Source organism: Carcharodon carcharias, chromosome 18, assembly GCF_017639515.1.
Source record: "Carcharodon carcharias isolate sCarCar2 chromosome 18, sCarCar2.pri, whole genome shotgun sequence".
NCBI lineage: Eukaryota > Metazoa > Chordata > Chondrichthyes > Lamniformes > Lamnidae > Carcharodon > Carcharodon carcharias.
This window is the reverse complement of record NC_054484.1, coordinates 83,530,380-83,590,674: the sequence shown is the minus strand read 5'-3', so window position 1 is coordinate 83,590,674 and position 60,295 is coordinate 83,530,380. Positions and strand designations below refer to the sequence as shown.

The following is a 60,295-nucleotide window of genomic DNA, read 5'->3' as shown; positions in this document are numbered from 1 at the left end:
GCCAGTATCACTGAACCAAAGCTGTGATAAAAGCAAAATACTGTGGATGCTGGAAATCTGAAACAAAAACAAAAATAACTGGAAAAACTCAGCAGGTCTGACAGCATCTGCAGAGAGGAACACTGTTAATGTTTCGAGTCCGTATGACTCTTATGTTCTGATGAAGAGTCATACGGACTCAAAACATTAACTGTGTTCGTCTCCGCAGATGCTGTCAGACCTGCTGAGTTTTTCCAGCTATTTTTGTTTTTGTTTCAACCAAAGCTGTGTTCAGCCTGCTTGGCTGCATTCTCTTCCTTCCTTCTCTTTGGCTCTTAAATTAGAAGCATTGTGAACTGTGAGGAGGATAGTGTAGAACTTCAAAAGGACATAGACAGGTTGGTGGAATGGGTGCGCAGGGGACAGATGAAGTTCAGTTCAGAGAAATGTGAATTGATTCCTTTTGGTGGGAAGAACATGGAGAGACAATATACAATTAAGGATACAACCACAAAGTGGGTGCAGGATAGAGGGACCGGGAGCATATGTGTACAAATCATTGAAGGTGGCAGGACAGGTTGAGAGGGCAGTTAATAAAGCATACAGTATCCTGGGCTACAATATGGGATTATGTACATGCCAAGCAGCTATACAAAATGGCTGCAGAAAAGTCAAAAAGGTATGAAACTGGATGGATTGCCTGGCATCAACCTAGGCACCAGGAACGACAACAGCAAACCCAGACCTGTTGACCCTGTAAAGTTCTCCTTACCAATATCTGGGGCAAAATTGGGACAGCTGATCCAGCAACAGCCTGGCATTATCATACTAATGGAAGCAAACACTACGGACCATCTCCCAGACATCACCATCCCTGCAGTGGCACTATGGCATACAGAGGGAGTTGCTCTGGAAGTCCTCAACATTGACTCTGGATCCCATGAAGTCTCATGGCACCAGGCCAAACATGGGCAAGGAAACCTCCTGTTGGTTATCACCTACTGCCTCCCCTCAGCTGATGAATCAGTGCTCTTCTATGTTGAACACCACTTTGCAGAGTGGCAAGGGCACAGAATGTACTTCAATGTCCATCCCAACAGTGGCTCGGTAGCACCACTACTGACTGAGTCCTAAAGGACATAGATGCTAGATTGGGTCTGTGGCAAGTTGTGAGGGAACCAACAAACTTACTTGATCTCATTCTCACCAATATAGCTGTTGCAGCTGCATCTGTCCATTACAGTATTGCAGGAGTGGCTACCACACAGTGCTTCTGAAGACAAAGTCCCATCTTCACACTGTGTATACCCTCCATCGTGTTGTTTGGCACTGCCACTGTGCTAAATGGGATAGATTCAGAACAGACTGGATGATCCATCTCAGCCTCCTCCGAAGGTCCCCAGCATCGCAGGTGCCAGTCTTCAGCCAATTCGATTCACTCTACATGATATCAAGGGATGGATGAAGGCACTGGATACTGCAAAGGCTATGGACTCTGACAATATTCCAGCAATAGTACTGAAGATTTGTGCTCCAGAAATAGCTGTGCCCCTAGCCAAGCTGTTCCAGCACAGCTAAAACAGTGGCAGCTACCCGGCTATGTGGAAAACTGCCCGGGTATGTCCTCACTACCTCACCTTCTTCTGTTCACAGACACTCCTTGAAAGCTAAGTTAACGTTTTGAGTCCGTATGACCCTTCTTCAGAGCTCAGCATATTGACGCTGTCAGACCCGCTGAGTTTTACCAGCATTTTCTGTTTTTGTTTCAGATTTCCAACATCCGCAGGATTTTGATTTATTTTCTCCTTTTAAAGCGACTCCTTTGACCAAGCATTTTGTTCAAGTGCCCTACAACAACAACTTACATTTATATAGCACCTTTAACATAATGAAGTGTCCCAAGGTGCTTCGCAGGAGCATTTCTGAACAAAATGTGACAGCGAACCACACAAGGAGATCTAAGGTACAAATAGAGACTGAGCAATGGGCTAAAGGATGGAATTCAGAGCAAAAGTGTGAGGTGATGGGTGCTTTTTGGTAAAACAAAATGCAGTGATTACACTGAAGAAAAACAGAGGCCCTGCATCTGTGACCATTGGTGTCTAATTGTCCTTCAAGAAGCTCCTGTGAAACACCGTTGAAAGAGCTGTTGTATAAAAATAAAAGTTGCTGCCTTCAAACTTCGCCTCAGACACAGTGACTGACAGCATTGCCCCTCCCCCCCGGTCTGGGCAGCTGTTGTCATATTCCTCCGGCCCTGCAGAGGGCGCTAATCCAGGAGGACCGGCTGCCGTACTGACTATGGAGGCACAGTCTGCGCATGCTCGATAAATGCTATGAGGGGTGTTGTCCTGTGCTCGCTCGCCTCTGGTTCCATAGTGTAGTGGTTATCACGTCTGCTTTACACGCAGAAGGTCCTGGGTTCGAGCCCCAGTGGAACCAGATTTTTTTTTCTCTTCAACGTTTCATTTCTACTTCATTATCCTAAACCAGTTATCTAGTTTATGTCAATCTGACACTTTTAAACGTAAGCAATGTTTTAAATGCTGCAAACCTCAAATGTAGCTGATGGAGGGAAAGGTGGTTGTTTCAGAGTTGGTATTTAGGGAGAATTTGCATTATTCCTGGATGAGATTGCAATGATCATTGAGGGGCTGGGCACTGAGAGAAACTACCTGTCAGAATTACTTTAACCAGCTGTTTGGTATGTGGATCTGCTCCAACCCTCAAAAATTTCTAATTTTTAAAAAAATTCATTCATGAATTGTGGGTGTTATTGGCTGGGCCAACAGTTATTTCCCAAATAATATAAAAGCAAAATACTGCGGATGCTAGAAATCTGAAACAAAAACAAAAATAGCTGGAAAAACTCAGCAGGTCTGACAGCATCAGTGAGGAGGAAGAGACAGAATTAACGTTTTGAGTCCATATGACTCTTCTTCAGAACATGGGATTGCCCATCCCTAATTGCCCTTAAGGTGGTGGTGGTGAGCTATCTTCTTGAACCACTGCAGTCCATGAGGTGTAGGTACACCCACAGTGCTGTTAGGTAGGGAGTTCCAGGATTTTGACCCAGCGACAGTGAAGGAACGGTGATATATTTCCAAGTCAGGATGGTGAGTGGCTTGGAGGGGAACTTCCAGGTGGTGGTTTTCCCATCTACCTGCTGCCCTTGTCCTTCTAGGTGGTTGTGGTCGTGGGTTTGGAAGATGCTGTCTAAGGAGCCTTGGTGCAGAGACTACATTTATTCAATTACCATTCGAGTGATTTTTGGCAGAAAGAGCAAATGCTGGGGACAAATCCTGTTCTCAATTGTTTCTTGCCTTGTTCATTCTTTCTCTGCCCTCTCTTTGAATCCTAGCATTGCCCCAAATCTCGCACCCCACCCCCTGAAAACCCCCAAACCCTGGGGAGCCAGTTATAGGGTTGCACATCTGTCAACACGTGATCCCCAAGAAAACCTTATTCCAACTGCATTTACCCCACTCTGTGGTTGGGAAGTTATCTGTTTAATCTGGGCAAAATTTATAATATTTCTAAGTTGATATCCCATTGGCATTGCTAAAGGTGAAGGAGATTGAAAGGTAGAGGATAATTAAACCAGCATGCATAATTCAGATTGCTTTAAAGTCATCCATTCTGCCCTTATTTTTATGTTACATTTATTTTATTGTATTATTTATATTTTAAATAGAAAATTTGCCATCACTTGTGAAGCAGATGTGCAGGCCTCGATATTTGCAGAGAATGGTGCAGGAAGGACTGCAATCAGTCAAGGAACCTGGTGTGGAAGGTTTACCCAACTTAACGGCAGGAACTCATTAACATCTTGGAGGGTCACCTGATGAGGTGACCACCCATTTTATACTGTTTGCAGCTGGCAGTGTGTGAATATGTGGAGTGAGTGAGTGGAGGAGGGTATTTGGCAAGAGGGGCTGCTGAGGGACTGAGTGGGCGGAGGGAGGTGTGTGTGTGTGTGTGTGTGTGTGTGTGTGTGTGTGGTTGGGGGAGGGGGGCAGATTACAATGTATGTGTAGGAGAGGGGGGCTTCACTCAGTCTTCTGTCAGCGGGGAATATGGAGAGCTTGGCTAAAACTGACATGAATATATAAAATAATAACATTTTTACAAAGCACTTTAAAAACACATTTTCATATTTGTGATGTATTATTGTATGTTAATCTATCGCACATGAACTTTAATAATTATATACTGAATGTTACTATGCTGCATTATTGCTGTTTTACTTTTTGCTGGCTTTTAATATTTTTGTTCTTGGGGTGTGGGCAACCCTTTGGTTCACTTCACATGTACGCAATCTGGCAAGGTCATGTTCTGTTGTTAGTGCAGACTTCATCCTGTGTGACATGCACCAATTGCATTGAATGCTGAAATGCTGAGGTCACATTGGTAATTTGATACAAATACATTGCTCCACAGTCTTGATGGTAATAGAAGGTAAACAAAGGGAAAACTAATGTGTACCCACTTGAAGTCTAATAATTCCACCCATTTAAAGTGGGCTGGAAGCGTTTGCATTTCACTACAGATCATTAAAAGTGCTATAATGACATAATTCCCTGTCAAAAGATTTTAAAATCTTTTTGTCTTCAGCCACTTTCATCCCTACTTAAGAGTTTTCCTTCTATAATGCAAAGTTGCTAAATTGGAGAATAGGGCCGAATAAAATACAGTTACAGGTGAAGATGATGGTATAGGTACAGGTACAGATGAGGGTGAAGTTACAGGTACAGGTGAAGCGGAAGTTACAGGTACAGTTAAAAGTGAAGTTGCAGGTGCAGGTGAAAATGACATTACAGGTATAAGTGAAGGTGAAGGTACAGGTGAAGGCACAGGTATAGGTGAAGGTGAAATTACAAGGACCAGTAGAGGTGAAGGTACAGGTACAGGTGAATGTACAGGTGAAAGTGGAGTTACAGGTGAAAGTGGAGTTACAGGTACTGGTGATGGTGAAGCTACAGGTGGAGGTACAGGTGAAAGCACAGGTAAATGTACAGGTGAAGGTATGGATATAGTTACAGGTGAAGGTGAAGGTAAATAAAGGTGAGGATAGAGGATCAGATAACTTTTGCAATTTCTGCATTGACTCGAAGATATCTTAAGTCTCCAGAAAGTCCCTAATTGAATGACCAAGGGTCGAGTGCCTCTCTTGAATGGACATACCAAGACAAAAACCATTTGTTAAATTCACACCTCCTATTGTTTGTGGACTTACCCAAAACTCAAAATCTATGGACTCCTAGACTCACTGTCTCTGAGCTCAAAACAAGAAAACTGTAGAGACCAGTTAAATCATAAGTAGATGTGAACACCATCCATTTCCCGTTGTTTAACAATGGCTTCGAACTTCAAATCATTCTGTGTGGACATTAGAAGGAACTGACCATGAGGTCACCTGACCAAAACTGATCATAGAAAACAAATTTTAATCCCCAAGAAGCAAGGAGAAACCAGTTTGTCTGAGAACAACAGATGCGGAGACAGCAGCAGCAAAGGCAACAATACCTACGTTTCAAAACTGGACACTACAACATCCCATGGTTTCCAAGCCTGTTCCTTTTCAAATCCACCAGTACAGAAAACTGACCACCTGATAACAAGACTATAAGCAATTAACTTCATGACCTACTAAAAATCCAACTCTTCGAGAGAATCCTGCAATAATCCTTACATATGAATCCGGCTATTGAATCTACCTAGACTTCCCTTCAGGAATGAAAATGCCTCCTTCACAAGACTGGCAGTGCCTGCTTCTTCCCTGAGGTGAACCAAACCACATGGCTTAGGAACTATTCCTTTGTTTATAACTTGCAAAAACTATAATTTTCTTTGAATATTTATGTGTATGTGTGAGTGGCGAATGACTGTTGTAGCATTAGACTTTTGGAGTGAATGTGTGAATATATAACCATCTTTACTTAAACCTTTGAAAGCTTGCTGCTGGATTTCAAATACAGTCAGGGGCTAAGACACACACGCACACAGATACACATCTTCCTTTTCAAAAAACACTGATTATGGGTGGTAAGGGAATAGAAGTTTTAATTCTCTCTCATTTCTGTCCATAATAGAAGCCATCTGGACCAGGTGCATACTAAGCATAGACCGTTTTTCCAGTAAATCCTGCTCTCAATTTTCACTCTATCCATTACCTCTACTTCGCTTCTACTGATTTTTTTTCAGGTTCCTCTTCCTTAGTAAACGCCTTCAGTTTTTTTCCCTTCAAGTATCTATTTAAATCCCTGTCTCTCTGCTCCTCCAGCTCCTAGATTCTTACACTTAAAGCATACTCTATATCTTCTGTACTTCTAATTCCTCTCCATAGCCTGATTGCGATGACCTGTGTATATCTCATTTTGCATTTTTAACCTCCTTCGAGTTAAATAAAAACTCTCTTTCAATATTTTCAACGCCATTCACTTTGAACAGGTGTATTCTCGATGTGCTCTCCTCCAGCTTTGTTTTGGCTAATCCTATGTCAGTTCTAAAGCAAGATGGATCCTCACTGGCTCTTACAAACAGGCTGGGATAAACTATTGTCTTTATCATTGTATTTTTAGAGAGCAAATCAATAACAACTGCATATATGTACGTACCAGCTTTAATATAGTAGTAAAATATCTCAAGGCGTTTCACAAGAGTGTTAATCAATCAAGATTTGACACCAAGCCACATAAGGAGATATTAGGATAGATGACTAAAAGTTTGGTCAAAGACATAGGTTTCAAGGAGTGTCTTAACATTGGAAAAAGAGGCTGAGAGGTTTAGGAAGGGAATTCCAGAGCTTAGGTCCTAGACAGGTGAAGGCACAGCCCCCATTGATGGTTGAATTGAAATCAGGGATGCACAAGAGGCCAGAAATATAGGAATGCAGAGATCTTGGAGGCTTATCAGGCTAGAGGAAATGACAGTGTTAGGGAGGAGTGGGGTCAAGGAGGGATTTGAAAACAAGGATGGAAATTTGAATAAAGGCAAAATGGTGGAAATCTGAAATGAAAACAAAAGATGCTGGAAAAGCTCAGCGGGTCTGACAGCATCTGTGAAGAGAGAGAGACTGATAACGTTTTGAGTCCATTGGACTCTTCTACAGATTTAAAGGGAGGTAGAGATGTGGTAATTAAGGGGGGTAGAACCAGTGAATCTGGATAGAAAGCCAGCAATAGGTGGAGGCAAAGGAGAGATGGCAAAAGACACATAAAAGGTGTGGCTATGGGTACCCGCATGGGCCCCAGTTATGCCTGTCTCTTTATGGGGTATGTGGAACATTCCTTGTTCCAGTCCTACTCAGGCGCCCTCCCACAACTCTTTCTCCAGTACATCAATGACTGTTTCGGTGCTGCTTCATGCTCTCGTCTGGACCTGGAAAAATTTATTAATTTTGCTTCCAATCTCCACCCCTCCATCATTTTCACATGGTCCATCTCTGACACTTCCCTTCCCTTCCTTGACCTCTCTGTCTCAATTTCTGGTGATAGACTGTCCACCAATATCCATTACAAGCCTACCGACTCCCACAGCTACCTCGACTACAGCTCCTCACACCCCGCTTCCTGTAAGGACTCCATCCCATTCTCTCAGTTCCTTCGCCTCCGTCGCATCTGTTCCGATGATGCTACCTTCAAAAACAGTTCCTCTGACATGTCCTCCTTCTTTCTTAACCAAGGTTTTCCACCCACGGTCGTTGACAGGGCCCTCAACCGTGTCCGGCCCATCTCCCGCGCATCCTCCCTCACGACTTCTTCTCCCTCCCAGAAACATGATAGGGTCCCCCTTGTCCTCACTTATCACCCCACCAGCCTCCGCATTCAAAGGATCATCCTCCGCCATTTCCGCCAACTCCAGCATGATGCCACCACCAAACACATCTTCCCTTCACCCTCCCCTGTCGGCATTCCGTAGGGATCGTTCCCTCCGGGCATCCTGGTCCACTCCTCCATCACCCCCTACTCCTCAACCCCCACCTATGGCACCTCCCCATGCCCGTGCAAAAGATGTAACATCTGCCCCTTCACTTCCTCTCTCCTCACCGTCCAAGGGCCTAAACACTCCTTTCAAGTGAAGCAACATTTCACTTGCATTTCCCCCAACTTAGTCTACTGTATTAGTCGCTCCCAATGTGGTCTCCTCTACATTGGAGAGACCAAATGCAAACTGGGCGACCGCTTTGCAGAACACCTGCGGTCTGTCCGCAAGAATGACCCAAACCTCCCTGTCGCTTGCCATTTTAACACTCCACCCTGCTCTCTTGCCCACATGTCTGTCCTTGGCTTGCTGCATTGTTCCAGTGAAGCCCAACGCAAACTGGAGGAACAGCACCTCATCTTCCGACTAGGCACTTCACAGCCTTCCGGACTGAATATTGAATTCAACAACTTTGGGTCTTGAACTCCCTCCTCCATCCCCACCCCCTTTCTGTTTCTTCCCCCTTCCTTTTGTTTTTTCCAATAATTTATATAGATTTTTCTTTTCCCACCTCTTTCCTTTATTTTTAAATCTTTTATGCACCCTACCCCCACTAGAGCTGTACCTTGAGTGCCCTACCATCCATTCTTAATTAGCACATTCGTTTAGATAATATCACCAACTTCAACACCTATGTGTTCTTTTGTCTGTGACATCTTTTGATGATCTGCTCCTATCACTGCTTGCTTGTCCCTACAACCACACCACCCCCCTCCATTTCTCTCCCCCCACCCAACCATCCTCCCCCCCACCTTAAAGCAGCTTATATTTCACCCCTCTCCTTGGATTCACCTAGTTCTGCTGAAGGGTCATGAGGACTCGAAACGTCAACTCTTTTCTTCTCCGCCGATGCTGCCAGACCTGCTGAGTTTTTCCAGGTAATTCTGTTTTTGATATGGGACACTTGCCTTTATCAATCGAGGTATAGATTACAAAAGGAGGGAGGTCATGTTGGAGTTGTATAGAACCTTGGTGAGGCCACAGCTGGAGTACTGTGTGTGCAGTTCTGGTCACCACATTATAGGAAAGATGTGATTGCACTGGAGGGAGTGCGGAGGAGATTCACCAAGATGTTGTCTGGGATGAAACATTTAAGTTATGAAGAGAGGTTGAATAGACTTGGGTTGTTTTTGTTGGAGCTGAGAAGACTGAGGGGGCGACCTGATCAAGGTGTACAAGATTGAGAGGCATGGACAGGGTGGATAGGGAGCAGCTGTTCCCCATAATTGAAGGGTCAGTCACAAGGGACATAAGTTCAAGATGAGAGGCAGGAGGTTTAGTGGGGGGCTTGAGGAAAAACTTGTTTACCCAGAGGGTGGTGACAGTCTGGAATGCGCTGCCTGGGAGGGTGGTGGAGGCAGCTTCAGTTCTGTTGAAGGGTCATGAGGACTCGAAACATCAACTCTTTTCTTCTCTGTCGATGCTGCTAGACCTGCTGAGTTTTTCCAGGTAATTCTGTTTTTGTTTTCAATAATGAGAGGCTTGGTTTGAAATGTTGGTGTTTAATTTTAAAATGAGCTTACAGTGTAATCATCACAAGATTCATCTAGTTCAGTTGATATGTGTAACATCATATCTGCCATTCTGCTCAATTTCCTGACCGTTCATTCAGAAGACAAGAAATGTTTAAACTTGATGGGTGTGTGGTGTGTAGCAGTTGCAGAGATGAGCCATTGAACTGCTTAATAGTCATTGAGGAAACATCAAGGCAAGCAGAGCTCAGTGGCATCTTCACTACTTAACTTTTTTCTATTTGAATTGAGAGGGAACAATAGAGATGTGGTTATGTTGCTGAACTAGTAAGAGACCAAATCCTACCATGGCAGCTTGAGAATTGTTTTGAGTCACAGGGAACATTTTTTTATTCTACCAACATATAAAAATATAAAAGCAAAAAACTGCGGATGCTGGAAATCCAAAATAAAAACAAAAATAAAAATACCTAGAAAAACTCAGCAGGTCTGACAGCATCTGTGGAGAGGAATACAGTAAATGTTTCAAGTCCGTATGACTCTTCAATGAAACTAAGGAATAATAGAAGAGAGGTGAAATATAAGCTGGTTTAAGGGAGTGGGACAAGTAGAGCTGGATAGAGGGCCAGTGATAGGTGGAGGTAGCCAAAAAATGTCATAGACAAATGGACAAAGAGGTGTTGACGGTGGTGATATTAGCTAAGAAATGTGCTAATAGGTGACATTAAGGGTAGAAAGCAGGACGAGCAAAGTACAGATAGCCCTAGTGGGGGTGGGGGGAAGGGATCAAATATGCTAAAAGGTAGAGATAAAACAATGGATGGAATACATTTAAAAATAATGAAAATAGGTGGGAAAAGAAAAATCTATATAAATTATTGGATAAAAGAGGGATCGGGGAGGGGGTGGGGATGGAGGAGTGAGTTCATGATCTAAAGTTGTTGAACTCAATATTCAGTCCGGAAGGCTGTAAAAGTGCCTAGTCAAAGACGAGGTGCTGTTCCTTCAGTTTGCGTTGAGCTTCACTGGAACAATGCAGCAGGCCAAGGACGGACATGTGGGCATGAGAGCAGGGTGGAGTGTTGAAATGGCAAGCGACAGGGAGGTCTGGGTCATGCTTGCAGAGAGACCGAAGATGTTCGGCAAAGCGGTCACCCAGGCTGCGTTTGGTCTCTCCAATGTAGAGGAAACCGCATTGGGAGCAGCGAATGCAGTAGACTAAATTGAGGGAAGTGTAAGTGAAATGCTGTTTCACTTGAAAGGAGTGTTTGGGCCCTTGGACGGTGAGGAGAGGGGAAGTAAAGGGGCAGGTGTTGCAATTTCTGTGGTTGCATGGGAAGGTGCCGTGCAAGGGGGTTGAGGTGTAGGGGCTGATGCAGGAGTGGACCAGGGTGTCCCGGAGGGAACGATCCCTGCGGAATGCTGCCGGGGGTGGGTGAAGGGACGATGTGTTTGGCGGTGGCATCATGCTGGAGTTGGTGGAAATGGCAGAGGATGATCCTTTGAATGCGGAGGCTGGTGGGGTGATAAGTGAGGACAAGGGGGACCCTATCATGGTTTTTAGAGGGAGAGGAAGGTGTGAGGGCAGATGCATGGGAGATGGGCCAGACACAGTTGAGGGCCCTGTCAACCACCATGGGTGGAAAATGTCGGTTAAGGAAGACATGTCAGAGGAACTGTTTTTGAAAGTGGCATCATCAGAACAGATGCGATGGAGGCGAAGGAGCTGAGAGAATGGGATGGAGTCCTTACAGGAAGCGGGGTGTGAGGAGCTGTACTCAAGGTAGCTGTGGGAGTTGGTAGGCTTGTAATGAATATTGGTGGACAGTCTATCACCAGAAATTGAGACAGAGAGGTCAAGGAAGGAAATCGACGTGTCAGAGATGGACCATGTGAAAATGATGGAGGGGTGGAAATTGGAAGCAAAATTAATAAATTTTTCCAGGTCCAGATGACAGCATGAAGCAGCACCGAAGCAGTCATTGATGTACTGGAGAAAGAGTTGTGGGAGGGGGCCGGAGTAGGACTGGAACAAGGAATATTCCACATACCCCATAAACAGATAGGCATAGCTGGGGCCCATGCGGGTACCCATAGCCACACCTTTTATTTGGAGGAAGTGAGAGGAGTTTAAGAAAAAATTGTTCAGTGTGAGAACAAGTTCAGCCAGACAGAGAGTAGTGGTGGATGGGGATTGTTCGGGCCTCTGTTCGACGAAGAAGCTAAGAGCCCTCAGACCATCCCGGTGGGGGATGGAGGTGTAGAGGGATTGGATGTCCATAGTGAAGAGGAGATGGTTGGGGCCAGGGAACTGGAAATTGTTGATATGATGTAGGGTGTCAGAGGAATCGCGGATGTAGGTGGGAAGGGACTTGACAAGGGGAGAGAGAAGGGAGTCAAGATAGCAAGAAATGAGTTCCGTGGGGCAGGAACAGGCTGATACGATCGGTCTACCAGGACAGTCCTGTTTGTGGATTTTGTGTAGGAGGTAGAAGTGGGCCAAGGTTGGGAGATCATGAGGTTGGAAGCTGTGGAAGGAAGATCTCCAGAAGAGATGAGGTCAGTGACAGTCCTGGAAAAAATGGCTTGACGTTCAGTGGTGGGGTCATGGTCCAGGGGGAGGTAGGAGGAAATGTCTGCGAGTTGACGCTCAGCCTCTGCGAGGTAGAGGTCAGTGCGCCAGACAACAACAGCACCACCCTTGTCAGCAGGTTTGATGACAATGTCAGGGTTGGACCTGAGAGAACGGAGTGCATGTTCAGAAAGAGACAGGTTACAGTGGGTGAAAGGAGCAGAAAAATTGAGACGACTCATGTCACAACTACAGTTCTCAATGAAAAGAACAAGAGAAGGTAAGAATCCAGAGTGAGGGGTCCAGGTGGAGGGAGAATATTGGAGGTGGATAGAAGGATCCATTGAATGAGGAGAGGACTCCTGCCCAAAGAAGTGAGCACGGAGACGAAGGCGGTGGAAGAAGTGTTCAGCATCGTGCCGAGCCCAAAATTCATTCAGGTGAGGGCGTAAGGGTATGAAACTGAGTCCTTTGCTGAGCACTGAACGTTCAGCATCAGAGAGGGGAAGGTCAGGGGGTATGGTGAATACACAGCCGGGGCTGGGATTGGAAGCAGGGATGGGGAAAGAGGAACTGCCCATTAACTGTATTCCTCTCCGCAGATGCTGTCAGACCTGCTGAGATTTTCCAGGTATTTTTATTTTTGATTTTATTATAAAAATATAAATGTGTGCTTATAATGCATAAATAAGATCAGCCAGCCAGAAGCTTTGAACCCAATAGCTGAAAGAAACCCTTAGTACAGTTAAATGGTCAAAAGCACCTCCCAGGGATATTGTCAAATGAAATTCAACACTGAGCCACACAAGGAGATACTAGGTGACCAAAACATAGGCTTTAAGGAGCATCTCAAAGGCTGAGAAGACAGAGTTAGAGAGACAGACAGGCTTAGGGAGGGAATTCCAGAGCTTGGGCTCAGTCGCCAATGGTAAAGCGAAGTGGGGTCTTGGTGACAGTGCATATCAGGTCAGAATCTCAGTTCAGGATGCCAAGGTTGGAAAGCGTCTGGTTAATCTACAGTGACGAGCAAGAGGGATACAGCTCTTAACTCTTAAGTTTTTAATGAAAAGTGATTGGACGTGAAATGAGAGCTCCGTTTACTTTCCACAGATGCTGCCAGACCTATTCAGTATTTCCAGCACTTTCTGTTCTTATATTAGAGGGGTAGTAGCCAGGAAATGATTCATGTGTCAAGGAACAAAGACAATGGATTTGGTCTTCCCAATGTTTAAATGAAGGTAATATATCTAATACTGAATTGTCAGACAAGCATTGACAAACCAGAGGCAGAGAGGTAGAGCAAGGTGGTACTGAGGTAGAGCTGTGTGTTATCAGTGTACATGGAGTCTAAAATGTTTTGAGATGATGCTGCCAAGGGGCAGTATATAGGAGGGAGCCAGGAACATATGAATGGGAGACACTAGAGGGAACAGTGCAGGAGCAGAATGAGAATCCACTGCAGGAAGTTTTCTGGTTTCAACTGGATATATAGGAATGGATCCAGACTAGGTCGGTCCCACCCAGCTGGACAACAGAGGAAAGGCACTGGGGGAGCCAGAAAGTATAGAGAATTCATGGAAGCTAGGGGCAGCACAGGACCATCAACCATCTATCAAGGTAAATAATGAGTGCACAGCCTGATGATTATTTCATTTATGCAAGAAATGGATTTCTTTGTGAACTAGAGTTTGATTCTCTTTTAAACCCATGAGAGCTGAACACCATTCACTTCTGCTGCATCCCCCTCCTCTTCCTGCTGGCTGCTTCCAATCCAGTTAAGATTTCCATTTCTGCCCACCCCATGACCCCCAATTGCTACAGCGCTCCCTTGGAGACAGCAACTGCCCTATTTTCCTCTTTTTGCAATAACCTCACTGTATTCCCAATTGCAACCCTCCCACCCCCTCCTCTCCCTGTGGTTAACCAACTGTTCTGAAGAGGCACATGAGGATGCATCATGTAATTACCCAGGCTTGGTCAAATTGTGGATATAAGTTTTTCAAAAGTGCTTGCAGTAAAAAAAAACTAGAATGAATATGACCTTGAGTAACTAGCCCATGGGTCAGTTCATGGTAAAGTTAATGAATGTGTCTATGAGTCAGGATAAAATAAGTTGATGAATGGTCTATGAGTTATACTGTAATAAACTGATAGCTTGACCTCAGGGTCAAGATGACTAGACACAGCAGCAAAATATCAGGATATATAAGCAAAGTTTATGTTTTGGAATGAACTGTGAACATCGTTTGTGCCAAAGGTCAGGTCATTCCGTGATTGTTTTACAATTTCTTCCAGAATTGCGGAGGCTATGAACAGATCATTCCGTGTTTATGTTGTAAACCCATTTATAATTAAAGGTGCAACAATTAGACAAGATAAGAACATTGCGAGATAATGAGTTATGCCAAAGATGGTATAGATATCTAACAGAAACTGCATAACTTCAAATTGCCCTTTAGAGCATTCTGAAAGAGCATTTCCCGTGTGTGCACACTTCTATTAAGAACTGCTGCTGAATCTACCTACAGTTGACTGTGTCAAGTGTCTTTTAGATACCACAACAGTTCTATGCTTCAATTCTCCATATCCCTGCTGACCTGAATTCTAAATTCTCAGCTTTCTCCTCCAGCCCCTTGCGTTGAGAGTTTGCAGGTTGATTTGGCCTTCTCTCACACTCCCACACTTGTTCAATTATCTTTAACCCTGTAACCCTGCTCGACTCTAACAAGATTCCAATAATTTGACACTGATTGAAAGGAGTAGGGATCAGCTAATTTAACTAGAGGAATGTATTAAATAGCACTCCTCCTGTTATAAGGTGTTTCATGGGACATCAAGTGGTAGAGGGAAGACCATTGGACAGGATTAGAGGGAGTGATGTGTGCAAGGCCACAGGTATGGTGTCACAGTTAACTTTTTGCAGAAAGCTTTTGAAGGTATAGAAGTATAATAGAATGTATAATAAGGAGAAGTACTTTAGAGGAGAGAGTTCCAAATGGCGAGGATGTAGCATGTTAAATTATATATTTTTAAAATTCACATTTGTTGTTAATCCTTAAATATGTTTGTTTTTGGTTGTGGAGTGCACAGGATGCCTCATTTAAGTGGCAAGGCTCCATTGGAATGAAATTATTACAAAGTTGTCAAAGTACACAAGGTTTAAAGCAACAGGTGGAAGTTTAATGTAATAAACAAGCGGCTTACAGAACAGCAGCTTAAGGTATGCTTTCATTAAAGACAACAGAACTTAAAGTACCAACAATAAATGTGTGTGGCTGCAGCAGTGCAAGTACATGGTTTCATAAAATTAATATGAATTTCAACCAGCTCCTGCCACTTACTGTGTTTCATAGCTTTGGATATTGAAACAATTTAAAATGAAACATGACTATGTATGGTCAATTGTTAGAAAGCTATTAACAAACTGTTGCCAGGTAGTCACATCACTGCACAGAAAGCAACAGTAATGCTATCAAAACAATCTGCAGAGAAATGGTTCATGGAATGATTCTTCATTTCAGTTTTGTGGAGTTGTTTATTGGGCAATTGGACAGGGTCACAATCACTAATACACTTGTACAATTCACTAGACATGTGAAGAAACCATAGGCAAATAACTGTTTCAATTTATCAACATATCTGAATATTTAAGTCCTTAGACAAACTAATCCAATAAGCGTTTTAAAGTCAATCTGTCCTATACAAGTGAGAAATGTTAGCACGAAACTTTAGGGTAAAGTTTTGAAATGACTCAATGACATCCAATAAACAGACCTGATGTTAGCACTACGCTATCTATCCATAGTACAACTATGGGTGAAGTATTGAAAATATCACTGGAAACATAGCATGGACTGTTCCAGTAAACATACAAATGATTACAATGGTCAACGGACAACATTTGACAATTAAACATAATCGATAATCAAACCAAATGAAGTTCGTAAAAACATGTAGAGTAATCAGAGGTTCGGCAACAGTTCAAAACAGGAAATACACCAACGTTATTGTGCTCCTTCTAAATGCGAGATACTGAATTCAAAACTTTAAAATGGTGTAACAATTAAATGTCAACTAGATTCCGAATGGAATTTATTCTACACTTTTAGGAATAATGTATTAAAAAGATTGTTTGTAATTAGTCATTTACAAGCACTGACATTTTAGTTTGGAGGGGAAAGCCGCCACGCACTTAATTTGAACATGAATAAACACTTCCGTCTGTCCCTTGTTCCCAAGTTCGCTTTTTGGGGAAACAAAAATCAATGGGCACAACGTCTGTTGTACACCACTCTATAACTGTGACAAGATTTAGCAGAGCTTTCTAAACAAACAGGAGTGTGCAGCAGTTGGGGAATGGAAACATTTCCACATGTACTCTCAGTTTGGAAGTGCAACTCATCTTAGGCTCTACATGCACTGCAACATGGGAGACATGCAAATGACATTAGTGAAATCAAAGGGACACAGACTCAAGGTCATTAAGACAAGTAAATAATTTGGCCATTCTTATCTCTCTTATTTGCCTCTTATTAGGTTTTGAATGCCTTGCTCTTTAACAATATTTGCTGTGTCATATTGTTTTGCTTTATTGCTAGTTTTGTCTTTGTTTCTATCCCTTTCTTCTCCACTCCAATTTTACCACACTTCTCCAATTAAATCATCTTCGCTGCTAACTCTACACACAGGTATTACTGGATAATGATTCCCACTGCAATAGAACAGAAAAGAGCTACAAAATCCCAAACTACATCTCACACCAAAACATTAACATACCATTTATTTGCACACGCACAACGCATGCTCAAGTCGAAAGCACAACAGTAGTCTGGGATGCAATTCCCCCATCACTTAAGGCAAATGAACTCAGCCACAAACTCCACGATATAAATAACTGAAAATACTTGTGCTTCTCTTCACGAGTATACCAAGCAGCGCCTCCTCCTCATTTTCCTACAGCCAAGGGCAAAAAAATCAGAGGAAAATCCACAAGTTTCATTTTTAAACATTGCCTCTACTTTCAATCACTAATCATCAATTGCTGATCACACCTCTAGTTTTGGAAAGCACTATGCAACTATTTTCAACTTGAGTGCATCACTGTTTTGATAACATTTAAATGGGACAATGTTTAATCTCATATTTGCTTTTACATTGTATAGTTCATATTAATGAATTATTCATGGCAGACCTTGAGTGCAGACTGGAGAGGAGGAGTGACGAGTAGGATACAATTGGGATTAATTGGAGAACAGTGGAATATTTTAATCAATGCCCAGATTATCCAGGGTACTTTGGAAAAAATGTTTTATGTGCCACTAACTATAGTAGAACAAACCAATAGCATTCACAGCAGTCTGCAAAGGGCATATGAATTTATTTCAACTGAAGTGTGCGCATTCCTCTGGAGATTTACATCAGAAATATATATATATCGATCCGAATTCTTCCACCTTCCAATAGATAGGGAAGTTACTTGTCTGTGGTGCTGCTGGGTAATTCCTAGTCAAGAAAGAAAATCAAATGTTACATAGTCACAATCTGTTAAAGTGCCACGATTTCTTTGTGATTTATGTCAGGAGAGAAGGGGCAAGGGCTTTAATCTTGCACGTTGCTACAGAATTCAAATCCAAGCTGTGTTTGGAACTTGTCAACTGTGCAGAGCTACACTGTTACTCCCACTGCTTTCATGTGAATGACACAAGTGAAATATTAAACTGAATTTGTAACTCATCAAAACAATGCTTTTTTCAAAAACAGACACCAAAAGGACAACGATAAACCAAAGCATTATCGGGAGTTACATAATCTTGGAAGTCACTAAGTTAAAAGCCTCAAATTTAAAATTATGAATTAAACTGAACTCACTCCAATGATGTTTTAGATAAAATAATTTCCCCATCTGAAAATTCACGTGTTTAAGGCTGGTCATGGAGAAGATTACATTAGATTCAATATCACTATCTATGATAGGCACCAATGTCCTTAAAGGAGGAAAACATATCTACTTAAAATGCATTTAATGTTGTGAGATACTCTGAACTGATCACCTGAAAACACACACACCCTGTCATTAATGACAAACTGGTAACCAGAAACTCCAGTGTTATATTGGTCAAACTGTCTTCTGTCACAATTTTTCGAAGGGCTGCTCTGCTAGCTGCATCTCAGTAGGGAAATATTACTTCCACATTTAAGCTTCAGCAATATTTCAGATGATCACAAGAAGCAATTAGAGATAAAAGCAGCCAGAGGACAGCAACAAACTAAGAGCCCAGTAGTGCACAGAGGCCAAGTCAGAGAGAGTTCGAATATGATAAGTGAAACAGACAACCTTCTGTTACTTCATAATGTAAGATGAAGAAGCTGAAGCTTTATAGTATTAAGGGGAGACATCAGCATCACAAATTGTGTTTCAATATGCTGGGATCATGTCGCAATATTTCAGCAAAATGTAATTTATAGTAACTGCTTTGTGCTACATTCTGAAATAACTGTCTCCCTCCTCCACCCCTTACAAGAAGTCAAAGAACATGAGGGTCAAATTCGAAGGAAAACAAATCAAGTTAGATGCTGTCTTTATCAACCCTAATGGTCTTTTTAAGAATGAATCCGACAAAACTGGGAATAGATTAGTCGTCCAACTTTTTGTCAGGGGAATCATATACAGTAGGACAAAGAGAAAGGGGAAATCAACAGGAAATGTAAAACAATCATGGGAAAATGGAAGGTCAAAAATGCAGCATACATTAAATCAAGACTATAGAAATCCAGTTTCCAACTAAATGCCACCAATCAGATCAAAAATTAATTTCCAAATGTACAAATCCTTACTCTTTCAGCTCTCCTTTTCCTTGCCATCCCTTCTCTCAAGTGTTTGGTGAATATCCTGTGATTAGTACGTCCAAAACCAACTCCATATATACGCCGGTACTTGGATTCAAGTGTCAAACCTCTCTTTCGCCCAGAAGATGAATACTCTTTCACAAAATGCTGCAAAAAACAAGAGTCTGTGTTGGTTTAGCTATAGTGCAGGAAAAACAAACACTAATTGTGGGCACTTGTGACAGACAAGGGAATTTATAAACAGATGGGCAGTTTAAGTTATAAATCATTTCGGTTAGGTCTCAAAAGCCAATTCTAAATTGGTAATACCCAACAGCAAACAGCAGAGAGTCACGTACACCTTAAAACATTCAACCTGGTCTCAGAAGATAAAAGAAGAAAAAAAGAAAGCATGATTTAAAAGGCTATTTATCCCTTCAATCTTATTCTTTCCAAAAAATCTTATGTTTTGTCCTCTCAATGACCAACTCAATTTATTTAACCTTCCGAGGAACAAAAGTGACCAGAGAAAACGTCCAAGCATTCTTAAAACAATTTTGCTCTATAAATAGTCTTTTGATAACTCCAAGATCTTCATTCAATATTGGATAAAATATTAAAACAGGTCACAATTTAACCTCCACACTTTAAGCCCTGTGGGAATGTTTAAGTTACAGAAAGCTACAAAGCTGCAGGGACTTGCTAAGTTGGTTAGGGAGGGTGTGTGCTGGGCCTGTGGGCCAGGGATCCCTATTTATTAGAACTTTATACAGCAGCCATTCTATAGACCATTAACCTCAACAATAATACAAGGCTGTTTCCAACAAACTGCTTCATAGGATTACCCATATTACCAGGTAAAAATTTTAACATACAATTATTTTAACAAAAAATAATAAAGTTTATTTGCCACCCTTTAAAGCATTAGTTCTTTGAACATATTGCAGTTAGCGCTGAAGTGCCTTTCTTTATTGAAGACATCCTGGCATTGTTACTGCTTGAGATCAGGTAAAGCATTCCCTTCAAGAAGCAGGTTGAGGGAAACAATAAATATGGCACTGAAATCAGACAGCTCCCGTGAGAATGTCATGGATTCAGGGTTTGGAATAATTGAAGTAGACTATGGAAATCTAGGTGTGCAAAACAAGTAAATGGAGCTCCCCATATAGATCAAGTCCTCATCAGATATCTGCTTGATTATATGATTTTTGTGCGGGTGCATACACAAGATGCTAGGTGGATGCAACACTTTGATGGCTTCTTAAAGATTGTGACCAAGTATGGCATGTTAAAATGAACAGATGCAGCTAAGGGTGCAGAATCTGTTTACAATGTATTGTCCCCAAATTGGTTCCGACACATCTACCACGAGTTCATTTGAACAGTCCCCCATGTACAATTTGCAAAGGTAAGCAAAGGTCACATTTTGAATTTCATTCGACCTCCATATTTGTCAGTTAACTTCTAATATGTCACCAATAGTGTTTATATTTCTGAAGTATGGTCTTGATGTTCATGCAGCTAATAGTGAAAATCCAGTTCTTTATGCATACATATTTAAAAAAGATAAGCCTTAAGAATGCACCTGAGCCATCTGCAGCACAAAATTAAAAGTATAAATGTCAGTTCACGCTTACTCCTGCGGCGGTATGGTTTATTTTGCCAATATTAGTTGGTATGTAGAATGTAAATTTTAAGAAGTTGCTTCTTAGTTGTTCAGTTCCAATTGTGCATTTCAAATGTGTTAAGGCACAATTAAATACCTTGATAGATCTTTGAAAACGTCTAGGCTCTAAGGTCTCTCCTATTTTTCTTTTTGTCGATGCAATCGCCTTTCTCGCAGTAGTCTCCCTGCGCAGCTTTTCCTAGAGAAACAGTTTGAAAAACGCCTTTGAATTGTCAGAAACAAGATGTGTGGAGAGCAGAATGTTATTTCAAATTCCATACAAAACGCTTTTAACCTCAAACAGATCATTTCTACTGTAAAGAAAATCATTTGAGCCTGCTTATAAAAGTGAGGCAACAGTTTTAAAATTGGGAGCACAAAAGATGGTATGCCGGGGGTACCAGTTGAAGGTACATAATTGAGAGTAGGAAAGTATGGAGTTTAGATGCATGGGACAGGTCAGTCCAGCAATTCAATGACAGAATTGGACTTTGGGAGAGGTGAGTGAGAGTCTTCAAATCTGGCATTTTGTTTATTTCAGACAACAGGAATTTCACTTACTGAGAGAAACAAAAGTGAATGAACATTTTTTGAGAAGAATTCTGCAAGGTCAAATTGGCTGAAAGTGCGATGGTCAAACATTAACATGGCTTTTTCTACTATAAACATTTACATAGTGCCCTTGTAGACACTATCCACATGTCAAATTACACTGTAAAGTGTGTTGTAGGCAAAACTTCATACATATGCATTATTGGATCTCATAGCACTGCTCGCAAAGAATTGGAGTATTTTTTCCCCCGCTTCTAACTTTGTGTTGCTGTTTCTATCTCCCCAGCCATCTACTTCTAACTATCTCTTTTCCTGGTTTGAGGCAGCTGGCAATATGTAGCATAGTGCTTATGATTTTGTAGTCAGCCCATCTCTCTGCCATACAAAAAATACCCAATCCATCAAGCAGACAAGCTCTTTGCTTAATGAACCACTTGTGTAATTGCAAAGGTTAGGGGAAAAAAAACAGCAAATGACATTTCCCATAATATCATCGTACACCACGCTACCATTCAGACTTTTGTAATTCAAAATAATAGGAGGGTGTGATTTCAAGCTAGCAATTTATTTGAATGATTCAAATATCAAACTTGAACAAAATCTGAATTGCTTAAATCTTACAGAACCTGATTACTGTCGTGAGCCAGCTATCTAGTTACATTACGTAGAGTGCGCCAGTGCATTCTTCAGTGTCACACAGTGCCCAAGACCAAAGACTAAGATCTGGCAACAAGAGGTAGAATGAATCCCGGGTGCAAGGGCTGAGGCTCCCTAGAGTGAGGGGTTCTCCCATCTTATTCCCAAACTGAATCTAAACCCCAAAAGGTCTAGGGCACTTTATGGGATAAAAACATGTTAAATCACAGAATCACACAGTGTAGAAGAGGCCCTTCAGCCCATCGAGTCTGCACTGACATGTGAGAAACACCTGACCTACCTAATCCCATTTACGAGCACTTGACCCATAACCTTGAATGTTATGACGTGCCAAGTGCTCATCCAGGTACTTTTTAAAAGGATGTGAGGCAACCCGCCTCCACCACCCTCCCAGGCAGCGAATTCCAAACCATCACCAACCTCTGGGTAAACAAGTTTTTCCTCACACCCCCCCTAAACCTCCTGCCCTTCACCATGACCTTATGTCCCCTTGTGACTGACCCTTCAACTAAGGGGAACAGCTGCTCTCCATCCATCCTGTCCATACCTCTCAATCTTGTACGCCTCGATCAGGTCGCCCCTCAGTCTTCTCTGCTCCAACGAAAACAACCCAAGTCTTTCCAACCTCTCTTCATAACTTAAATGTTTCATCCCAGGCAACATCCTGATTGAATCTCCTCTGTTCCCCCTCCAGTGCAATCACATCCTTTCTATAATGTAGTGGCCAGAACTGCACACAGTATTCCAGCTGCAGCTTCACCAAGGTTCTATACAACTACAACATGACCTCCCCACTTTTGTAATCTATGCCTCGACTGATAAAGGCAAGTGTCCCATGTGCCTTTTCACCACCCCACTAACATGCCCCTCTGCCTTCAGAGATCTATGGACACATATGCCAAGGTCTTTAACACATTTTGTAGAAATGTCCAGAGTCTGAAGTTGAAATACATTTTAAGGCGCGGTGTTGTGCAGCACACCTCATCGTGCAGGATTTGGGTTCAGATGTACTCATATCTACCCCTCATCTAAAACATACAGACCACTAACTGATTATTCCATTGTAAAGAACTGACTGACCGTAATTAGCTTTTTTGCTATTCCTACCTGATGCTCCATAAGTCCAAATGATGGCTCTTTAAAACGTGGATTTCTTGCTGCTTTCACTCGACTGAGTGAACGAGACTTTTCGGGCCTCTCTGATCTGTCAAAAGATTTCGAATTTTGGGGAACCAAAGCTCAAATAAAGCATCAGATACAAGAGCAAGGAATGTGTATAAAGGATACATAATACAAACTTACTTATTTAAATGACACAACAGCAGCAGGCTCAGTTTGAATTATTTATGGAATGCCACATTAGTGGAAAAAATATTGTTCAATATTCAATTCTAATAAATCAGTGATCAGCCTGGTTTGAAATGAAGCGGTCTCTTTTGTCCCCTTAGGGTTTTTGTAATTGCCAACTGGTTTACTGCTGTTGGAAACAGACTAACTGGGTGAATATATGTGCCACACATATAATGGTGTTAACTTAGGACTGGGGAAAGTGTTTAAACACAAAACCACCTGTGTCACACTAGACAACAAGCATGAATTGTCAAATTTAACTTAACAGAAATGCTTAATAATACTCACCTGGCGTGAGAAGAAACTTAGCTCACAAGTTCCAATAAGCCTGCCAACAGCTCACTTTAACGACTACTTATAAGGCAGCATCACATAGGCTCTTCAAATTTGTGCTGGAGCGTTAAACAAGGTTTCATGTTCGGGTCCCTAATTTTAACTCTACCATCAGGGGGGCATAGAGAATCAAGCCACCCAAGCACTGCCTTTGTCTTTTGCCAACAAGCAATTCTAGGAGTCTCTCCCTACAGAAGATTTGTAATGTTCCCTGCTTAAAGTCTTACCAAAGGAAAAATATTTTGATCAGTGGTAAATGGTGAAGTGGACTGACGTGTGAGGACCAGTGTGGAAGGAATCTTGTTCAAATCTTTGATATTCTGGGAGTAATTAATCCAAGTTACCTGTGAGAAAGAAACCTAGGCTCCACAGTTTGATGGGGCTTCTCATACTTGTCCTGTAATCTTTCTTTCCTTCTCCTTTCTATGTCATGACGGAGATCATCTGGATTTACAGCAACCCACGTGCTTGTCTAAGTATTAGAGAACATTTACAAATAAAACAAAATCAGCCACTGCAGATTCAAAAGGAACATAAGCCTTCATTTTTAACCAAGAAATAATTTGCAAGCTGACCAATACCATCCCAATACAATGCTTTGCTTGGAAATCAAGTTAAACCGCAGCGCAACAAAACGCACAGCAGCAGATTGCCCAGCTTACCTCAATGAATAATAGCAATTTTGACAAAACTGCAGGAACTGTCAAGCTTTTTTTTAATACTGTGGGTATTTAACAAAATACAAAATGTTTTAATTCTGCACACTTTCTGTTCTTATAGACTAGAGAGAGAGTGGAACAGTTAGACAGGGAGTGGGAGAGAGAGAGCAGCATGGTAGTCAGTTAGGAATGCAGCACAGGCCCACGGACAGGAGCAGGATATAAGGCCCATTTTGAACCACAGGGCTGCATCAGTTTTCTGTTACCTACTTGAAATAAAAGCAAAAAACTTAATCATATGTGGCCACGAGCTTCTGTCTGTCAAGGAGGCTGGGGTGGGTTAAGCTGCCACCAGTAATGACAAAAGCCAGGGTTTGAGGTGTGCTGAAGTGTTATGGGCCTGATGCTGAACAGAGGCAGATGATATACAGGACCCTGCCTCTAACACAGATACAAAGAGTGGAAGCATGCTAAGCATAAATACATAAAAATGTCAGAAGGGCATGGGTTCAAACCTTCCCTGGAGACTTGAAAACACAATATAGTCTAGCATTTCAATGCAGTACAGAGGCTTTTTTTTTTTACCTACTTGGCAATGTTTTTCTGTCAGGTTCTGTATCCATTCAATTGTGCCTTGTTGCTGTTTTATCTAACCAGATACAAGCAGGACTTTGCAGATGCCTGAATTGTGGATATACATAGACCCAAACCTCTCTTTTCACAGCCTTATCTTTCTAATTATAACAAAATAGTTTGTATGAGGTATATCCCAAATGGATTTGCAAATGAAATGATGATCCCATTAATCGAGGTACAGTACCTTTCTGCCAACAGGTTTTCTTTCGCGGCTGTGTAAGTCTGCCAATGACATGTCAATCCGTCTTTTTCAGAAAGAAAAATAAACAAATAAATAATGTCCTAAGGAATAAAAGATTTGTTTTTCCAAGTTAAAAATGCATACTCTGTCAATACAATACCTGTGTATCTCAGGGCCCAAATCTTTTTCCTCTTCTCTTTCTGGGCTCTGTACATTTTGCAACTTTGTAAAGCGATCATGCAATGTTAGATCTGAAGACTTAAAATGGTCTTCTGTAACAAAAATTATGACCACTCATTACTATCAATCACCTCTCAATAGGAAAGTAGAAATGTTAGTTTTTATATAAAATTAAGTCAAATGGATATTTAGACAAGTTATTGAGGGGAGATGGTGGCGTAGTGGTAATGTCACTGGACTAGTTATCCAGAGAACCAGGCTATGCCCTGGGACTACAGGTTCAAATCCCACCACAGCAGCTAATTTTAAATTCAATTAATAAATCTTGAATATAAAAGCTAGTCAGTAATGAAATTATCATTGTCGTAAAAACTCATCTGGTTCACTGACGTCCTTTAGGGAAGGAAATCTGTCATCCTTACCCAATCTGGCCTTCTGTGACTCCAGACCCACAGCAATGTGGTTGACTCTTAACTGTCCTCTGAAATGGCCGAGCAAGCCACTCAGCTCAAGGGCAATTAGGGATGTGCCAGTGCTGCCCACATCCATGTAAGAATATAAAAAATTACAATTTCAACCTCAAGATACTACATACCAATGCACCAATATCTTACAATGCAATATTTAATTCTCCGTCTTTGGATTTAAAAAAAATAATGTAAAATGTAAATTAACCAATACCCTGAATTAACCTTTACCAATAGTTACATGAGGATACAGGAACTAGTTATCTCAGGTGGCTAGATGGCCAGTGTGTGGATCATGCACAGGACTCATACTCCATTCCGGCTGAGGTAGACCTGGTGCCTTCCTCCTTGCCCTATCTTAGTAAAAACCATGGCACTTGTTGAGTCTTGGCAAATAATCAGCCAGGATCTACCTTCAGGTAGAGAACACAAGGAAAGAAGAGGAGGAGGAAATGAGAGGACTGTGTGCAATCTATCCAGGTTTGCTGACGATGCAAGTTAGTTAGCAAAATAAGCTATGAGGAGGACACAAAAAGGCTGCAAAGAGACATGGACAGGTCAAATGAGTGGGCAAGGCGATAGGGGCATATCGTGTCAGGAAATGCTAAATTATCCACTTTGGGATTGGTAGGAAGAATAGAAAAGCAGAATTTTGTTTTAAAAGGTGAAAAATTAATATTACTATGCAGTAGGGTATGGATGCACTTGAACACAAATCGCCAAGTTAGAGTGCAGGTACAGTAAGCAATTATGAAGGCAAAGAGTGTGCTCTAAGGGTAAGGAGGTCTTGCTGTTGTACCAGGCTTTGGTGAGACCACATCTGGAGTAGTGTACAGTTTTTGTCTCCATACCCAAGTGGGGATATACCTGTTTTACAGGAAATGTAACAAAGGTTCACTAGATTGATTCCTGGGATGACAGCACTACCCTATGAGGAAAGATTATTCCCTCGAATTTGGAAGAATGAGAGATGATTGAAATATAGAAAATTCTTACAGTGCTTGACAGTGTAGTGCTAAGAGGTTATTTCCCCTAGCAGGGGAATCTAGGACTAGGAGGTCACATCACTAGAGTGACGGAAATTGAGGGGCGACTCGATAGAAGTTTACAAAATTATGAGTGGCGTGGACAGAGTAGATAGTCAGAAGCTTTTTCCCCAGGGTGGAAGAGTCAATTACTAGGGGACATAGATTTAAGGTGACAAGAGAAAACTATAGAGGAGATGTGCAGGGCAAGTTTTTTTTTCGCAGAGGGTAGTGAGTGTCTGGAATTCGCTGCCAGAGGAGGTGGTAGAAGTAGGTATGATAGCGGTGTTTAAGAGGCAGCTTGACAAATACATGAATAGGATGGGAATAGATGGATGCGGACCCTGGAAGTGCAAAATGTTTTAGTTGACGGGCAATATGATCGGTGCAAGCTTGGAGGGCAGAAGGGCCTGTTCCTGTGCTGTACTTTTCTTTGTTCTTTGTCCTTATTCTATCCTCAGGTTAAAGGGTCTGCCATTTAGAACTGTGATGAGGAGAAATTTCCTCACTCAATTGGTTGTAAAGCTTTGGCATTCTCTATCTCAGAGGGCTGTGGATACTCGGTATACTTAAGATCCAAAACAATAAATTTTGAACACTAAAGGAATCAAGGGATATGGGGCTATAGTGGAAAAGTGGGGTTGAAATATTAGACCAACCATGGCAGATTTGGGGCCAAATAACTTACTCCTGCTCATACTATAAATGTTCTTATTTAAGACAGCAAAGTGGGAATTACAGGGTGAAGTCACCTACTTCAGATTATCTGAATTAAGCAACATAACACAAATATCCATCTACTAAATGTTTATGACAGATAAGAAATATTGATTTATGGAAGTTACTTTTAGATTGCAAAAAAAATTGCACTGATCTGCTCAACTGTTGAATTTAGTATTGGGACTAGTCTTTCATTACAAAATGAATGCTCAACATTCAGATAGGAATAATCTTCACCAGCTTGCTTAAGTGAGACAGTGACAGCATCAGTTGCAAAAGTCAGGAATGAAGTGGGTTCGATCCAGTTAAACGACCCCACTCACTAGCACAATAAAATGAAGGAAGGCCATCCTCAAAACTATCACCACTGGCAAATGCATGGTGACATAGAATGATAAATATTACTTTGAATATACAGCATAGGAACAGGCTGTTTGGAGGGTCACCTGGTCCATGGTATTGTTTTATGTTCCACATGAGCCTCCTCCCTCTCTACTTTGATCTCCCCAAGTACAGTATGCAATTTTAGGGCCAGGTGGATGAGCTGGATTAATGCTACAACCCAAACTCGTTTCACTTAGAATGTTCAACAACCAGAAAAAGTGGTTAGATTTTAAGCCAGATTTCATAATGTACAAATACAATATTTTAAACAATTCTGAGGAAATGTGCATGTTACAATTAACATGGTTTTAAGTACAGTTAGGCAATACTTAAATGACGCATTCAGCTATGTCACTGATAAACAAGCAACACTTTTAGTGCCACCATCTCACTATCAGTAGCATTTCTTGCAACTAAATAAAAAGGATGCCATAATGCATGTCCAACCTTTAATCTGGTGCACCAAAGTGATTATCTCCTGGGCAAATTCTCCTGATGAGATGTTCGGGTTAGCCTTGAATGATGAACCCATATGCTCAAACACATGATGGAACTCATCCCGTTTCTTGCCAACACTAACCAAATCCCGAGACATTAGTCTCTCTGAAGCATGGCTTGATGTCGGCCTGGAGAAATCCCCACATACATTCAAAGAATTCACAACTAGGAATCAGGCATTTATGAGCTTTTTATCAAAAGAATCCATATTATAGGTAAATATACATAAATACAAAGTTAGCAAATCTTCTAGTTACTGAGACTGGCAATTCTAAAAATAAAAATTTCACAGACATTGTTAATTTTCGGGAGGCAGGGAGCACTCTTTTTTTTGCTTGAAGTACTCTCCCAATGTCTGTGAAAGATTATAATATTATCGTCCTCTGCTTTGAACTTCAAAAGGTCATACCCAAACTGGTTTCTGAATTATGGATCCCACCATTAATATTACCCATTGAGGAGCCATCTGCATGTCAAAGAGGCTTGCTTCATTTTTGTATCAGCCACTAATTGAGAGCTGCCTGGACATTGCATAATTTGGGGAAAATTATCAGCCATAGTATGGTATTCCAGGATGGTTCAGGTCTGGATTAACCCTCAGGGTTGTCTCAAGTTGCCAGTGCATTAAAATGGCAAGAGAATGGCACCCAGAGGGAGGGAGGCTGCTGTCAGTGAAGCAGCCATGAGAAGGCATTGAAACAAATCTCCTTTAAGGTTGAAAATTGGATTTTAAACGTGCTGAGCTATCATTCTGCACATCTACAATATAAAACTTCTATGAATTTAGCTCAAATAAAGCTGACATTAGGTTTGTGCCAAAATAAATATGGAAAGTTATGTAGCCAAAACACATGCCATCCATCCTAAGTGATGCCATGCCATCCCTTTTGTCAGATATGAGAATTGTACAAAACTCTTGGAAAATATAGAATACTGCAAGCTTCATTTCTCAACACATCCTCAGCCAAGTGCTTTACGATTCTATAAAAAAAATTGTACTCATTGAATTTAAGCCTCCCATTAAATACAATAAATTTATTTCAATTCAAACTAAATCCTAAATCCATTTTGCCAAACATTAGTTGTCACTCATATTATATTCTATGGAAGTGGAAAAGCAGCAAATGCAAATATCTTAGAATCATGTTCATACCTTATATAATGATCTGGCTTTGGTTTCCTTCTAATCTTCTTGTAAAATAACTCCCGTACATACTACAGAATTCAATACGACTACACATACATCAGAAGTCATTTGTTAAAAGTGGAGTTTACGCTTAAAAAGATTTCAATTTTCAAATTGGTTATCAAAAGGGAAAATCATCACATTAATTTTATCAGCTAAGCCATCTGTCAGAAAATATCACTAATGGTTGAATATTTAATACAGTTGAGGCTGAGTAGAAAGAAATTTCACACGAAAAGGCACTTCATGGCTAGAAATCCAAATTCAGGGTCTTTCATAAGTTGTTGTGTTGTCCTTTGGGGCAATTTTCAGCAAGTGCCATTACAAGCTGGTGATTCTCAAAATGCCTTCATAGAACTGCTGTGCAGTTAGCGGCCCAGGAAAATGAAGTTAACAAGGAAGTTTTGCGTTATCCATTAATTGCAGTCCAACAGTAGATGCCAGCCAATTATGTACATTGGTAAGATTAAATCAGATCTTGAATTAATTTTGACTTACACTACGTCAGAAATGCTGACTAGGTCTGAGATGTACTTTGTGCATGATAGCAGTAGAATTTTCCTCGAGCTTATCCACTTTGTATTCAAGCAACGATTCACTTTGGGTAAGCATCAGGTAAAACTGAGCAGCCTTTTCACCTTCCTTGTCTAGAATAGCAGAATCAGAGGACACACTGCTTGCAAGGGGGGTAAACTGAAGAAACATTTTTTCCATTAAGTGAGCAACCCGTGTGTAGAACAGGCTTGCAAGGTTGATCATGGAAGCAGTTAGCACTGAATCATTCAAATGCAGATGTTCGGGGATACAGTATATAAAGTAATTTGAGAAATGAGATACGGCAAGTGTAGCAGGTTTGGATTCCAAAGTTCTTCATTGCTGGAGTTTTCCTCACTTCATATATAAGTCTGTTGTAGACAAATACAGAGATTGATAGCCATGATTAGTCAACAACTGCATTATTGTTCACTGCAACTCCCTGGATAGTAGGTGAACAAGGGCAACTTTGATCTTTTTTGTCTAGCTGTTCACGTCTTCTTTGTAGTGGCAGTCAACTTTGTCATCTCTAATCTTCATCTGAAATACTTCTTTTTCATGGGATGAGCGCGTTGCTGGCTAGGCCAGCATTTATTGCCCATTCCTAATTGCCCTTGAGAAAGTGGTGGTGGACTGCTGCAGTCCATGTAGTGTAGGTACACCCACAGTGCTGTTAGGGAGTTAGCTCCAGGATTTAGCTACAGCGACAGTGAAGGAACGGCAATATAGTTGGAAGGGAACTTGCAGGTTGTGGTGTTCCCATTTATCTGCTGCCCTTGTCCTCCTAGATGATAGAGGTTGATGTTTGGAAGGTGGTGTTGAAGAAACCTTCAGTGTGATTCCGCAAAACTTCTTGTAGATGGTACACACTGCTGCCATGGTGCACCAGTGGTGGACAGAGTGAACGTTTATGATGCTGGATGGGGTACCAATCAAGCAGGCTGCTTTGTCCTGGACAGTGTTGAGATTCTTGAATACTAGAAACTGCGCTCATCCACTCCTGACTTGTGCCTTGTAGATGCTGGACAGGCTTTGGGGAGTTAGATTAGGTCGCACTGTAGAATTCCCAGCCTCTGACCTGCTCTTGTAGCCACAGGATTTATATAGCTGGTCAGTTAAATCTCTGGTCAATGGAGACCCTCAGGATGTCAATGGTTGGGGATTCCATGATGGCAATGCCATTGAATGTACATGTGAAGATGAGAAGTTTCGACTCCCTTGTTTCAATATTTCTCTAAGATGTTCACAGCTATACTGAGAATTCTGACTTCTTATATTGGTCCTGTGTATTAATCCAACAGAACCTTAACAACACAACAGAGTCTTACTTCAACTGTGTAATTTAGCAAAAATAAGCAGCTGTAAAATTTTCAAGTCAAAGCCAATTTATATTGTGAAGTATGTTCATTCATTATTGAGGCCGTGATTATGTATAATTGAAAATTTATGGGCTTGTGGTATTGCACTGCTTTCCATTTTTAAATTTCCCTTTCTGCTGGAAAATGTCTCATGATTGGGTCCTCCTTTTTGAAATGGGAGTCTTCCACTTTAACTGCTGTGATTTGGCAGCAGTCACTCTCACAATGTTCCCTGGGGTAACACGTCATTCACTTATAGTTTGAAACTTAAATAAAGGAGGTATCCAGAGGTCAACCATTAAGGAAATACACTGCATGTTGCGATCCACAGAGATCTGTTTACTTCAAATCAGAAACCTACTGAACTCTTGATCAGCACTACTCCAGAATGAATTGATTTCATTTAATGGCTGTGCTGCCAGCACAAGATGATGGTATTAAAAGGCTGTACGCATGAATTATCAGTTTAATCATAGATAAATATGGTCTTAAAAAACCATTATATGAATTTGCTGAAACCAGGATCTGCAGCATTGCATGCTGATTGGCCCCAGCTGTGATGGAAGGAGTAAATATTATTTTCAAGTTCCATTGTGTATCCTTCTAAGTTGATAAACATTTTTACAAAGCAGGCTGATGCTATTGTTCAAACACGGCTTGCAGAAAGATACTACCCATCCAAAACAAACAAACTCCTGAATGAGTTACAAAGACTGTAATCCCTTCTTTTTAAACAGAGGTGTAATTTATTGATTTTTCTGCATTATCTTGATAAGTACAAATCATTGGAACGTAGGCATGATGGAAGATTAGATCTTTGTATGAAGATTTCCACTGCATGATTTTTTTTCTGGAGTCTTCACCTGGACCATGATGAGACAGACACCCAACTTATCCAGCACTATTATGTAGAATTTATGTATGCAGATTGTCTAATTGTTATAGGACAAACCAACAAGATTAATCCAATCCAAATGGACATAAACACAATGAACAAGATCATACCATAGAACACAATTCAGGCAATATTCCCACTCTTTTCTTGATTGTAGTTTGATGCAATTTCCACATATTATCCAAATGTCAATAAGTTAATGTTCTGCTTTAAAAGAGAGATACCTCAGACATTTAGTGAAAATTTTGCTCAACAATGCCAGCTGTGTGTTCAGTTCCAGGTCTGGACAGCTGCCACTCTTCCAGTATAATTTTCCACTCACTGGCTCCAGCTTTTCATAATAAAGGTTGTCTTCAAAAACCGGAAAGAACATCCTCATGTACACAAGATCTTCACTTAGAATTCATGCTGATTAAACATTTCTTTTTCCAAGTTTTTGGCATATAGGCAAATCAGGCAGAAGTCCACCACAAAGCATCTGTTCTATCCTAGGCTTTCTTCTTTGCTATTTGATTGTATTATATAATATATAGAATTCCTAGCGCTTAAGAACGCAATTGCTTAGTCAAGCATCGGAACATGTAGACTAAGTAGTATATGTTCACAGTTAGGAAATTCTCCTTTCCCACTTTCCATCCATTAGGAGCTAAAGCATTTTTAGCATTGCTAGGATTAGCAAGGCAAAACATGTGGAGTGAAAACTGGAAATCATAGCACCCCTATTACAGAAAGAGACTGGTACTTAAAAAGCTTCTGCTGTACCACAAATCTAGGGAAGGTTTTTAAGCTAGTTGACAATTCAAAAATGGGCAGCTTTCTGTAAGGGAAGAAGCGTACAACAACTAAAAATTGCATGAAATTTCTTTACCCAGCCTCATATCAAAGAATTAAGGACAATACCTGCACTTGTTCACAGATTTCTTCATATCTAGTTTGATTGTAAGGGATTCCGTTGTTCTGTCTCGCTCATTGTTAGTACCATGTCGTGAAGTTTCCACATGACAAGATCTGTGGCTTGATCGCTTATGAGTGTCATCACGTCGGTCTTTAGAAAACTCAGGGCGGTTTCGGAATTCCTTTCCTCTTTCCGCACGTCCTCTTGTTACTGAAGTTGTAGATCTTGGGCTTACTTCCTTCTTGTTTACATGCCGAAACCTGCTAGAGTAATGCTCAGGGACAGAATATTTTGCTGACCCAGAGTGGCGCCCCTCTGTTCTGTTCACATCAGTACCTGACTTCCTACTGTTACTGTGAAAACGACTCACCTCTTTATTACTTGAGCTGCTGGTGGTAAACTCTTTATCTTTGCTCGAATATCCTTGCTGTTTTCCACTGGAAAATATCTGGTGATGCTCAGAAGAGGACTGCATCTCAGGATACTTTTGTGAATGTGCAAACCCACTCTTTACCTGCACATACTCTTCATAGCGGTCACTGTTACTATACCGTTCTCTGGGTATATCTTTAACACGCATGCTTTCTGATTCACTGTGTGATGCATTGGGGTAGCTTTTCCTATTATGAGGGAATTTCTCCCCCCTCCATTTTAAATCTCGTTCGTGTTCTATCACCTCATGCTTTCCAGGTACCCAGCCTCTTCCAGTTGCTTCTCTGTACCCTCTGACTTCATCCTCCTCAGGATACCTGTGTTGACATAAAGCAGTTTACACTTGCAGTAGAGAGAAGACAATGAGAATTAAGTTTTGGTAATACTTGAAGTAAGTTTGGGAGCAATGCCTCGAAAGCAGTATTTTTCCCAGGTTACTAGTTTAACCCTTTATCCTCCTGAAAGCCATTCAGCAGGATGCTGAGGGAAAAATAAAGAGGTCCTCAGCTTTCAAGCCATCAATCTGCTCTTTCTTAAAACAAGAGCTCATTATTTATATAAAATGCTCACTTTCAGATTAGGACAAAGGGCTTTCAACTTTTAAATCCTCAACTCACAAATGTGACCATTTTATTCAGCTGAGGTTCTACATCAAAACATAGCCTTACTGGTTCTATTCCAATACCTCTTCTGGTAGGAGCTCCTATCCAGAAACTCTTCAGCCCGTCTTCCAGGAGAACGTGAAGAACCTGAATGCCTTTCCTCATGTAAACCATGACTTCGAAAGCCTTCTGAGTCATGCCACTTTTCTGGGGAGCCATAAGTAGTAATCACTGGTTCCTCGTATGAATCTATTTGTGGATCACCTCCGAAGCTCTTGGGCTTTTCATTATACAATCTGCCACAAGTTGGGATTTCCACATTCTGATGGTAGTGCCGGTCGTCAAGGTCATTGTGCCACTGATCGTGCTCATGGTGCCGTTCATTGTGAGAATGGTGCCGTTGATCATGCCATTCACTGCTGTCAGAAGGTCGTTCATCATGATCATTGTATGGATTGTCTTCAAGAAATCTTGAAGGAAGTGGGTAGGTTTGGTTTCCTTCTCTTTCTTGTAGGTAAAAGTTTCTTCCAGTTGTAGTTGTATATTCTGATTCCACTCTTCTTGCATTTGGGGAAGGATGCCCATACTCAAAAACTTTATGATGAACAGCACCATACTGGGCTTCTCCTGATCTTGATTCTACACTTACAGTTTCAGTCCATTTCTCCCGTTGACTCCTCCACTGTACAGGTCTTCCTGAGCTTTGACCAAATTCTCTTAGCTCGCCACTATAGGACTGATGCAGTGGTCTCTCAACATGGTATTCCTGGCTTCTTCCATAGGTTGGTGAGATTGACCTACAATGTATTTGAAGGAGAAGATGGGACATTTTGGTACAACTGAAATAAAACACAATGAAGCAGCTCACTCCAGTTATAACCTCATTGTAGAAAGATTCATTCTCACTTCTGATTTACACTTTTAATGCAATCAGCATCACAAAAGATCAATGATGAGACTGAGAACCAACATTGCTAATGGAAGAAGGACTATTTATTCAACAAAATCTATACAATAGTTTTAAAAACAGGATCCTACCCAGAGTTGTCGGGGCCCTCAGCTCTGGAATTACCTCTTAAATCTCTTCACCTCTCTCTCCTGCTTTAGTACACTCTTTAAAACTTCTCTCTGACCAAGCTTTGGGCCATCTGCCCTAATATTTTTGGTTGTGTCAGATATTGTTTGATAATGCCCCTGTGAAGCACCTTAGGACATTTTACTATGTTAAAGACACTATATAAACACAAGTTGTAACTGATGTAAATGTTCACTTTAATTTAGATACATTAATGTGCAATTTGAAATTATAAATCCAAATGGTTATTCGCTTGTACACAGTGTAGTATTATTCAATTAGAAGATATCACATAAATCACTGGAAAAATGTTCAAACACATTCCAATAAATAAATGGAATAGTCAAGTGCAAATTTACAAAAGGAAGCTGCCTTAAACCTGTGATCTTTAGGAACTCGTGGTACATACAAGAGAAGTTGTCATGTTATCTGAAAATAAGTATTCAAGGCTGCAGTCAGTGACCAGATATTTATATAATTAATTAGCAGGCATTCTTCAGAAGGAATCTTTCAGTCAAGAACAAAGTTATAACCAGATATCAAACTCCAAGGCTGATGCTTTTGTTTGATACCAGTGACACAGATAAGATCCAAGAACATCACTCTACCACTTCTGAAAAGAAGTAGAGTCAAAACAATCGAGAATTTTTCATCGAATTTTAACAACTCCAACATTGAGGGGCCACGAATGACATTTACAGAAACAAAGATACACATATCTCTTCCTGCAATTGCAACAATTTTCAAGTTTATGGAGTGAATCTTAATGAAGCGTCGAGGTTAAAATTAATTGAAGACATTATTTCAGCAACAGAACCAGAGGAAGAAGCAGCTTCATCAGCCCTAGGAAAGCCTTTTTTTGCTGCTTCACAATGATTTTGCTGGGATTCCACAGATGCTAACCACTCCATCCAAGTAGTTATTAATGAAAGGAGACCTATATTAATGTGCTCAGAAAGCATTCAACTGTAGGAAAGCTTCACAGTTGAACCACATCCTGTTCTTTTTAAATTCATTTTCAGAACATGGGCATCACTAGCAAGGCCAGCATTTATTGCCCATCCCGAGGAGCCCTTGAGGTACTGGTGGTGGTGGGGCTTCTTGAACTGAAGTACATTTTGTGAAGGTGCTCCCACGGGGAGTTGAAGGATTTTGGTTCAGTGATGATGAAGGAACGGAGATACACATCCAAGTTTGGCTTGTATGTGACTTGGAGGCGATAGGTGTTCCCATACACCTGATGCCCTTGCCCCAAGTAATTGAGGGCACAGATTTAGGCAGGTCTGGTGAATAAACCTTGGCAAGTTACTGGAGTGAATCTTGTATCATACACACTGCAGACACGGTACATTGGCAGTAGATGGGTTGGGTGTTTTAGCTTTTGGATGAGGCACTGATTAAGGGGACTGCTTTGTCCAGAAGGTGGCGAGCATCTTGCGTTGCTTCTTGTAGCTGCACACATCCAGACAAGTGAAGAGTATTCCATTCTGGCCTTGAAGGTGGTAGAGATGCTTGGAAAGACAGGAGACATGTCACTTGGCGTAGAATATCCAACTCCTTACCTGCTCTTGTAGCCATGGTATTTATGCGGCCAGTCCATTTCAGTTTCTGATAAGGGTGACCCTCGAAGCTGAAGGTGGGGAATTTGGCGATGGCAATACCACTGAAAGTAATGGTTTTATTTTTAGACTCTCCACTAGAGATGGTGACTGCCCACACATCAGCCCAAACCTAAATGCTGCCCAGGTTTTGATCCATGCAGACATGAATGTCTTCATTATCTGAGGGATTGTCTGCAATCAGCCTACAGCCTCAATGACCTTGTGACAGAGGGAACGTCATTGATGAAGTTGTTCAAGATTGCTCAGCTTAAGATGCTGTCCCGAGAAATTCCTGTAGCGATTCCCATCGGCTTGAGATGACTGATTTTCAACAACATAATCATCCTTTCGAGACTGACATCCACACACAAACAATTCCAATGATCAACAGTGGGAATTCCTCTCCCTAACCCAGTCACCTCAGAAAGACACACCACTGGCATGCCAGACAAGATTATCTAACTTAGCACAGAATAGGGATTGAATCTAGGGTCATCTTCATCTGCCTGATTCAGCTCCCTTACCGGGATAACCCCATCATAATAGGAGCAGGGCTAGGCCATTCAGCCCATTGAACCTGCTCTGCCATTCAATAAGGTCATGGCTGATCTGACTGTGGCCTCAACTCCACTTTCCTACCTGCCAACTCCCTTGTCGATCAAAAATCTGTCTAACTCAGCCTTAAACATATTCAATGACCCAGCCTCCGCTGCTCTCTGGGGAAGAGAATTCCAAACACTAATCACCCTCCAGGAGGGAATTTTTCCTCATTTCTGCCTTATTTTAAAGCTATGACCCCCTTCCTAGTTCTAGGTCCTTCATGAGGGGAAACATCCTCTCAGTGTCTATCCTTTCAAGCCCCCTTAGAATTTTATGTTTCATAATGATCACTTCATTCTTCTAAACTCCAAAGATTATGGTCCCAACCTGCTCAACCTTTCCTCATTAGACAACCCTTTCATCCCAGAAATCAGCCTAATGAATCTTCTCTCAACTTGCTTCCAATGCAAGTATATCCCTCCTTAAGTGCGTTCACACCAATGCCCTATACAGCTGTGGCAAGACTTCCTTACTTTTATACTCCATCCCCCTACAAGTAAAGGTCATTTGCCTTCCTAATTAATTGCTGTACCTGCACAGTAACTTTGTGACTCGAACAAGGATCCAGATCCCTCTGGACTGCAGAATTCTGCAGTCTCCCTCCATTTAAGTAATATTCTGCTTTTCTGTTCTTCCTGCCAAAGTGGACAACCTCATATTTTCCCACATTTTTTCCCATTTGAAAATTTGGCTGAACTTGTTCTCTTACTGAACAATTTCACCTTTAACTATTCTCACTTTGTCCAAATTAAAGGTGTGGCTATGGGCCCCAGTTATGCCTGTCTTTTTGTAGGGTCTGTGGAACATTCCTTGCTCCAGCCCTACTCAGCCCCTTCCCACAACTCTTTTCTCTGTACATCAATAACCCTATCGATGCCGCTTCATGTTCTCATCCGGACCTGGAAACATTTATTGACTTTGCTTCCAATTTCCACCTTCACATGGTCCATCTCCGACACTGCCCTTTCTTGACTTCTCTGTCTCCATTTCTGTTGATGGACTGTCTAACAATATTCATTACAAGCCCACCGACTCCCACAGCAACATCCACCTTGAGGAGCAACAGCTCCTCACATCCCTGCTTCCTGTAAGAACTCCAATTTCCTCTGCCACATCTGTTTTGATGAAGCTACCTTCCAAAACAGCATTTCCTTCTTCTTTAACCGAGGGCTCTCCCCGCCCGACCCACTGTGGTTGACAGGGCCCTCAACAGGTCCAACCCATCTCCCACATCTCTGCCCTCACTCCGGCCCATCCCTTCCAGAACCATAGGACCATAAGCAGAAATTAGGCCACTTGGCCCATCGAGTCTACTCCACCAATCAATCATGGCTGAATAAGTTTCTCAACCCCATTCTCCCGCCTTCTCCCTGTAACCTTTGATCCTCTTACCAATCAAGAACCTATCTATCTCGGTCTTAAATACACTCAACGACCTGGCCTCCGCAGCCTTCTGTGGCAATGAATTCCATAGATTCACCACTCTCTGGCTAAAGAAGTTTCTTCTCATCTCTGTTCTAGAAGGTCTTCCCTTTACTTTGAGGCTGTGCCCTTGGGTCCTAGCTCCCCCTACTAATGGAAACATCTTCCCCACATCCATATAACCATGATAGGGTCCCCCTTTTCACCCCAACAGCCTTCACATTCAAAGGATCATCCTTCGCCATTTCCGCCAACTCTAGCACAATGCCATCACCCACGCATCTTTCCCTCACCTTCCCTGTCAGCATTCCATAGGGACTGTTCTCTCTGTGGCACCCTGGTCCACTCCTCCATCACCCCCAATACGTCATCACCTTCCCACGGTACATTCCCATGCAATCACAGAAGATGCAACCCCTGCCCCTTTACCTCCTCACCGCCCGAGGGCCCAGATACTCCTTTCAAGTGAAGCAGCTCTTCACTTGCACCTCCTTCAATTTGGACTACTGGATCCGCTGCTCCCAATGCGGTCTCCTCTACACTGGGGAGACCAAACGCGGACTGGGTGACCGCATTGCGGAATACCTCCGGTCTGTCCGCAAGCATGACCCTGACCTTCCGGTCGCTTGCCATTTCAACACACCATCCTGCTCTCATGCCCACATGTCTGTCCTTGGCCTGCTGCAATGTTCCAGTGAAGGCCAACATAAACTGGAGGAACAGCACCTCATCTTCCGACTAGGCACTTTAGAGCCGTCTGGGCTTAACACGGAGTTCAACAACTTCAGGCCATGAACTCTCTTCTCCATCTTCATCCATTCTTTAAAATTTATTTTATTTGTTCATTTTTTAATCCTTTTCCCCCAACACCCCCTCCCCCCAAGGCTATCTGTCACTTGTTCTATGTTTTACTTTCACAGAGCACTGACCCTTATTCTGCTATTAACACATTCTGCTATTTCACCTTTAGGCCACTGTCAGCACCTTCTTTAGTCTTTAACACTACCATTAACACTCCCTTTGTCTTGTGTCCATGACATGCTTGTCAATCTCTCCTGACCTTCTATTCTGCCCCACCCACTCTTAAACTGTATAATATCCATCACATTTCTACATCCCTTTAGCTCTGAAGAGTCATATGGACTCAAAACATTAACTCTGTTTCTCTCTCCACAGATGCTGCCAGACCTGCTGAGTTTTTCCAACAATTTCTGTTTTTATTTCAGATTCCCAGCTTCCGCAGTATTTTGCTTCTATCTTAACTGTAATACAATCAGTCTCTTCGTCCCAAGTAATTAACGTAGATTGTAAATAGCTGAGACCCCAGCATTGTGCCTGGTGGCACTCCACTGGTTAGTCTGTCAATCTGAAAATGATGGATCATTTATCCTGACTCCATTTCCTGTTGGTTCCTATCAATCAGGCTCCAGCTACCTTAGCTCCTGATCTTTCGCATCATTGCAGACTTTAGGGACTAGATTTTTTCCTCTGATTTGTATTAACTTATTTGTTGCCAATTTTCACTTTTTCCTAGTTGAATAAAGTTTGCAACAAATAAATTTATTTGATGACTTGGTTCATTAACCTAAGTTTCTTGCAATTCTGGGCAATTAATTTCCTTGGGAACTGTTCTATTTTAATAGATTAATTAAATGCCAACTTAATCCTTCTTGTATTTGTGCAAATTTGCCTTTTTTGTTTACTTTTATTTACTTATTGGTAATTCCCCTTGTTCTTTGTAAACCCACCTTTAATATGTGAAACTATGCTGATTGGTGGATTAATTGCCAGCTTCCACAGTCCACTCTATTTACTTCATCCAACCAATTTATTGTTCAACTCTTTACTAGTTTGTTTCTTTCAATGTCTTAAACATTGAATGCATTGACTTAGATTTCTGTAGTTCAGTTCTGATATTTTTAGGCAGGACCATCTTAAATTACTATAATCAATAGATATGAATGACTAATTCCCCGACTTCCATACCTCAGTTTATTACATTTCTTTCAATCCATAGTTTGTTAGATCAAATTAACGCAAAGTTTACAGAATTGTATATGTCAGCCATATGAAGGCCACTCTTGCATCTTTCACACAATGGGTGGTTTTGGGATTTAAACCTCAACACTGCTACAAATTCTGTATCCCTGCAACAAACACAGAACTTCCAGTACAAAAAGAGAATTACCTGGAAAAACTCAGCAGGTCTGGCAGCATCGGCGGAGAAGAAAAGAGTTGACGTTTCGAGACCTCATGACCCTTCGACAGGTAGCATAAATCAGTGGCTGTAATAGTGCATTGAACATTACAAAAGTAACATCTGTACAGTTCTTCTCACTCACCATGAGCCACATGAGAAATTTACCACATTGAGTAAAAATTCTGAGGAAAACTCAGCAGTCAATGCACTTGCATGATGCAACCCAAATAGTACTGATGTATTATGTATGCTATCATATTCCTGAACACCGAGGTCAAGTTAAATCTCCAATGAGAGGATGAGAATTATTTTCAGCATGGGCAGCAGAAGTAAGTGCCAACTTGTTTTTTCATACCATCATGAGTGTAATAAACAATGAGAAGCTACACCAATGATCAAATGGTTAGGCTGAAACATTGGTCAACAGTAGAAGTCAGTTGTGTGCAGCACATACTTGGAAACATGTGAGAAGTAAAGAAGATTTTAAAATACTGGCAAAGAACTTCATTATGGAAACCCTAAAAACCATTGCATAATGGTTCCAGCCTACTAATTTCAGTCAAAGCATTTGAGAGTAGAAACCAACAGGGAACAAGGCACTGAATGTGAAATTAATCTCAAATGAAGATTCTCTCATATTTCAGCAGTTTGCCACCAAATATTCCTTTACCATTCTCTACTGCATAACATTCATGCTTCACAATCTCAGTATAAAGACATTTACCCTCACTCTGTTAATACTTAATTGATAAATCAACTCACTGCCACTCCCTTCGGCTCTGTCCCAAACTCTTTGTCATTTAATCTCTCTTCCACCCGATCACACATCTGACCTTTTGATCTTTTTCCACCCCACCCCCATTTGACCTACTTAACATCTACTACATTTCTAACTTTTCGCAGTTCTGATGATGTCATCAACCTTAACTTTTTTCTCTCTCACTGTTTTTATAACTTCTTACTCATCCCATGAAAATGGTTTACAATCTTAATAATTATTAAATCTCCTCTTAGGCATCTCTGCTCAAGTGGAAGTAATTCCAGTATCTAAAATCTTTCCTCCACAGCATTATTTTAGGAATCTATGGTTTTAACGCCTTGCAATGAAGGGCCACTATTCCATGCACCAGGTCCCTGCGCACCACCCTGGCCAATAATTTGCACAAATTGTCACTGCTTGGCTCAATCTCCAAACCCAATTGATAAAACTCAAATTACTCTTACAAAAGCAGGTCTTGGAAATCAGAAATAAAAACAGAAAATGCTGGGAAAACTCACAGCAGGTCAGGCAGCATCTTGTGGGGGAGGGAGAAGGAGAAGGAGAGAGAGAGAAAGAAACAGTTAAACTTGATGACCTGTCATGGGAAAAGTTAGAAATGCAATAGATGTTAAGTAGGTCAAATGGGGGAGGGGTGGAAAAAGATCAAAGATGTGTGATAGGGTGGAAGAGAGATTAAATGACAGAGTTTGATCTTTTTCCCCGGTGTCTCCCCTTCAGGCATAAACCTTGCTGGGGTGCCCGGTTTTCTTGGGCAGCAGCACAGCCTGGATGTTGGGCAGGACCCCACCCTGGGCTATGGTGACCCCGCCCAGCAGCTTGAGCTCCTCGTCATTGCGGATGGCGAGCTGCAGGTGGCGGGGGATGATGCGGGTCTTCTTGTTGTCCCGGGCCGCATTGCCGGCCAGCTCGAGGATCTCGGCCGTCAGGTACTCAAGGACAGCGGCCAGGTAGACGGGGGGCTCCGGCCTCCACCCGCTCGGCATAGTGGCCCTTGCGCAGCAGCCGGTGGATACGGCCGACGGGGAACTGGAGCCCGGCTCTGGAGGAGCGAGTCTTGGCCTTGACGCGCCCTTTGCCTCCGGTTTTACCGTGACCAGACATCTTTCGAATGACAGAGTTTGGTGGGACAGAACCAAAGGGAATGGTAACAAGACAAGAAAAAATGATGCGTCCAGAGGAGGTGTGAATGGCAGAGTAACGAACAGCTGTTGTCCAAAAGCAAAAGAGAGAGAAAAAAGATTAAGACTAAACACGCAAAGGAAACTAAATTATCTGAAATTGTTGAACTCAATGTTGAGTCCATAAGGCTGTGAAGTGCCTAACCGAAAGATAAGGTGTTCCTCAAGCTTACTTGCGTTTCACTGAAACAGTGTAGGTGGTGAAGGACAGAGGTCAGCAAGAGATCAGGGTGATGAATTAAAATGGGAGGCCAATGGATGCTCAGGGTCACGCTTGAGGACTGAATGGAAGTGTTGACCAACGTGATCACCCAATCTTCACTGGCCACATTGTGAGCAGCCAATACAATATATTAAATTGAAAGTACTGCCAGTAAATCACTGATTCACCTGGAAGGAGTGTTTGGAGCCTTGGATGTTGAGTGGAGAGGAGGCAAAGGGGCAGGTGTTGCATCTTCTGTGCTTACAAGGTAAGTTGCCGTGGAAAGGGGACAGGGTGCCATGGGGGAAGAGTGGAAGATGTCTGGTGGTGGCATCACGCTGAAAGCGGCAGAAATGACAGAGGATGATCCATTGCATTTGGAGCTGCTGGGGTGGAAAGTAGTTTTGCGAGTTTTTTTTGGGTGGTTGGGGGGGGAAGAAAGTGGGGAGCAGAAGTGTGGGAAGTGGGTAGAACCCAATCAAGGGCATTGTCAACCATAGTTAAGAAAAAGGAAGACATATTGGAAGTGTTGGTATGGAAAGTTGCATCGTCCGAACAGAAGCAACGGAGAAAGAGAAACTGGGAGAGTGGAATGGAGTCCTTACAGGAAGCAGGGTGAGAGGAAGTGTAGTCGAGGTAACTCTGTAAATCTGTATCTTTGTAGAGATTATTCTTCGATAGCCTGGGCCCTGAAATAGAGACAGAGAAGTCAAGGAACAGAAGAGTCAGAGATGGACCATGTAAAAGTGAGAGAAGGGTGGATATTGGAAGTGAAGTTGAAGTTTTCCAATTCAGGGTTAGAGCAGGAAACGACACCAGCCATCAACGTACCTGAAAAAAGAGTTGAGGTAGGGGCCAGGAAGGACTGGAAAAAGAAACATTCCACATATCTAACAAAAAGGCAGGCATTGCTCGGACCCATTCAGGTACCCATAGAAACATCTTTCATTTGGAGAAAGTGAGATGACTTAAAGAGGTTGTTCGATGAGAGAACAAGTTCAGCCAGGTGGTGGAGGTGGATAGGGACTGGGTCAACCTTTGTCCAAGGAAGAAACAGACTGTCCGGGTGGGAGATGGAGGTGTACGTCCATGGTGAAGAGATGGTTAGGACCAGGAAATTGGAAACTGTTAAAGTGGTGGACAGCATGAGAAGAGTCACGGATGTAGATATGAGAAGAATTGAATGGGTAGGTTGCATCAGTCTTCACTATAGACGATACAAGTAACATTCCAGAAATATCTATAAATCAGGAAATGGAAGGGAACAATTCAGGAAAATTACAATCACCAGAGACATGGTACTGAGCAAATTGTTGGAGCTGCAGGCTGACGAATCTCTGGGTCCTCTTGGACTAGAGCCTCAAAATAAGTGGCTAGTGAGGTGGTTGATGTGTTAATTTTCCAAATTTCCCTAGATTCAGGGAACATTCCATTAGATTGGAAAATAGCAAATATAACTCCTTTATTCTAAAAAAGGGAGACAAAGCAGGAAACTACAGGTCAGTTAGTTTAATGTGTGTCATAGGGAAAATGTTAGAAGCTAAATAAGATGATATAGCAGGGCACTTAGAAAAATTCAAGGCAATCAGGCAGGGTCAACATGGTTTTGTGAAAGGGAAATCATGTTTAACCAATTTATTGGAGTTCTTTGAAGGAGTCACATCTGCTAAGGATCAAGGGGAACCGATGGATGTACCATGCTCAGATTTCCAGAAGGCATTTGATAAGGTGCCACATCAAAAGACTTTTGCAGAAAATAAAAGCTCATGGTGTAGAGGGTAACACTGGCGTGGATACAAAACTGGCTAGCTAACGAGAAACAGAAGGCATAAATGGGTCATTTTCTGGTTGGCGGGATGTAACAAGTGGCGTTTCACAAAGATCAGTGCTGGGGCCTCAACTTTTTACAATTTATGTAAATGACTTGGATGAAGGGACCAAAGGTATGGTTGCTAAATTTGGTGATGACACAAAAGATAGATAGGACAGTAAGCTGTGAAGAGGATGTAAGGAGGCTGTGAAGATTCTGAGGGGTCTTGACAAAGTGGATGTGAAGAGGATGATTCCTCTTGTGGGAGAACCTAGAACTAGGGGTCACTGTTTAAAAATAAGAGGTCATCCATTTAAGACAGAGACAAAGAAATTTTTTCTCTCAAATGATGAATCTTTGGAACTCTACTTCCGCTGCCTTTTGAGGAAGAGAGTATAAATACTTTTAAAGGCAGAACTAAATAGATTCTTGATAAGCAAGGGTGTTAAAGTTTGTCAGGAGTAGGCAGGAATGTGGAGTGGAGGTTATAATCAGATCAGCAATGATCTTATTGAGTGGTGGAGCAAGCACATGCACACCCACGCTCTTGGCCATCCCCCCTCCACCCCCCCACCCCCACTCAGCAGCTCATCGCTGCAATTTTGCCATATTTTTAGGCCTCAGGTTGAAGAAAGATGCTCCTCCCATCAGAGACTGGTTTTCTCCCACATTTTCTGCTGATTGGCTTACTAGTGATCCTAGCAACAGCAAACGCAGCAGAGAAACAATCTGTGATTGGAAATGCAGTTCTTTGAAGAATCTTCAAATTCACTTGCCGACATTTTGATTACAGGGTCCGCAGGCCAAACAGAAGGGCCTAGCGGGGTGGATAGTGGCCCACAGTCCATGTGTTGGACAAGCCTGCTCTAAAGATCTCCGATCACTCACACTTTCCAGTGAATGCATATTTCCATTTTCCTTTCTAAAATTATTTATCGCACACTTCAGTCACCCATCTACCTGTTTCATTAGCCTATTCCTTTTACACTCTTCACTGCTGCTTGCCTTTGCATCATGAGTAAATTTTGAGATTGGACATTAGGAACACAAGTCCAAATCATCTATACACATCAAGAGAAGTACTTGCAACCCTGAACCCTGGTTTGTTCCTTGACTATTACCACCTTCCTTTTCAAATTGTGAAATTTCCCCTTATACTTGGATTTTTGCAACAAACCTGCGAGACACCTAACTGAATGCCGTCTAAAGGCCTGTGTAGGCCACATCAACTGCAATCTCTTCACCTGGCTAACTTGCCATTTCTTCCAAAAACTCAATTCGTCAACCATGAATTGCCTTTAAGAAATCTGGGCTGGCTATTCCTGAATAATCTACACATTACTAAATGCTCAGTAATTTTATTTCAAATTATAAATTCTAAGACTTTGCTTTGCCAAGGGCCACTGCCCTTTTAAACAGTAATAAGATTTTCATCTTCTATCTGCAAGAAGATTATGAACAAATGAAGAGAGAAGTTCAGAATAGAGAAGGCCACGAACTTCTTATTAACTGATTTAACATAGGTAGCTACATTATTTTGATGATTTTTATTCATTCATTCCCGATCAAGTCAATGCTAAATACATACATACAAATGTGGAGTAGTAGGCCATTCTGCCCCTCATGCTTGCTCTGCCATTCAGTAAGATCATGGCTGATCTGTTTGAATCTATTGTACATAGCTAGCTAGAGAAGGCACGACTGTAAATCGTAGCTTAAACTGGGATTCTACTGATGTAATAAAAAGCAGTTCTCTCTCCATCCACTGCAGAAGTTGTAATAAGAATTCTGGCAGTTTCAATCCATGTTTGAGTGGGTCATAAACTGCCCAGAATGGAGGAAAGTCAAAGTTCACACTGCTTTCCAACAAGGGATTTTCTTCTAAAACACATTGTTGGGGCACAGTTACAAGTCATCAGCATTGAAACCAACTTGAGCTAGGAGTGCTTAGTATCGACACTAGGTCCAAAATCACTCCAGTTCCCAGTAATGATTAAATCTATATTAAAGATGTGAATGAAGGGGCCAAGAGCATAACAACCAAATTGGCTGATGATACAGGGGTAGGTAAGAAAGGAAGTTGTGAAGAGGATGCAAACACTCTGCAAGGGGATATAAATAGGTTAAGTGAGTGGGCAACAATTTGGCAGATAGAGTACAAAGGGATCTGGGTGCCCTTGTACACAAATCACAAAATGTTAGCATGCAAGTACAACAAGTAGTTAGGAAGACAAATGAATGTTGCAAGGAAGGTGAAATATAAATGTAGGGAAATCTTGCTACAACTGGACAGGACATTGGTGAAATCAAACCTACAGTACAGTGTACAGTTTTGGTCTTATTTGAGGAATATACTTGCATTGGAAGCAGTTGAGAGAAGGTTAACTTGGCTGATTCCTGGGATGAAGGGATTGTCTTATGTGGAAAGTTTGAGCAGATTAGGCCTATACTCATTGGAGTTTAGAAGAATGAGATGTGATCTTATTGAAACATAAAAGAATCTGAGGGAGCTTGACAGGGTAGATGCTGAGAGGATATTTCTTCTCATGTTGGTGGTGGCGGGCAGGGGGGGTGTGGCGATCTAGAACTAAGGGCCGCAGTTTAATAAAAGAGTCTCCTATTTAAGACAGAGGGGAGGAATTTCTTCTCTCAGAGGGTCATTATGTCTTTGGAATTCTCTTCCCCGAAGAGCACTAGAGGCTGGGTCTTGAATATATTCAAGGCCTAGTTAAACAGAGTTTTTATCTACAAGGGAAACAAGGATTTATGGAGGACAGGTAGGAAGGTGGAGCTAAGGCCACAATCCGATCACCCATGATCTTATTCAATGATGGAACAGGCTTGATGGGTTGAATGGCTTCCATTTCTTGTGACCTTGTATCCCTCACCCTGAGAAATTGGACACCAATATCTGAGTCTTACCAAATGAAATCTGTTGTTTGAACACGGCTTCGCATGACTACATCAAGGTGGATTCCTAGATCAGGACTTCCCAAATGGTGGGTCGCACCCCTAGTAGGGTGGCAAGGTGAGTTTTTGGGGTCACAAGCTCTGATGTTGCATGGAGCTCAGGTTGAGTGCTAACAGCTGTGAGGCCCCTTTAAATCCTCACTTTTTCTAATGGTGGGTGTGGCCTAACAGACAGATCTTTGAAGTCTGATTCCTGCTGCAAAAAGGTCTTGAAAAGCTAGGTGTTTATACCCTGTAATTAAAACAATTCCCACCACGCAACCTCACTGTCCTACGTATTCCAGCAGAAATTTCAATCAAAGCCAGAACTTTATTGCATAAATAACATTGATTTATTATCTGAAAAGGAAGAATGTGCAGGGCTACAGGGAAAGGCAGGGGAGTAGCATTAGGTGAATTGCTCTTTCAGAGAGCAACTTGACAAGACAAGCTAAGTAGCCTCCTTCTATGCTTTTGCGTCTTCAGACTCTGCCACAAACTCCTGCTCTGCTCCACAGATTCCAGCCACCCCCACCCCAGACACTACCACAAGCTGAATTAGGCAGACTGTCCATGACCTGTGTCTGGTTCAACCCGAAGCTAAGCTTCTAAGTGCATCATAATGACAACTTATTTATATCTTTGTAACTTTATCCACCTTTGCCCTTCCTATTGAAATTTTTGTCACCTTCAATTTCCTCCATTCCAATACTCTGCTGGATGGCCTATGATCCCTATACTTTAGTTCAGGCTTGCCCAGCACGTGGGAGCAAGTTGTTTCTTTTGTTCATACCTCAACATTTTATTGAAGTTCATGTTTAATGTTGCGCCAAACTTTGAAATTTGCTCATCAGCCCCTTAAGTGAAAAAAAAACTTAAATGTGGCCCCCCCATGCGAAAAGGTTGGATAAGGCTGCTTTAGTTCATCCAAAACAGTGCTGGATGTATCGTATCCCACATCAAGTCCCAGTGGCCCATTGTCCCTCGCCCTGTTGACCTACATTGGCACGCACCTACATTTGTTGCCTCAAAGGCTTAAATTTAACATTTTTAGCCTTTTGCTTTAAACATCTCTAACCTTAAAACCTTCCATGAACTCTGTGCTCGTCTGACTCTGGTTATTTTTACATTCATATTTCCTTCACCACACCATTGGCAGCCACCCAGGCTGAACACTCTGCAATTCCAACCTCCATTAAGACCAACTTTAAGATCCACCTCTTCAACCAGGCTTTTGGTCTCCTCTCCAACTATTTCCTTCCTTAGATCAGCATTCATTCTGTTTTGATTTTGCCCCTGTGAAGCATGGTGCTGTAATGAAGAAACTAGGTCTTCCTTCAACTATTCTGAAAAACAACTGTTGGAATACACAATGCAGAGTAAAGTGACTGAGATTTACAAAACAAGTTTCTATGTAAGTAATTCATTCGAATCCAACATGTACAATATCACAAATTTCTATTCATGAATATACAAAGCACAATGCAAGCAAAATGTTATTGGATATGCATTAAAACAATAATAAAATCGACTTCTATAACAAAAGAATGCGTATGATGACCGCTGTCATGTTGACTGATCAGATTAGTTCTATATACAGCTTTTGAACAGCTTCCATGGGACTACAGGGTGAACGGGGTCATACACATGCGAGTCAACTGGCCATTCTACGTTCTGTAAGTGTTGCCTCAGGCTGGTTTATTTATGAATTATCTGAACTACTCTGGGTTAAAGGTGAATGCAATCAAACTTCAGAATGAAGCACAAATACTCAGAGCTAATATTCTTCACAACCCCTCTCTCAATGAGTATAGTATCCTTTACACAACCTCAAATTATTTTATCTACAATTCCAGTCATCTCACCAAACCACCCAATCATTACAGGAATGTGAAAATGCCATTCTTTTCATATCCACACCCATAATCCCTCACAAAGTAGAGCTGTAAATGCAATCTATTTGGAAAAATAATTGCTCTCTTTTGGAGGTAGCTTCATACTAGATACTAGCTCCAACGTGATCTCTAACAATCTTCTTCACATTAGTCTGACATTAACCTTCACAGACATTATTTCATAGAACTGCCTTTGGCTTGCAAAGCAATTCACCAAACTTTTAACTCATTAGAACTGTGCCAAAGGTTTTCCAAAGCTCAATGATATACTTAGCCAATCAGCTTTATAAGTCCTCTTCTGGGATTAGAGTTTAATGGACACCTTTTCAAATTGCAGGATTTGCTTACCTATGCTTCCAACGTGGGGATCTTGATCTTGATCGAACCATTGTGCCAGGCAATTAGCAAACTTCTCAGCTGTGGCAAATATACATATATATATGCACATCAGAACTTCAACGTTATACTTCACCTGGAACACTTCAGAATCCTGACACAAAGATTAGCAGTATGATGGTAGCACTAAAAAAAATTATTTAATGTACAACAGTCAGAACTTTTAGTTCCTTTTATCTCTGCATCTGGAGACCATTATTTTAACCTTTTTGCACAAGTTGAGGTCATAATTATGCAACAGGAGTGGTGGGAATATACATTTCAAATATAAAATTGGTCAGAAATATGTTGTTCACCAAATCAAGCAAGCTACATAAATCTTTGCCAGATAGGCCTGAACTGATTCCAATTGTTAATATTAACAAGGACCGTTATAGCTCCACTGTTACAATCAGTGTATGTAACTAGTTGATATACGGCATTTTAAATGAAAATAAATATGTGAAGTGTCACTCACACATTCACATTTGCTCAATCAATTTTATAAGCCTTATGAAACATACGTCAACTTGGCTCACTTAATGATGCTCTCTCTCTGTACAGGATTACGACTGGAGCCACACAGCAGCAGCGGTTGTGCTTCACAGTCAGCTGATATTTCAGTGCGGTGGTGGGGGCATGCTGTACTGTCATTCAAATCAGATGGTTCATTGGACACCAAAAATCCTACAGCATCACTGATAAAAAGAGTAGGGCACTCTGCTAATGTGCAGGCCAACATTTCTCCTCGATTAACAATGGATTAAATCGTATTGCGAATATCTGGTTCATGTTAACATTTGAGATAATGTTTAGTTCTGGGAAGATTATTGTTGCGAAGGTAAGGTAATTAAAATACCAGGCTTCAGTGATAGCCAGAACACCTAAAAAAATGACAGTTCGGGAGGTTACCCATATTTGTTTAATCGAGTCATAATCGAGGTGTCAAACAGCAGGAGAAAATGTAACTAAGTGAAAATTAGCTTAAAGCTCAGTTCGATAGCAGACTGCGTCATCATGGAGATGCATGCAACTTAGGAAGGGTCTCTGATTTCAATTTATCTGGGTGTTTGCTGGGAGAGGTTCTTAGCTGCAGTTTGAACCTCTTGCATTTGGCTAGCTTCTCTCAGTGAGCTGCAAAGTATATGAGAGTTAGACAGGCCAGCACCAGAAGCAGAGTAAAACACAAACTTCATCACTGACTGCGTGGAAGAACAGTGAGATTTCATCTCAGTTTGATTTCTGTGAGGGAACAGAAGCTGGAAGATTGCCTAGTTTGAAGTTAGTGGGAGAATCTACAGTGGGCTTCACAGTGTCTTATCAAGTAACCAGCAGATTAGCTTGGAGGTATTGGAAAAGTTACCAGAACAAGGAACAGAGGCTGCCATGATCAAGAGAGGGTAAATGAAAATTTTATCTTTGAGTATAGCTGTAGCTAAGGAGAATTCTGCAGAGGACTGTGACATGCTTATTGGTGGTCCTTACAGCAGTAAATAACTTGAAGATTGATGAGTCTTATAAGAGAATTCATGGGGGAAGTAGGAAGTAAACCGGACTGTATAACATATATTGTTAAGTGAATGGTGCTTGTTTTGTTTAATTCTTTTATAGGGAGTCCTCGTTAAGTTGTGGTTGTGTTCCTGAAAATCGCAACCTTAAGTGAAACAACTTTACGCAAAATCATGGGTTTCCATAGGGATCAACACTAAAGCCAGAGTTAGGTTCCTTTAGGCATTTCTCACCTGGAAAATCCAATGTACAAGTTGACATGCTGTACCATACATGTGCAGCACTGTGCACTCCTAGCTGAAATAACTTGCAAAATAAATCACTAAATATAATATATATCGTATAGCTAGGTACTTTAGGACCTTTCTCAGCAGAAAAAAAACTTTAAAACATACGTTGAAATGCAGTACATTCCTAAATGCCTACATGAATAAATAAAATAGCCTTTAAAATAAAAACAAATATAAAAATATAAAAGAAACACAATACAAATGGAAGTACTGCAAATAAATGTTAAAAATTATACTTACCTATTGTAGTTTTAGATTGACTAGGCTCCATCCAGTGGCAGAGGTTGGTCAGTGCAGGCAGCAGCTGAAGTACCAGGACTACCTGCACCGACCAACTTCTGCCACTAAACAGCGCACAGGACTTCAGTGCAAATTCAGAATAGAAGCCAAGAGCCAGAAGAGCAGCAGCAGTTGAAGCGGTGGTGGCAACGGACACTGGGGGCTTTAAAGCTAAGAACAAAGAGTGGGAACAGGAGCCGGGAGAAGGAGGACTGAGGGAGGGGGCAGGAACAGGGCCGGATGCCAAAGCGGAGCAGGAGGAGCAGCTGAATGCCCCTGTGGTAGCAAGATTCTGGGGCTTTAAAAGTAAGAATGGAGGGTAGGAAGGGGAGCTGGGAGTAGAGTGAGAAGTTGAATCTTCAGGACTGAGTGTGACAGTGGAAGCACTGGGTCATGTGAGCCAACAGGCTATAGAACAGAAAATCTATAGCAAATGACATTAAAGCAAAGCTCACAACATTAAACAGATATATTGACACCATATTAAAGATGTTAAAGCAACACAACATTAAGTGAGTCAACGTTGAGCGAGGATTTACTGCACAATAACATTTTTGTTAATAAAAGTGAAATCTTGTGGTGTAATTCTATACGTATTCAAACTGCTTTTTAAATGTAAACGGTCCCTAACTTTGTCACAGGTTGTTGCTATTTATAACACTGCATTTCAAAAAGCAATTCACCCCACGTATCAACGCCAGCTACTAATGTGTCAACAGCACTACTATATAAATGCAAATCTAGTGATCTCTGTGCAGGAAAAATCTGAAGAGAAAAATAATTTTAAATTTGGAACCATTCTAAATTGTGAAACCACTAAATTGTAGGAGGGGGGGTGCCGGCGGAGAGAGAGGGGGCGCCTGGAGAGGTACAGTTCCACACACACTGACTCTCACAGGGGTACAGTTCCACACACACTGACTCTCATGGGGTATAGTTCCACTCCCAAGTCTCACTGGGGTACAGCTCCACACAATGACTCTCATTGGGATATGTCATAGAGGTCTGCAGCACAGAAAAAGGCCCTTAGGGTCAGCGAGTCTGCGCCAGTCAAACAAGTACCTAACTACTCTAATCCCATTTTCCAGCACAAGGCCCATAGCCTTGTATGCCATGGCATCGCAAGTGCACATCCAAATACTTCTTAAGTGTTATGAGGGTTTCTGCCTCTACCACCCTTTTAGGTTCCTGATTCCCACCACCCTCTGGGTGAAAAAATTCTACCTCACATCCCCTCTAAACCTCCTGCCCCTTACCTTAAATCTCTGCCCCCTGGTTATCGATCCCTTCGCCAAGGGGAAACGTTCCTTAGATAGGGTAGACAGTATGCCCCTCATAACTTTATACACCTCAATCATGTTCCCCCTGAATCTCCTCTGCTCTGGGGAAAATAACCCAGTCTATCCAATCCCTCGTCATAACTAAAACTCTCCAGCCCAGGCAACATCCTGGTAAATCTCCTCTGCACTCTCTCTAGTACAATCACATCCTTCCTAAATTGCGGATTCCAGAACTGCACGCAATACACTAGCTGTGGCCTAACCAGCGTTTTATACAGTTCCAGCATAACTTCCTTGCCCTTATATTCTATGCCTTGGCTAATAAAGGCATACGCCTTCTTAATCACCTTATCTACCTGACCTGCTACCTTAAGGGACCAGTGGACATGCACACCAAGGACCCTCTGATCCTCGGTACTACCCAAGATCCTACTATTCATTGTGTATTCCCATGCCTTGTTTGTCCTGCCCAAGTGCAATGCCCCACACTTAAATGGATTAATTTCCATTTGCCACTGATCAGCCCAGATGAGAAGCTGGGGCTTTTTGGCGGGGGAGGGGAGAGAGACACTGGTCCCTCTGGGGGAGTGGGAGGAAGAGAGGGTGGGAGTGGGAGGAAGAGGAAGAGAGGGTGGGAGTGGGAGGAAGAGGAAGAGAGGGGGGGTGGGTGGGAGTGGGAGGAAGAGGGGGGGTGGGTGGGAGTGGGAGGAAGAGGGGGGGTGGGTGGGAGTGGGAGGAAGGGGGGGGTGGGTGGGAGTGGGAGGAAGAGGAAGGGGGGGGTGGGGTGGGAGTGGGATGAAGAGGAAGAGGGGAGGGGGTGGGGTGGGAGAGGGAGGAAGAGGAAGAGGGGGGGGTGGGTGGGAGTGGGAGGAAGAGGGGGGGGTGGGTGGGAGTGGGAGGAAGAGGGGGGGGTGGGTGGGAGTGGGAGGAAGAGGGGGGGGTGGGTGGGAGTGGGAGGAAGAGGGGGGGGGTGGGTGGGAGTGGGAGGAAGAGGGGGGGTGGGTGGGAGTGGGAGGAAGAGGAAGAGGGGGGGTGGGTGGGAGTGGGAGGAAGAGGAAGAGGGGGGGTGGGTGGGAGTGGGAGGAAGAGGAAGAGGGGGGGGTGGGTGGGAGTGGGAGGAAGAGGGGGGGGTGGGTGGGAGTGGGAGGAAGAGGGGGGGTGGGTGGGAGTGGGAGGAAGAGGGGGGGTGGGTGGGAGTGGGAGGAAGAGGGGGGGTGGGTGGGAGTGGGAGGAAGAGGGGGGGTGGGTGGGGGTGGGAGGAAGAGGGGAGGTGTAGGTGGGGGTGGGAGGAAGAGAGGGGGGGTGGGTGGGGGTGGGAGGAAGAGAGGGGGGTGGGTGGGGGTGGGAGGAAGAGAGGGGGGGTGGGTGGGGGTGGGAGGAAGAGAGGGGGGGTGGGTGGGGGTGGGAGGAAGAGAGGGGGGGTGGGTGGGGGTGGGAGGAAGAGAGGGGGGGTGGGTGGGGGTGGGAGGAAGAGAGGGGGGGTGGGTGGGGGTGGGAGGAAGAGAGGGGGGGTGGGTGGGGGTGGGAGGAAGAGAGGGGGGGTGGGTGGGGGTGGGAGGAAGAGAGGGGGGGTGGGTGGGGGTGGGAGGAAGAGAGGGGGGGTGGGTGGGGGTGGGAGGAAGAGAGGGGGGGTGGGTGGGGGTGGGAGGAAGAGAGGGGGGGTGGGTGGGGGTGGGAGGAAGAGAGGGGGGGTGGGTGGGGGTGGGAGGAAGAGAGGGGGGGTGGGTGGGGGTGGGAGGAAGAGAGGGGGGGTGGGTGGGGGTGGGAGGAAGAGAGGGGGGGTGGGTGGGGGTGGGAGGAAGAGAGGGGGGGTGGGTGGGGGTGGGAGGAAGAGAGGGGGGGTGGGTGGGGGTGGGAGGAAGAGAGGGGGGGTGAGTGGGGGTGGGAGGAAGAGAGGGGGGGTGAGTGGGGGTGGGAGGAAGAGAGGGGGTGTGGGTGGGGGTGGGAGGAAGAGAGGGGGGGGTGGGTGGAAGAGAGGGGGGGTGGGTGGGGGTGGGAGGAAGAGAGGGGGGGTGGGTGGAAGAGAGGGGGGGTGGGTGGAAGAGAGGGGGGGTGGGTGGAAGAGAGGGGGGGTGGGTGGGGGTGGGAGGAAGAGAGGGGGGTGGGAGGAAGAGAGGGGGGTGGGAGGAAGGGGGGGGTGGGAGGAAGGGGGGGTGGGAGGAAGGGGGGGGGTGGGAGGAAAAGGGGGGGGTGGGAGGAAGAGGGGAGGTGGGAGGAAGAGGGGAGGTGGGAGGAAGAGGGGAGGTGGGAGGAAGAGGGGAGGTGGGAGGAAGAGGGGAGGTGGGAGGAAGAGGGGGGGTGGGAGGAAGAGGGGAGGTGGGAGGAAGAGGGGGGGTGGGAGGAAGAGGAAGAGGAAGAGGGGGGGTGGGTGGGAGTGGGAGGAAGAGGAAGAGGGGGGGTGGGTGGGAGTGGGAGGAAGAGGGGGGGTGGGTGGGAGTGGGTGGGAGCGGGAGGAAGAGGGGGGGTGGGTGGGAGTGGGAGGAAGAGAAGGGGTGGGTGGGAGTGGGAGGAAGAGAAGGGGTGGGTGGGAGTGGGAGGAAGAGGGGGGGTGGGTGGGAGTGGGAGGAAGAGGGGGGGTGGGTGGGAGTGGGAGGAAGAGGGGGGGTGGGTGGGAGTGGGAGGAAGAGGGGTGTGGGTGGGGGTGGGAGGAAGAGAGGAGGTGTAGGTGGGGGTGGGAGGAAGAGAGGGGGGGTGGGTGGGGGTGGGAGGAAGAGAGGGGGGTGGGTGGGGGTGGGAGGAAGAGAGGGGGGGTGGGTGGGGGTGGGAGGAAGAGAGGGGGGTGGGTGGGGGTGGGAGGAAGAGAGGGGGGGTGGGTGGGGGTGGGAGGAAGAGAGGGGGGTGGGTGGGGGTGGGAGGAAGAGAGGGGGGTGGGTGGGGGTGGGAGGAAGAGAGGGGGGGTGGGTGGGGGTGGGAGGAAGAGAGGGGGGGTGGGTGAGGTTGGGAGGAAGAGAGGGGGGGTGGGTGAGGTTGGGAGGAAGAGAGGGGGGGTGGGTGAGGGTGGGAGGAAGAGAGGGGGGGTGGGTGAGGGTGGGAGGAAGAGAGGGGGGGTGAGTGGGGGTGGGAGGAAGAGAGGGGGTGGGAGGAAGAGAGGGGGTGTGAGTGGGGGTGGGAGGAAGAGAGGGGGTGTGAGTGGGGGTGGGAGGAAGAGGGGGGGGGTGAGTGGGGGTGGGAGGAAGAGAGGGGGGGTGAGTGGGGGTGGGAGGAAGAGAGGGGGGGTGAGTGGGGGTGGGAGGAAGAGAGGGGGGGTGAGTGGGGGTGGGAGGAAGAGAGGGGGGGTGGGTGGGGGTGGGAGGAAGAGAGGGGGGGTGGGTGGGGGTGGGAGGAAGAGAGGGGGGGTGGGTGGAAGAGAGGGGGGGTGGGTGGGGGTGGGAGGAAGAGAGGGGGGGTGGGTGGGGGTGGGAGGAAGAGAGGGGGGGTGGGTGGGGGTGGGAGGAAGAGAGGGGGGGTGGGTGGGGGTGGGAGGAAGAGAGGGGGGGTGGGAGGAAGAGAGGGGGGGTGGGTGGGGGTGGGAGGAAGAGAGGGGGGGTGGGTGGGGGTGGGAGGAAGAGAGGGGGGGTGGGTGGGGGTGGGAGGAAGAGGGGGGAAGAGGAAGAGGGGGGGTGGGTGGGAGTGGGAGGAAGAGGAAGAGGGGGGGTGGGTGGGAGTGGGAGGAAGAGGAAGAGGGGGGGTGGGTGGGAGTGGGAGGAAGAGGAAGAGGGGGGTGGGTGGGGGTGGGAGGAAGAGGGGGGTGGGTGGGGGTGGGAGGAAGAGGGGGGTGGGTGGGGGTGGGAGGAAGAGGGGGGTGGGTGGGGGTGGGAGGAAGAGGGGGGTGGGTGGGGGTGGGAGGAAGAGGGGGGTGGGAGGAAGAGAGGAGGTGTAGGTGGGGGTGGGAGGAAGAGGGGGGGGGTGGGAGGAAGAGGGGGGGGGGGTGGGAGGAAGAGAGGGGGGGGTGGGAGGAAGAGGGGGGGGGTGGGAGGAAGAGGGGGGGGGGTGGGAGGAAGAGGGGGGGGGGGGTGGGAGGAAGAGAGGGGGGGGGTGGGAGGAAGAGAGGGGGGGGGTGGGAGGAAGAGAGGGGGGGGGTGGGAGGAAGAGAGGGGGGGGGTGGGAGGAAGAGAGGGGGGGGTGGGAGGAAGAGAGGGGGGGGTGGGAGGAAGAGAGGGGGGGTGGGAGGAAGAGAGGGGGGGTGGGAGGAAGAGAGGGGGGGTGGGTGGGGGTGGGAGGAAGAGAGGGGGGTGGGAGTGGGAGGAAGAGGTGGGGTGGGTGGGAGTGGGAGGAAGAAAGTGGGGGTGGGTGGGAGGAAGAGGGGGGGGGTGGGTGGGAGGAAGAGGGGGGGGTGGGTGGGAAGAAGAGAGGGGGGGTGGGTGGGGGTGGGAGGCAGAGAGGGGGGGTGGGAGGAAGAGAGGGGGGGTGGGAGGAAGAGAGGGGGGGTGGGAGGAAGAGGGGGGTGGGGGGTGGGGGGAAGGGGGGGTGGGTGGGGGGGCAAGGGGGGGGCGGAAGTCAGGGGGGGCGGAAGGGGGAGGTCGGGGGGGGCGGAAGTCAGGGGGGGCGGAAGGGGGAGGTCGGGGGGGCGGAAGGGGGAGGTCTGGGGGGGGGGGAAGGGGGAGGTCTGGGGGGGGGGGAAGGGGGAGGTCTGGGGGGGGGGGAAGGGGGAGGTCTGGGGGGGGGAAGGGGGAGGTCTGGGGGGGGGAAGGGGGAGGTCTGGGGGGGGGAAGGGGGAGGTCTGGGGGGGGGGAAGGGGGAGGTCTGGGGGGGGGGAAGGGGGAGGTCTGGGGGGGGGAAGGGGGAGGTCTGGGGGGGGGGGGGGGGGCGGAAGGGGGAGGTCTGGGGGGGGGGGGGAGGTCTGGGGGGGGGGGCGGAAGGGGGAGGTCTGGGGGGGGGGAGTTCTGGGGGGGGTGCGGAAGGGGGAGGTCTGGGGGGGGGAGTTCTGGGGGGGGGGCGCGGAAGGGGGAGGTCTGGGGGGGGCGGAAGGGGGAGGTCTGGGGGGGGCGGGGGGGGCGGGGGGGGCGGAAGGGGGAGGTCGGGGGGGGCGGAAGGGGGAGGTCGGGGGGGGGGGGCGGAAGGGGGAGGTCGGGGGGGGGCGGAAGGGGGAGGTCGGGGGGGGGCGGAAGGGGGAGGTCGGGGGGGGCGGAAGGGGGAGGTCTGGGGGGGGGGGAAGGGGGAGGTCTGGGGGGGGGGGAAGGGGGAGGTCTGGGGGGGGGAAGGGGGAGGTCTGGGGGGGGGAAGGGGGAGGTCTGGGGGGGGGAAGGGGGAGGTCTGGGGGGGGGAAGGGGGAGGTCTGGGGGGGGGGAAGGGGGAGGTCTGGGGGGGGGGAAGGGGGAGGTCTGGGGGGGGGAAGGGGGAGGTCTGGGGGGGGGGGGCGGAAGGGGGAGGTCTGGGGGGGGGGGGGAGGTCTGGGGGGGGGGGGCGGAAGGGGGAGGTCTGGGGGGGGGGAGTTCTGGGGGGGGTGCGGAAGGGGGAGGTCTGGGGGGGGGGAGTTCTGGGGGGGGGCGCGGAAGGGGGAGGTCTGGGGGGGGCGGAAGGGGGAGGTCTGGGGGGGGCGGGGGGGGCGGAAGGGGGAGGTCGGGGGGGGCGGAAGGGGGAGGTCGGGGGGGGGGGGCGGAAGGGGGAGGTCGGGGGGGGGGGCGGAAGGGGGAGGTCGGGGGGGGGCGGAAGGGGGAGGTCGGGGGGGGGGCGGAAGGGGGAGGTCGGGGGGGGGCGGAAGGGGGAGGTCGGGGGGGGGCGGAAGGGGGAGGTCGGGGGGGGGCGGAAGGGGGGAGTGGGTGGGAGGAGGGGTTGGGGGAGTGGGTGGATGGGGAGGGGGTGGAAGGGGAGGGGGTGGGGGGAAGGGAAAGAGGGGAGTAGGGCAGTGGGTGGAAGAGGAGGGGGTGGGGGCAGTGGGTGGAAGAGGAGGGGGTGGGGGCAGTGGGTGGAAGAGGGGCCAAGATGGTGGGAGCAGGGAAAGGGGGCGGGGCAGGTTCGCGGAGGCGCACTGCGATGGGCTGCTCGAGCGATCGCGTCGCGCAGGCGCAGTCGCCAAACGGGCAAACCGTACACCTTTGCTGCGAGCCGGATTTAACGGTTTTAAGCGATTTGAATTGAGGAATGGGCCTCCACTCGCCGCGAGTGTAAATTTTTGAATTCATTCGATTGTAACCGAGAAAACTGAACCTTACCGAGTGTTGTGAGGGGCCGTGTGATTCACAGCAGCTCCGGAAACTCTCTCACTTAGGAAAAACACCTTTTCCGAGAATACTTTGCTCTCCTCTTGGGCCTTGGCCGATCAGATTCTTACCCTCGGCGCCTCGTCGGCTCCTCAGGATCTGCGGCCCGAACAAAGCGCTGACCCCTGACCTTCCTCCTCCGACAGCTTCCGCTCTGTCGTCACTGCCCCCGACCATGCGCATGCGCCCTCTGCCGGCTGCCAGGGTTCGGAGTGCCCAGCGGGCGCAGGCGCACGGTCAAAAACAGAAAGTGCTGGAAAAACGTAGCGGGTCTGACAGCATTTGTGGAGAGAAAGAGACAGAGATAACATTTAGAGTCTGTATGACTCTTCTTCAGAACTAAGAATTAAATATGGTGAAATATAAGCTGTTTTTAAGGGGGGGTGGGACAGCTGGAGCTGGAGCTGGATAGAGGGCCAGTGATAGGTGGAGGCAAAGGAGAGATTGCCAAAGATGTCATAGACAGAAAGTCAAAGGGGTATTGATGGTGGTGGAACTGGCTAAAGGATGTGTTAATGGTGACATTAAGAGTAGAAAGCAGGATGAGCAAGCGACAGATGGCCCTAGTGAGGGAAGGGGGTCGGTGTGGGAGAAAAGACAAAATAGGCTAAAAGGTGGGGATAAAACAA

General features: G+C 44.7%; 1 protein-coding gene, 1 non-coding gene and 1 pseudogene across 3 annotated transcripts; 1 reads left to right on the top strand and 2 right to left on the bottom strand.

Annotated features, from left to right (window-relative positions):
* Positions 1-2,348: 2,348 nt before the first annotated feature.
* trnav-uac lies at positions 2,349-2,421 on the top strand. Its single transcript has one exon. It is a non-coding gene; the product is annotated as a tRNA-Val (tRNA).
* A 12,743-nt stretch (positions 2,422-15,164) lies between these two features.
* On the bottom strand, positions 15,165-59,817 carry LOC121290371 (BCLAF1 and THRAP3 family member 3-like). Of its 2 annotated transcripts, none has more exons than XM_041210759.1 (12): positions 59,619-59,817; positions 50,103-50,171; positions 34,125-34,838; positions 33,013-33,756; positions 28,089-28,267; positions 25,026-25,137; positions 24,869-24,929; positions 23,734-23,861; positions 22,814-22,910; positions 20,595-20,696; positions 18,841-18,999; positions 15,165-17,508 (listed from the first exon to the last, which is right to left on the bottom strand). In XM_041210759.1, exons 2-12 carry the CDS (start codon positions 50,141-50,143, stop codon positions 17,479-17,481), a joined length of 2,367 nt encoding a protein of 788 aa, XP_041066693.1. In that variant the 5' UTR covers positions 50,144-50,171; positions 59,619-59,817; the 3' UTR covers positions 15,165-17,478. The 2 variants fall into 2 exon arrangements, with proteins under 2 accessions (XP_041066693.1, XP_041066692.1); XM_041210758.1 differs by lacking the exon at positions 59,619-59,817 and adding an exon at positions 48,938-49,216.
* On the bottom strand, positions 41,517-42,837 carry LOC121290372 (annotated as a pseudogene).
* Positions 59,818-60,295: the final 478 nt, after the last annotated feature.

Coding starts and splice junctions, on each gene's coding strand:
- LOC121290371 (XM_041210758.1), bottom strand. CDS start 49,137: ATGAATGCTGATCTAAGGAAGGAAATAGTTGGAGAGGAGACCAAAAGC. Junction 24,930..25,025: donor TTGGGCCCTGAGATACACAG/GTATTGTATTGA, acceptor TTTCTGAAAAAG/ACGGATTGACATGTCATTGG. Junction 17,509..18,840: donor GGAAAAGGAGAGCTGAAAGA/GTAAGGATTTGT, acceptor TTTCTTGACTAG/GAATTACCCAGCAGCACCAC.